The sequence below is a fragment of the Tachypleus tridentatus genome, chromosome 8 (genome assembly GCF_004210375.1).
Source record: "Tachypleus tridentatus isolate NWPU-2018 chromosome 8, ASM421037v1, whole genome shotgun sequence".
NCBI lineage: Eukaryota > Metazoa > Arthropoda > Merostomata > Xiphosura > Limulidae > Tachypleus > Tachypleus tridentatus.
In genome coordinates, this window is record NC_134832.1 from 152,045,260 (window position 1) to 152,099,331 (window position 54,072).

At 31.1% G+C, this 54,072-nt stretch overlaps 1 protein-coding gene across 3 annotated transcripts; it reads right to left on the reverse strand.

Moving 5' to 3' along the window:
• Positions 1-9,988: 9,988 nt before the first annotated feature.
• LOC143223754 (uncharacterized) lies at positions 9,989-51,655 on the reverse strand. Of its 3 annotated transcripts, XM_076452145.1 has the most exons (14): positions 51,523-51,655; positions 46,475-46,562; positions 44,034-44,171; positions 35,684-35,779; positions 34,178-34,787; positions 32,670-32,723; positions 27,193-27,235; positions 25,805-25,863; positions 22,560-23,496; positions 20,206-20,266; positions 18,176-18,297; positions 17,039-17,097; positions 14,453-14,539; positions 9,989-13,156 (listed from the first exon to the last, which is right to left on the reverse strand). In XM_076452145.1, exons 1-14 carry the CDS (start codon positions 51,531-51,533, stop codon positions 13,056-13,058), a joined length of 2,466 nt encoding a protein of 821 aa, XP_076308260.1. In that variant the 5' UTR covers positions 51,534-51,655; the 3' UTR covers positions 9,989-13,055. The 3 variants fall into 3 exon arrangements, with proteins under 3 accessions (XP_076308260.1, XP_076308262.1, XP_076308263.1); XM_076452147.1 differs by lacking the exon at positions 35,684-35,779 and having other exon boundaries at positions 10,307-13,156; XM_076452148.1 differs by lacking the exon at positions 46,475-46,562 and having other exon boundaries at positions 10,307-13,156; positions 51,523-51,624.
• Between the last annotated feature and the right edge of the window lie 2,417 nt (positions 51,656-54,072).

A 54,072-nucleotide genomic window follows, 5' to 3' on the forward strand; every position in this document is an offset into this window, starting at 1 on the left:
TTTTTTTTAGCTACCCAGTTCAATAAATTTATTGAGTTTGGATTGTCCACAAAATTCTCATCTAGCAATCAAAGATGCGTTAGCATCCACGTATTTACTTTTCGGTTTTTTAATATTAGATGAATATGAACACTCTATCAACTGTTCCTCTTCGTTCACATCACGCTAATGATCATTCTATTATACAGCTGGATAATCGGTTATTCATAATTGCAAAACAATGACAGAACTTCATAATCCCCTCAGAAAGATAACTTACAAAGCTAATGATGCTTTCTGAAAAACAGCTTATTTCAATAGTCAATAACAATATTAGGCAACACCAATGCTCTAGACATTGTCATTAGCAAGCCACAGAACACCACTGACTTCTCCTCACACACGTTGTCCACAGTTTCTGAAGCCAACTTGGTCAATGTCTGATTACCATAGCAAGAATCACCATTTCACCAGTTATATAGGTAAACTGATCAATAAGTTCTGCAATACATGTTTTATGAGAATGCCAGTATGGTCCATAATCAATATTAGCAACAGTTACTTTCATTTTGTAGGCTGGACCTTCTACACTGTAATTACTGTCTTAGAGTTCTATAGTAGCTCCTCATGTATGTGCTTAATGTAATCTAGGGCCAGATTATCCAGGCTCAGAACCAGACATTGCAATTCTGTTCTGGGATTCAGCCATTCCAGGCTCTTACCTGCCCATAACAGTTTAGAAAACGGTCCAAATATTTACTGTGCATTCAAATGTTGGATAGTGATCCTCCTTTCTAATGTCATATCACCTGAATGAGATGTCCTCAACATCACGAGAACAGCATAGTAGAGTTTCTCATGGATACTCTGATGAATAATAGGCTCTTGACATATACTGGCAGAATAACAAAATGCTCTAGGCAGCTTGTTTTACTCAAACTTGCATTTTTCCATGTCCATGACAATATATTTCCTTTCAAGTTGGCAAGACTTATTATTTGGAGTTTTTGATACTGTACTTGTTAATAAGATAGCTCTGGGCAGATATCACCCACAAATGGCACCTATACACCTATAGTCTTTCTACAATATTCTTGGGTGGCTTCAAGGTAAAATTAACGGACCACTTTAGCATTGGCAAAGCTCCTACAACTTAGACCTGACAACACTATCAGATGACCAACCATCTTCTCTTGGTGACTGATCCATTTCTCATATTCATACTTCATTTTAACAACACTAACAGATGACCAACCATCTTCTCTTGGTGACTGATCCAGTTCTCATATTCATACTTCATTTTAACAACACTAACAGCTGACCAACCATCTTCTCTTGGTGACTGATCCAGTTCTCATATTCATACTTCATTTTAACAACACTATCAGATGACCATCCATCTTCTCTTGGTGACTGATCCATTTCTCATATTCATACTTCATTTTAACTGCAGAAAATAAAAATGGGATTCACTTTCAATAAGAAGCCTTTAAAGCTTAATGTATAAAGGTTCAAGTAAAAAGCTGTGCAAATTTCAGCGTGTACAGTAGTCTCCACAATAATGACATCCTGCAGTCATGACACCATGTTTTCTCTTACTTATCCATACTGTGGTGTATCCATGTGAAATTGAATTAATTATAGTGCTATATTGGATAGATCTATTGAGTAACAAGTGATTCGCTCAGGATATTGATTATGAAGTAAAACTAATTATCTCACTAACTCAGTCATTATCAAATGAAGTAATGACAATGGACACATAAAACACACAATGTAATACAAAATGCATGAATCTTTACTAACATACTAAAAACAAACGTCGTGTGTTCACTTCCTTGAATATACATGGCAGGTTAGATACCTTCAGTGGTTAACTCTTTTGTCCTGACTAAACCAACTCCAGTGATGTTGTAGAATTTCTTCATGAAACGTAACAAGACATTATAGTAGACATTCTTACACAGTTTGCAGTATTATGTAGCACCCTTCTTCGGTAAAACGGATATTATTCCAAGTGGAGTGGACAGTAGTAAGTCTATGGACTTACAATGCCAAAAGAAAGGGTTTGATTTTGCACAGTGAACATAGAAGATAGTCCAATGTGGCTTTGCCTTAAAACAAATAAATGAAAGAGATATTATACAATTAAAGAACAACACAAATATCATGGAAATAAATAAACTTAACAGCTTTTTCGATCATTCAGTCCTCCAGTGGGACAGCAGAAAGTCTTTGAATTTACAATGCTCAAATCAGAGATTTGGTTCCCATCAATGGAAACAACAGAAAGCCCAATGTGGTTTTGCTATAACAAAATAAACATGCTCAAACACTTGTTACGTAAAACCTACACATACAAAGAAAAAAATTCAGAATAAATAAATATTGCAATGACATAGAGATACATGAACTATTCATACCTGTAACGGATTTGCTGTTGTAATTTTATCTTAGTACCTACGTTTATTTCAGTGTAGTTTTCTTTTTTGCATGTGACGTATATTCTTTACTGTGTATAGCGAAATCCCCGCTTGTTCTCAAAATTTGTAAAATATTCTTGAGAGTAGAAACAAACAATATTTGTTTTACAAAAACGCGCTAGAACATTGTTGAAACTTCAAGAAATTCGCATGACTGCTATGTAAAACCGAAGCGTCAGAAGATTATTACTGTTCGGCTACGGTCAATGTGCTATAGGCTACGGAAGTTACAATTGTGATTAATTCCTATATATCAGAAAAGTACAGAATTGGACCAGGAACGTTTATAGATTTCGAACATTACAAACCGTTCAATTTCAGTGAATGATCTTCAGATGTTAGTGTTTATACGAAAACATTAAATATCTTCGTCGGAAAAAATCAGCTTGTGAAGGTATAAGGCTAATTAACCTAGCTTAAGCGAAGTGTGACAATATCAACTCAGAATTGATTTGCTCGTCGAAGATCGTTGATAAAACATTTCGTTCTAGACCGGATATAAGACTCAGTATTGTTTGCAAGTTGGTTAAACTGTTGTATATAAAGAATCATTTGTAATAAATATTATAAATTGTATTTTTTGTTTGTATATTAAAATACATTTCTGTTAAAAAAGAAAAGTATGTATGAATCTTGTTCGTAAACACCATAAATTTGATAAATATTAATATTTAAAGTCAAATTCAAACTTCCGGTTATTTAAAATGGTAATACGTTAACATACGCAACATATTAAATCAGAGACTCGTCCGAAATAAATTATAATACGTAACATACCACGCTACTAGCTTCTGGTTTTAGCTCCTTTTAAAAACTTAGTCAATCTCCTATATTAAATTTGTTAAGCAAACTCTGTATTGAAAGGACTATCAGCTAATAACAATATAATAATGATCTTACATTGTTGTAGTACTTAATGTTAACTACAAAACATTAAGTTGTGAAAATTGGTTTCACTAAATTAGTCTCAAACGATGTGTAGTTTTATCAAGAAACAATTAAAATGTTCCAGTGGGAAATTAGTCTTCTCAAGAAATGCTCTTATGTCTCCAACGTTTACGAGCAAGAAGGCCATCTGGCTAGTGCTTTGACCTTATGCTTCACGGTTGCATCATTTCAAAAGGTGTTGTCAGGAAGAAGGCTGATATGGTACAATTCTGTTTTGATGTCATATGGAAAAATACAATAACTTCTGTTAATGTTTTTCCACTCCCACTTATTGGTGGTTAGCCACAAGTAAATTCAAGTAAGCCTAACAGTGAAAACCTGTGCAAATTGTTTCATTGAATACAAATGACCGGTTTGAAGTTGATTCCAGAAGTGTGTACACAAATGAAATTTATTCATCAGACTGTGGGAAAGAAATGGAGTAACAAAGAAATCTACGATGATCACAGTAGTTTATATAAGAATTTGGAGTGATATATCTTACTTCCATATTTTTGAAAAGGGCTGTGTAATCTAATATAGAGGGTGTATTTTGCATATTTTTATGCAAGTTTATTCGTTTGATATATTGTACTTTTGAGATATACTTTGTAATTCATATCACTATAATACAATAACCCTTTTTATATCGCATAAAACATCTCTTCAATGTTACACGAACATAAAATAATTAAAAATATGCACTATAAAGGACATCTCATGTTGAAGGGTAAGTTTGTTTTTGAATTTCGCGCAAAGCCACACAAGGGCTCTCTGCGCTAGCCGTCACTAATTTAGCAGTATAAGACTAGAGGGAGGGCAGCTAGTTATCACCACCCACCACCAACTCTTTTTATCAACAGTGGGATTGACCGTGTTGTTGAAGGGTATGTTTGTTTTTGAATTTCGTGTAAAGCTAAACAAGGGCTCTCTGCACTAGCCGTCCCTAATTTAGCAGTGTAAGACAAGTAGGTTTTGTTGTTTTTGGAATTTCGCACAAAGCTACTCGAGGGCTATCTGTGCTAGCCGTCCCTAATTTAGTAGTGTAAGACTAGAGGGAAGGCAGCTAGTCATCACCACCCACCGCCAACTCTTGGGCTACTCTTTTACCAACGAATAGTAGGATTGACCGTAACATCACAACGCCCTCACAGCTGAAAGGGCGAACATGTTTGGTGCAACAGGGATTCGAACCCGCGACCATCATATTACGAGTCGAGCGCCTTAACCACCTGGCCGGGTATGTACTTTATTTTTACAACTTTGTTAAACATGTCTGTTCCAATTATTTTTTTATGCAAACTTCTATTTACTGTTCTGTTGAGTAAGTTGCACAAACGTCTTGCCCAATTCACAAGATATTTTAATTAAGTTGATTGTGGAATGGTAGCAGCTGCCCATAAGAGAAACTTGTAAACATATATTGGTGACATACAAACTATACTTCCAGCGATACAAACATCACTAGCTATGTTACAAAAATCACGTGCCTTTAGCCATCAGAAAAGTTTGTACTTACTACTACCAACATTATATAGTATCCAGGTGGACTGAGACGGACATGTTTTATTATTCTTCGCCCTCATTTAACTAACAGTAGACACAAGTTTCTGATTTATAGGCCAGCATTACTGTTAAGTGAATGTAGAAAACTCCTTTATTATTCTAGTTTTCTAAAGTTTGTCCAAATCTACGATTGTAGTGGAAGACTTTCGAAACGTCATCATCTACACTTGAGCTGCCAAAGAAAACTGCATGTCGTCAATATATTTCAGCAAGTTTCTCCAATATGTAATTTCCACCCATTTCATACTTAACTCAGTATAATTTGTTGTAAAACCACCTGATCGTCGAAAGACTACCGATATGTTGAAGCTCTGCCACATCCAAGCAGGCTTGATGAGAGGGGAGGTAAATATTACAGTACTGCGGGAAATTACTTTGACTCAAAAAAATTGTAAATTCTCAACACATTTGGCTTCCGCCCACCAGAAAAAAAAAAAAATCATACGCCCATGAATGTACCACCAATTTATGAAGACATCAAAAAGGGGCCTGAGGACATAAGTGTCCCCCAGGCCAAACCTACCTATTTACGCCCCTGCATCCAAGATGGATCTGAAAACATTTTAGCTGTTGAGTGTTCTCTTGATACAGATAACAGTCTCTTTGACTCAGAAACCTGTAAATATGAGAATATTTGAAATGAATGTAACATCAAACTCAGTAAGTTTGACATTCTGGAAATTCTTGATTTAAAACTCGGTCACTTGCCTCCTGAAAAGAAGTCAACTTGCTAGTTTATTGACTGAATATGAATGTGTATTTCTAAACGTTCCTCATCAAACCAACATTGATGTTCATGATGTTGATACAGGCGATGCTGCTCCTGTGAAACAACATCCATACCGTGTGAATCCAATAAAGGCTGATAAAATGCATTATAGAACCTATAATGTGACTGGTCTTTACCTTATGCACTGGTTCTTAAATATGATGGTCCAGTTAGATTCTGTACACTTTTGCAAAGTAACTGGTTTGACAAAGACAGATTCCTATTCTATTCCAAGCAAGGAGAATTGTATTTATAAAATTGGAAAAGCCAGATATATCACAAAATGTGACCCGCTGAATGGATATTCGGCTGTTCCTCTAACTGGCAGAGCCAAAGAAATTTTTGCTTTCGATACTCCTGATAGATTATACCAGTACAACGTAATGACGTTTTGTATGAACATTTCTCAGGCAACTTTTCAGTGAATGATGAATCAATGTCTCAGCAATCTGCGAGATGTTGGAATTTATATTGACGACATTGTAATTTACAGTAACATCTGGAAAAAAACATTTCTGTGCATTACATGGCGTTCTTGAGAGCTAATCTCACTGTAAATTTGGTAAGAAGTGACTTTTGTAAGCCCAAAGTCGTTTACTTGGGTCGTGTGGTAGGCCACGCCCAAATTTCTCCAATTCGAATCAAAGTTGATTGCATTGTGAATTATCTAACTTGTACCAACAAGAAAAGTTTGATATTTTTGAGAAAGACTTGTTATTACAGGAAGTTTTGTAAAAAAACAACTTTACTGACATCATTGTACCATTAACATGCCAATCTGCTTATGGAAAGGTCAAATCTTTATTTTGTACTTACCCTGTATTGATGGCACCTTTCTCATTAGCTCTTAACGCCAGCGATTGTGGTGTTCATGCCATTCTATTAAAATCATATAGTTTAATATTGTTGTTGGTTTGCTACAGTTAGTACACTATACACCCAGGAAGCTATAACTGTGATAAACACTTGTTAATCAGAAAAAAACAGATATTTGACCAGAACGTTTACAGACTTCGAACATTACGACCCGTTTAACTTCAAACGTTAGTATTTCTGGAAAAAACATGAGATATCTCCATCAGAGAAAAGCCAGCTTGCAAACGGCGTGAGGCTAACAATAAAACGAAGTGTAACAATATCAACATAAAGTTATTCGTTCGTTGTGAACCGTCGATAAAATATTCAGTTCCAGACAAGATGGAAGACTCAGTATCAATCTTGTTGACAAATATCATAAATTTCATATATATCGGGATTCAATTAATTTCTAAATTCAATCGTCCGGTTATTTGAAACCATGATACGTAACGTACGTAACATAACAAGTCGGAGATTATTGTTTGTTTTGAATTTTGCGCATAGCTACTCGAGGGCTATCTACGCTTAGAGATGAATTATAATAATACGTAACATTACTCTGCCTGAACTATCTATGAAAGAATGTATAGAGCTATCATGGGCCAGCTTTCATCAACACGATCAAAAGCTACACTTGTACAAGCTTGTCGAGAGACCAGCAGACATTTCCTAAGATTATTTAGAGAAGTAAACAGATGAAAACATTCTTGAACCCAAAAACCTTTTACCGCAAATACAAAGGAATTGGATGTCCTATATACCTGGACACCAAATGCTATACATCTAGCCTGAAAAACAATAACAAACAAGTCCAAATATTCAACCTTTACCACAAAAGATAAACTCTCGACTGTTACTGTATTTCAAAACTTCAATTTTAAACCTCTAAGTGATACAGAAAATGAAACACTTAATCTAGGTCTGCACAGTATCCTACAACCTAGAACACTTCTAACTGCTGGCAATTTTGACATCAAACTTACACCACTCTCAGGAGAGACAAGAAACCAAAACCAAACAAGAATGTACTTCACTGAATGGTCGAAAACGGAACCACACAATTACTATTCTACCAACAGACACAGGAAGCAGCACAGACATTCCAGATGTTAATATTTATAACACAAACAAGAAATAGTTACTAGATGGACACATACACCAGTGACTCCACAGAAAAAAAATAATTATCAATAGAATATTAAACAAACTTAAGAAACAAAACTTCATCAACATACAGGCAATACAGATGTACACTGGAAATCGAAGAAACACAAAAATGTAAGCTATAAAATTTCATGTTTCTGTAAAAAAAAACTACATTGGCTAAAGTGGAAAACAATAGGAGAAAAAGACTGACAAATCTGGAAAACAAGAAAAGTAATGGAGTCTTTTATTACAATAAAACCTTCATTAAACAGACTTGGGCCTAGAAACCAGTAACTTATGGCTACCTTTAGCTAAATCTACACTCGGTCACTCCATTAATCACGACCAGGAACAAACAATCAAATAATGGCTATTTTAACCTGTTCAGTGCTGTAGACGAGATATCTCGTTCAAGCCGATCGGTAACACAGTGCCACGGACGAGTTAATTCGTTCTCAATAATACCTAACTTCAACACTAGGTGTCAGCACCATACATGCATTTGACCTACTTACAGATTGTTTTATTTTCGATCCAAAATGGCGTCACGACAAAAGTTACAAAATGAAGAAAGCATTAGAGTTGTATTGTAGCAACTGAAATACTCGACAGTCAACAGGTTAATCCATCTGGATACTATATAACACACGTAAGACTCCACGATGAAAGACAGAAGACTTTAGAAACGTTGTCCCTTACACTTCAAACTAAATAAACAGACTGTATGGCTCAATATATTTATGCAAGTGTTTTTCAAATATAAAGATGCCTCCAGTTCACAGTCAACATGAATTTTCTAGCTGAACTATATATGAAATAATGTTTTAATTGGTTTTAAAGTTAGGATAACTTAAACGTAAGTCGTAAACGTGTGGTGTTCTGTTATGCAACGTATTTCCTAACCTATAAATATCAAATTTATCACAGTTTCTGCATAAACTGAGAATGTAGTCTTAACATGGAACATTAGTTAGTTAGAGGAACCACGCAGATTTTGCGATAGTTATCCAGGGTTCTACATGCACATCTGTAATGTGAAACATACTGTATAGAAATTAAAGTTTGATATTGAATTTAAATTAAAATGAATGGAAAAAGTAAGTTATTAATCACATAAACATTTGTTTGTGTCTTTATATATACATGTAAACAACTAAGCTTGGTACTACTTTATGCGGATGAGCACCTTACCGCACATAAAGGCTTGTTTAAGAGTCTGAAAATTGGTAGTTGCAGTAAACTTAATGGGTGGTGGTTGGAAGTTATACCAATTAGTTTGAATAACTGGTTAGAACCCTGTATGCTAGTATAATTTGTCTACTAGGCAACTAACTGGGGCCTCACCACCATAATGAAGGCTGGAATGCTAACTTCAGGAGGTAAGTTTATTCAACTTATTTAGCTCCAAGTATTAACACCTTATTACTTCTTCTTTACTTTGGAAAGCAGTCACCTTCCCACAACGATCTGCAGGCAGTTGATGGTGATATAGATGTGGAACGTCGTGGGACTGAACACCAACATCTTGCTTTCCTAATTTCTCTTCATATGATTATTTAATTATCCTTCATGTTAGACTGGCGAACGGAGATTAAGACAGACAGATGATGTATCCCCACTACAATGTGGGTCCTACTTCATCAGCCACCTCCAAAACCTAGGATACATTTTATATCCTACGTTACAGCTTCCACCCTGGGGTTCCTTTTGATTGGTGCAGTGTTTTGGAATTTTGTGTATATCAAATCATCAGTAGTCAGAGGTTTGGCTTGATTGTTTTTAACGGTCCTTCCTTTTGAATTTATTTTATTTGACTGTTCAGAGTTAATATTCTATCTATATATATTAGAATCTTCGTATGTTTTAAACATCATCTCCTGAATAAATATTTTTGAAACACAAACCATATGGTTGCACAACACGTACAAGTACTTTACTTTTACGGTCATGGAAAGAAAGTGTCCAAACATTATTGTAGAATTTTTAATATTTTGTTTTTGTAGGGAACATTCAGGTATACCTGATAGCTTACAGAAACGTGAAGGAAAATTATTCCATTAAACAAGTTTGAACTTTAAAAAAAACCAAAACAGTTTATTTCTTTGAAATATTATATTTGTATATGCTAAACATTATCTAAAACATATTAAAATCTTTCTCTAATCATACTTCTTATCTTTGTAGGCAATGTACCCACCCATTTTAAGGTGTATGCAAGATTGTGTGTTTTCAATACGTCCAAAAAAATAGATATGCGCTATCAGTTTGCAATCTCTTTTTATTAAATGACCTAATTTTTATCTTCAGGAATAATTCTGTCTTTATCAACCTCTCAAGTCATCTCCTGTTAGTCAAGTGGAAGCCCTTTTAAGTGACGCCTATACTTTTATTACGTACATGGCATACACTACCACCACTTTCAACGAGAAAACCAAGTTGTTTTTTCTGCAAGAAAAAGTTTCTCTTTACAGCAACACTAGTTTAACATACAGCACTTCAGGCATCTTGAAAACCCATAGTTTCTCATTTTTTCCACCAGAGTATAATTTCCTTGCAGTAAAACTCTTTAACAGAATATCATATGGCCCAATTTATTTTTCTTAATTAGGCATAAAAATAAAAGCTATCAATGAACACTTAGTAACAAAATGGCAAAAGACCAAAGCATGTTTGCCTAACTGGAACCACCATAATCATAATACAAGACAAAAATTGCTAATAACACTTTATATTTTACATACCAAATTGTGATGCCTGAAATATGTTCAAAAATACTCAATACGCCACCTACCGCCAAGTTTCAAGACAAGATATTTAACAATACATATGCTGTAGTGAGAGGGTCACATAATTAAATATAAAGAAGCTGAGTTTCCTTTCATACCAAAAGGAAGCACCCCACCCCAAGATTCCATTCAGTTTCAGAGTTATTTTTCTAGTGTTACTAATGTAAGCTATAGAAAAGCTTCAGTCATTAATGTAAATTTTCAAATCAATACTACACATACTTTCATGTATTTTTTTCAATTACAAAACTTCTTTGCCCTAAAGCTAAAAACTATGAATTAGTAAACTGAGAGTAAATCCCAAAAAATCAAAACATATAAAATATTCATAGTTCCATTATGAGTCTGCTTCCTACAATTTCTCAATTTCCACATCTCTGTAAATAAATAGATGATACACAGTTGTTTATGTTAGTTTTAATCATATTATGGAAATAAAGAACTATTTATCCCCTACTTATTGAATGTCTTTATTGTATTAAAAATAAGAAGCTGTGGAAAGTATTGTTAAACAGAAAAACTGTTATTTTTTTAATACATCTGTTTCAGCACCATCGGGAAACAATTTTTCTCTTGTTTTACCTAAACATGTTACATGGAATCTTATCGAAGCTATATGAAACACACAATATATTTTGTTCAGGTTAAATGAAAGTGAACTATATGGGTGAACAAGGCCTTAGCAATGTGAAAAAACCCACAAAAAACAACCTTATTCTAAGTGTCCACTACACCGCAATATATAATCACCTCTATTTATAGTGCAACATGTACAATATTTAAAAGGCACAATCGTTTCAAGCTTTCTAGTTATTGTATTTATAGCTATTAGGTTTTTATGTCATCCAAACATTTAAAATTTTTTACTTATAGCAATACTATCACAATGAATTTGGAACTACTTAAAATTAGTATATAGTTTAAAACCTTCCATACACAAAAAGAAACAAACATCTGAAAATAATATTCTTCCTGAGGTAAAGAATAACTAAACACCCTCTTCTGTTTTAAGGAATTCTTCATTTCTAGTTAAATGAATTTTACAATATTAAAAGGTAATAATAAGTTTAGGGCTAAAGAAATCAATCATGATACTGGGAAAATACAAAAACCATTTCATATTTTTTCTTTCAACTAATTATGTTCTGAAAAAAAAAACAACAAAGGCACAATCAAGCTTCCAGAGTTACCAAACATTAATAGCACTGCTTAATGTACACAACAAAGCTACACTATTCTACTAAATTATACACACATTTTTAATTTTTTCCTATTTATGATTATTTCTAATAATGTTTAACACAGTTACTTCACAGAACCAAAAATAACCATTTAATATTCCTCATTAGACATAAACAAATTATCATTTCTTTTACTCTACAAAGACAGATGAATTCAATTTCTCAAAAAATAAATAAAATCAATCAATGAGCCTATGGTTTCAATATCTAAACTTAGTCTTTACCACACACAAACACACACAAAGTTCTTATTCAGTAGACTCAGCTGATAAATACAATACAAAAATGGTATTAACATATTTTTAGTTATCTTATATACAAACAATTTAATTTCCTTTCATATTTGTAGGAGGAACAAATAAATGTGGTCACAACTGATAATAAAATAAGTGACAGTTTGGTGATAAACTTGATTTAAAAATCAAGAGAACATTAGTTACAAGAAACACAGTAACAGAACGGCTTCTGATTTATGTTGTTAATCAGTCTGTATCTCACACTTGTTTAAATAGCAGCTCATTAAAATAATAAACACAAACCTTCTCGGAGAAGTAAAATAAGTAGAAGAAGGGAATCTATTATTTTTTGAAATATAAAAATAAAATGACTGTTTAATGTAAAAATAACAACTGAAAACAGTATATCTGAAGGACAACTTATTAGAGAACAAGTAACAGGAAGTTAATATACAAATAAAGTAGAAAAACCCAATTCTGATGACCTATGTAACAATAACTGTACTACTTTTGAGTACCACCAAAATACTTTTAGCTAAATCACTGTATGTTAGAAAGATAACAACACATCATTTTAAGATATCTGAAACATATAGAATAAAAACAATCAATAGTTAGCAAACAAACAAAAGTGACCCAAGTTAATACAATTAATGTCCAGTGATACTATTATGCACAATATAACTCAAATTTTAAAGAAAAATGCCACATGCAACTCACACCAAATACTTTGATTTTTTGTTAAATCAAGTAAGTTACATGGCAACTAATACAAGTGCTGTTTATTTTCATTAATAAAGTGTAAGCATAGGAAACATATCAGTACCTTATAAAAAAGTCCTAGATTATTTTGCATTTTTCTAAGATAAAATAAGCAAGGGTAACTGAACTGCCATTATTCCTACAGAAGCTACATTAAAATGTTATCAAAATCTTACACAACAAATACCTGTTAAAACATGTAAAATACAAACGTTTGAATTAACACTGTATGTGTACATGTATACCCGAGTGACGAATGTGTTGGAGTGACATGTCTTTTCTAAGCCCTAGTTTCTTCTCCGTTATTTGTATTGAACATTAGCCTTTGCTGCTTGCAGTAGGGAATCAAAATCTATATTTTGATTTCTAAATGGCTTTTGACCACTGTGTTGTGCTTGAGAATCTAATAGAGACAAGGAATGAAAACCTCTCATCAATTATATATTTCAACTTGTAAATCAAGGAAAAACATCAAGGTCACAGAAGAAGAAACAAGGACAATAAAGTAAAAAAAACATACTGTAGATATCTATGGAGACTCTTAAACCTGATTTATCACAAAGGGTATACTACAGTTTTGTCTGTTCAGGAACAAATAATCAAACAGCCGATTTAATTTCCTGTTTGATAAAGGAAGGTTCTTCCATTATCGATATCCTACACAACAGTAATAAGATATTTAATTTCCTGTTTGATAAAGGAAGGTTCTTCCATTATCGATATCCTACACAACAGTAATAAGATATTTTACAAATTATAACCAATACAAAAAACTAAACTTGTTTAGCCTCAAATGCTGCTTGGCATCAATCGATATTTATTATCATAATACATACAACAATATCTTCTAGTATTTATGTCAAATTTGCTCATAGGAAGTCTTTTTATTAATTAATGCTCAAACATACATTTACACCATCAAGAAAAGAAATTTATTGATGTTTTTGTTTAAAATCTCAGGATGATTACTAGCAGTCTATGGTTATCTAGAATTTTCCAAACACAGATGAGAATCAGACTTACAAATAAAAATATCTATTATTTTTTAACTTAGTAAACTTGTTACTTAGGTAACTTCATAATAACTTTCATTTTTTTTCTATAAATTTTAGAAATGTATGAGATATAACAAGAGGGAAATGACTGAAAAAAAAAATCAAATATTTTTGTTCCACTTGAATGCAAATGCTTCTTAGCTTATGTTAAAAGAAACACCTCAAGTGGGAACTACTTTTTCTTAATTATAACTGTGATTATTTGTCAGAACTATCAATAAATTTATCCTTCTCTTGCTGGGAAACGCTGGTCTAAAAACACTCAGGCAGAAAGCAGTGTTTTTATTACAAAATGTGCAATGTAGACCATTTTTAGTAACAGTATTAAAGTATTATGACTTCACCTAATTTTATTGTGTCTAAAATGAAACTCACGTTTATAAACACTGGATACTTAACGGGTCACCAGCAGCTAATGCACATTTACTAGCTTAACATTAGCTTTGGTTCTCATAGTCCAAAGTATTGTGAAAAATTGAATACACTTTTAACATTCCAGACAATTGTGTATGTCAATCAAAATAAGATTTTGTTTGACGAAAAACAATATTTATATAATAAATGTGTTAAGACCATCCATTTTAGATTATCAAGTTTGATATAAAACAAGGATATCACAATATTTGATTGTTTATGGAACTCACCTAAATCAGCATAGCTACTTTTACAAAATTGACGACGACCTCCAAAACACAGGTCTACTTTTGGATAGGAAGCATCATCATTTCCATCTACCAAAAACAATACAGACACATAGTACAAACATTAACTATTTTAAACTTGCCAATATAATACTCTTTTAAAAACTACAGTAAAGCCTTCTCAAACCAAATTCAAACAATCTGGTTTACTCTTTCATATAAACAAATCTTTGCATAGACAAATTTAATGTGATAGCTATCTGATATAACAAACGTCCATTTTCTACAGACACATGATTCAATGATTTATATATATGATTCCACAAGTTGATTAGAAAGTCAATCTGACAGGAACTAAAGTGAAAATTACTGATTGACAACAACAACAACCTGCACTTGTAGTGGTGCTGATTTACGACAATGTTTCTGAGAATGATCCTCACAAAAAGGAAGTACATATAAACTATAAAGCATATCAAGAGGTAATCAGAGCAACTGATATTGCAGTGATGTCAAATCATGGTGCTTCAACACAAAAATGTGTAGAAATGCCAGCATTATTAACCCTATCACCACGAGTCACAAGTCGAAGGTCATACAGCACTGGTTCAAACTAGAGGTTTGTAATTTCAAAATAAAAGTATATAGTTTTACTTCTTCAACTTGTTCTATGATTAAGAAAATAAGTTTATGAGCTTGTTTGTAAATAGTAATAACCTATAAAAATATAATAATTGACATGTGATTGTATGTTACAAAACATTAGTCCACTAAAACATAGCTAAGACTGGTAACTTTGTAAAGACTAGAGGTCAGTTTTATTATTGTACATGGTATACATTAGTGCATGTGCACCTCTTCATTGTAGCTTCTGTATCATTATTCAGGCACAACTGGAAGGTCAATATAATAAAAATAATAAATTTATATAAATGTGTAATGTTAAGTGATTTAAGCTATTTAAACAACATTTGGATTCTCATGTCATAATCTGCCATCATTCCAGAATTAAAAAAAGCATAATTTATATTTCCTAATTTATTTATGGTAGTTATGAGGTTGGTCAATTTGACAAACCACCTATAGTTAGGGTAAAGAAAAATAATAGACAGAATATAAAGTTTTATGAAAATAAACATTTGAAATGTACATAGGAAGTTTTAGAGATTATTTGAGACTTTTGTAATGAAAAAGTTGTTTTTCAAATCATGACGTGAAAACTTCCTTCCCACTCAGACTAGTAATGAAACACACTTTGAAAAACAAATCTTCAGTGAAAACACTTTATTAAAAAATCTACTAAAATTTGTGAAGATACCAAAATAGCATTAAAGTTATATTATAAATACTTAACATGTGCAAATGTTTGTACAAACTGGTGTATTTTTACATGAAGCCCATCATGAACTTTTTTTTTTTTTTTAATTTCGTGCAAAGCTACAGGAGAGCTATTTGTGCTACCCATCCCCAATTTAGCAGTGTAAGACTAGAGGTAAGACAGCTAGTCATCACCACCCACCACCAACTCTTGGGGTACTTTTTTACCAACAAATAGGGGGATTGACCATCACTTTATAATGTCCCCATGGCTGAAAGGGTGAGCATGTTTGATGCAACGGGTATTTGAACCTGCAACCCTCAGATTATGAGTCGAACGCCTTAACCTACCTGGCATGAAAGAGTTACATCACAATATTCATTTATATAAGTCATTGGTTTTGAACAAAAATGCTGATTTATATGTGAATATACTGGCATAATCAACTAAATGTAATCAACTGTTAAGTTTATTATATATAAAATTGTTTTTGTTTACTACATTCATCCTTTGTAATGCATGCTATTAATAGTATTCATTGCACTCAAAGTGACTGTTTCAAGTATTTGAATACAGAATTACTTTGTTGTAACATGTTCATATTAAGATTTCACTGAATATACTTTTATATTTTTTTACAGTTCATTCTTACAAATATTTTCAAAGTTGTAAGAAAAAGCTTTAAGATATGCATAATGTCTGAGAGTAATGAAGACAAGTTTCCATTGTGATTAAAAACAAAACTCTCTCTTCAATGTTATAATTATTATAACATGACAAACATATTTGGTAATAGGTACAAAGTTACACATTGAGCTATCTGTTCTGTGTCCACCCCGAATCTTGAAACTACACTTTTAGCAGTACACACCCATAAACTTACTTCTGAGCCGCTAGGTGGCAACTACAATTGTAACAAGATGATAATACTAGAGTTTTTGGCAATGAATAATTTGATTAGTATGAAAATTATTCTTTCTTAAGTGGTCAGAATTTGTTTAAAAACTAGATAACACTGGTCAAAACCTTGTTTATAAACTAGCAATCTGTAAACTCTGTTCAGAAAATTGTTTACAAATTAATCATTCTGTGCCTAACACATTTTAACTCCATTTGCATTAATAAGTTAATACATTGAACACTTTTTTAACAAGATTTATGTTTATTTTTCTTAAACCTAAATTTTTTCTACTAATTTGATTCCAACCATATTGCAAATGGCATGCAAGTTTTAATACAATTTATTGTTATACCATCAGTTTGAAACTTACGTTCTAGAGCTTCAAATGCATCACTTCTATTGTGAAAGGTAACAAAGCCATAGTTATCTCTGTCGAGGGAAAAAATACCAAGATGTGTGAAAATATTAATGTAGATCAGTTTCTTATAAGCAATTAGCACACAAAAGGCATTTATTTATTGAATAAACAATTGTAGTAAATATTACAATATGTTTAACAAAATGTACAATTATTTCCACAAATATCCAGTTTCCACTTTGGAAATTTGGAAAAGTGAAAATGAAAGGTAGTGAAGATTCACTGTATCTCAAGATGGTTTGATATGGGTATTAAGACTTTTATTAAAATAAAATTAGAGAACAGCGTTTTGTTCTGAAGATGGCTTAAAAAAGTCAAAACATTTTTCTCTACTTTATTTTAATAAAAGTGTTAATACCCATACCAGCCATCTTGAGATACATTTTTTATTCAAGTGAGTTTCTCATCATCACAATTCACTGAAACTATATTATAGTAAAGAATATTTTTCCCATGTTAAAATAATGTAATTACTTTCATTACCAACTTGTTTATAACTATTATCTACATTATTTCTTGAAATGTTTAGTATATGGCATTGCATTCACATGAAATTTCAATTTAACAACAATATAACATAAACTTACTACAAAGCAAGTTCACACCAACAGTGTTTATCTTATTATTCTAGATTATTACTTTTGACTTATCCCTAGCCTAAGTTTAAAAAATAAATAAAAAAATAAAGACCATATAAACGTTTTGTAATATCTTCTACTCACAAAGTTATATTAGAAGAAATGGAAGCAGAAATGCTGCCAGTACTATACAATTCTGAGCATCAAACAAATCTTTCCCTCCAATTCTACAAAAGATGTATAAAATCACCACGAACAATAAGTTTGTGGTGTAAATCTAGTTTATTCAAACTGAAGAAATAAAAAAAAACTGAAACAAAAAGTACCAATTTGAAAATTCACTCCAATTAATTCATTCTGACTAAAACTATCAGTATATGTTATGTATCCAATACAGAACTATTCCATCAATGTATGTAGTTTTTAATGCTTAAAGCTTGATCATTAATTATAGATATATTTTCCCTGATATAACTGGTGACTCTATGTTCAAGTTACATCTCATACATACCCATGGTCCCTGAGATGAACGCTCACCTCTTCAATTGGACCAAACTTACAGAACCTCTGACGTAGGTCTGTACGGGTGGTGCCTTCAGGAATATTACCAATGTAGATCACTCTACGCTCCTCCTGCAATTTTAATTGAATCTTAACCCTAAAACTAACCACACCAATGTAAAATATAATTTTTTTCATTAATACTAAATACAGTCCTAATAGTAACCTATGCTAGAGTCAATTTATTCAACACAATACACACATCCACACTTTTGACTGATACAAAATAACTCCTTCCCTTCCAAAGTTAAAACTATGTTACTATGTTCTAGTATCTTCTTCATATAACTTTTGAAAAAATACAACTTTCTTTATAAATTTATGGAGCTACAAATAAAAACTCCTAAGTTTACTGACTTGATCATAGAAAACAAGACAATTCAAAATAAATTACAATATAGACCAAACTTGTCATACGGTGTTTATATAAACAAACTTACTACATCCAAAAAATTCTTTTATATAAATTACAATATAGACCAAACTTGTCATACGGTGTTTATATAAACAAACTTACTACATCCAAAAAATTCTTTTATATAAATTACAATATAGACCGAACTTGTCATACGGTGTTTATATAAACAAACTTACTACTTCCAAAAAATTCTTTTATATAAATTACAATATAGACCGAACTTGTCATACGGTGTTTATATAAACAAACTTACTACTTCCAAAAAATTCTTTTATATAAATTACAATATAGACCGAACTTGTCATACGGTGTTTATATAAACAAACTTACTACTTCCAAAAAATTCTTTTATATAAATTACAATATAGACCGAACTTGTCATACGGTGTTTATATAAACAAACTTACTACTTCCAAAAAATTCTTTTATATAAATTACAATATAGACCGAACTTGTCATACAGTGTTTATATAAACAAACTTACTACTTCCAAAAAATTCTTTTATATAAATTACAATATAGACCGAACTTGTCATACAGTGTTTATATAAACAAACTTACTACTTCCAAAAAATTCTTTTATATAAATTACAACATAGACCGAACTTGTCATACAGTGTTTATATAAACAAACTTACTACTTCCAAAAAATTCTTTTATATAAATTACAATATAGACCGAACTTGTCATACAGTGGTTATATAAACAAACTTACTACATCCAAAAAATTCTTTTATATAAATCACAATATAGACCGAACTTGTCATATGGTGTTTATATAAACAAACTTACTACATCCAAAAAATTCTTTTATATAAATCACAATATAGACCGAACTTGTCATACAGTGTTTATATAAACAAACTTACTACATCCAAAAAATTCTTTTATATAAATTACAATATAGACCGAACTTGTCATACGGTGTTTATATAAACAAACTTACTACTTCCAAAAAATTCTTTTATATAAATTACAATATAGACCGAACTTGTCATACGGTGTTTATATAAACAAACTTACTACTTCAAAAAATTCTTTTATATAAATTACAATATAGACCGAACTTGTCATACGGTGTTTATATAAACAAACTTACTACTTCCAAAAAATTCTTTTATATAAATTACAATATAGACCGAACTTGTCATACAGTGTTTATATAAACAAACTTACTACTTCCAAAAAATTCTTTTATATAAATTACAATATAGACCGAACTTGTCATACAGTGTTTATATAAACAAACTTACTACTTCCAAAAAAATTCTTTTATATAAATTACAATATAGACCGAACTTGTCATACAGTGTTTATATAAACAAACTTACTACTTCCAAAAAATTCTTTTATATAAATTACAATATAGACCGAACTTGTCATACAGTGTTTATATAAACAAACTTACTACATCCAAAAAATTCTTTTATATAAATCACAATATAGACCGAACTTGTCATATGGTGTTTATATAAACAAACTTACTACATCCAAAAAATTCTTTTATATAAATCACAATATAGACCGAACTTGTCATACGGTGTTTATATAAACAAACTTACTACTTCCAAAAACTTCTTTCTTCTTCTCTCTTGGACTGACATTTTTTCCTTGGATGAAGATCTATTAAAAGAAAGAAAAACCATCATGTTACTACTATTATCTGTAAATTGTACGAGTGTTTTATAATCCAAACACATGTCCAATAAAAATTAATCTTATAAAACAATGGGAGAATTCTAGATAATACACCGGAATAATCTCTTCCCCAGTGACTGGTTTGTAAGCACTGACCAAGAGGAATATGTTGTTGCCAACTTGCAGAAGCTTCTTAAAATACATAACATATTCCTAACTGTATCATTTGTCTCAATTCTTCATAACTAGAGGTTAGTTATCTGACATGCTAGTTACAATTAATCAAGACATTTGTAATTTGAAATGCACTGATCTCATCTGTCATACAAAATAGTACTGATATTATATCAAAACAAGTTAGTTTCTGTAGCGTACACTAATTTTGTAAACATGTTTTATACTAGATCACTATATATCTTAATGTTCAGTATTTTTGTAATAGAAAATAGTTCAACAATGATGAAAACTTGTCAACATTTGTCAGTGGATGCTATTACCTACTGATGAACCAGTAGGTGATGTAGATATTGTAAACAGCAATGATGATGATGCAACTGGACCTGATAATGATAATTCCCAAGGATAAGAGCAGTACGGATGTCAGTGCTGAGATGAATGTGGAGAAGATATTTAAATGATTACTGGATGAAAAACTTGAGGAATATAAGATATTAGACTCAAAGAAAGCACAATCAGCTGAATACCTCATTAGAAACACGAAGTCTGAGGATGCTGACATAAAAGTTGATAATGAGAATGCCAAATATCCTATAATCATTGTGAAAGATGCTTCAAAACTTACACATTTGCTGTTTCTCGTTGGAAAGTAAACGTGTCATTTTATTTGTAATACATCATGCTTGAAATGATTAAAAATTGTCAAATTTAATTCATCATTATTTAGATCCAGAGTCTTCAGAAGTCAAAAATATTGTTCTGCTTTCTAATGAATAAAATTCTAAATTGATTATTCACCTGAAGACAAAATTGGTCACCTCCTACATGTATCATGTGATCTTAGGCTTTAGATTCAAAAAGCACTTAAATCGAGGAAAGTATTGTCCATAAACACAGAGAATTTTGCAAGAGGTTGGACAATACCATCCATGATACGGTATACTGGCAGAAATGTAATTCCCTTTTCAATGAAGATGAGGTTGGATTATTCAACAAAGAGAATGAAGATAAATGCAATAAAATGGAAAGAATGTGCAAAGAGTTCATAATAATAAACTCCAGGTGTTTGGATCTTTCTAATACAAATATCAGACAGTCTGTTACCTCCTTGATCACAAAATATAAGCATGGAAGTCTTACAAACGTCTCCACAAGAGCAATTACTCAAGAGTACAAAGATTTGTTGAGATCTTTTATAGCTATCAATTTAAGACACATGAACACAGATCTTGTTAAGAGATCTCATGAATCATATCCTGCCGCAAAAGATTTCACAATAAAACCTTAAATCATTTCATCCATATCACAGTTCAGTGGAAGTTTGAGGATTTCCAATATGCAGATTTATACATCAGTTGATACTAATACTACTGACAGTTTTGTTTCTTACAAATCTGTAATAAAGAACATTTTTCTGGTAGAATTCCCTTAAATTTATTTATATTTGACCAAATGCTTATAGAATGTTCATGCCAAACATTCATGACAATAAGACAAACGTTTTAAAATCTTTAAACTTCTGGCACGTATTCAACAGTTTCAGAAAATAAGGAACGACAAAATTATCAAATTCTCCTAAAGGTAACATACGTTATAAAATGAAAATTGAAGTAGAAAATTCCTTTCCTCTTTACCAAACAAAACACTATGACTAGATATACAAATCAATAAAACATATATATAACAATCACTTTAAAAAACATTGCTAGAACTAATTAAACAAAACACAAAGATAGTTGTTCTGAAAATTCCTTGCTATTATGTTTCACTGTAATAAACAAACATTCATTGTAAGTACAGAAAAATATCATAGAATTACATAAATATTTTTATTTTTATGGAGAAAAATATTGAAACTTCTAAATGATGATCAACCTTCCAAAATGATAAAAAAAAAATTGAAAATTAGTATTTTAAAGAGCTGTAATATATAAACAAATATCACTTAGAAAAGTAAAACAAGAACCATAAACTGTACCATTAACTTGGAATCATTTTAAAACCATTAAACACATCTAAAGTTTCTTTAAAAACTTAATATTTGATGTTGTTGATTAAAAGTTCCTTTAATTTAAATTATTGAGACATCTGATGTACTTACCTCACAAAGTACTCACGTGGAGAGCGAGATCTAGGTCTTCGGTAATATCTACGGTATCCCCTATTCCGAGATGGAAAATGTGGTCTTGACTTATAATTCCAAGAGTTCCTTGGCCTGGAGCACCTCCTTCGGTACTTTACAGGCGATGGAGAACGACTCCTACTAGAGTAGCTGCTGCTTCGACTTCGGGAACGACTCCACGATTTATCAAATCTACTATTAACTGAGGAATTAGAAGATTGTGACGGATGTTTACGGCGTCTTCTGTTTACTGGGGACGACGAAGAGCTAGAACTTCTACTGTTAGATCTTCTCATGGACCTGGATCTCACCCTTGATGCAACTGGCTTATTAAAGGAAGAACTTTTTTGATGAGTGCTACTTTCTTTTGTGTAAACACTGGTAAAGTCCTTTTTCTTTTCAACTTCAAAATTGTTATCACCAGGAAGTTTTGAGAGAGATTTCTCCTCTGTCTTTTTACAAATAGTAATACGCGAAACATCTGTTACGTAACCAGGTAGTTTCTCACACGTCTTAGCTGTGTCAATTTTGTCTGCAACAAAAACTTCCTTTTCTGTTTCAGGAGACTTCTGAAATGGTCTAACTACTTGTACTGAGGGTTCAGTAGAGCCTTTCACTGCATTTCTAAAACTGTTTTTCGGAGGAGATAATTGAATTAAGTAGTCTGGGATTTTAGAAATACCACAATAATCATGGTCCAAAGCATTATAAAAACTAACAGGATGTTGACTCTCGGATGAATGTCTTCCAACTTCCGTCACAGAAAGTTGCTGATGTTTCATCTGAAGCCCAACAGAATTAGACCCTTTATTTGATTTCTTACTTTGTAAAGCATCTTCTGGTTTTATGAGCACAATACCCTTCTTGTTTAGTGTCGATGATTTAATTCTATCAATTATGGATGATGGAGAGGAATCTGAAACATATGTATAATATTTATACAAACTAAACTGACTCGAAGTGTACCAGAAATTGTGTAATAACACAAGTAATACAAATTCTGCTAAATAACAAAAAATTAGAAGAAATGCCACATTTAAAAGGTTTGCATTAAGAAGTTACCCATTAACTTGACAGACCTATCCAACAAACATGATTGTGAGAACTTATGCCAGGTTAATGATCTACGTGTATGTAATGTTCCTCACCTGCATCAAACAGGTTTGTAAATGTTTATGATTTACATGTTTTCTTATGAACCTCATTTACTAATTAGTTCATTTTTCTAGTGTATATTACAGAAAGGTGTTAATACACCATAATGTTACATTGCAATTATCACAAGTTACTTTTATTAATGAAATGTTCACAGAATGGACCAATTAGGTCTCCTTTTCTGGCATAAGGTGTATTAAACAACAGCAGAACATGCAAGTTTAATCCCCCAGAAACAAAAATATCAGTTCATTTCTGAGAGAAAGAATGGTTTCATGAAGTCATTGAGAAAAGCTCAAATATACAAAAGATAAGTGAAAATAAAAGGAGGTGATAGAAACTTGTGCACAAGAAAAATGTACGCCTTTGAAGAATATTCTTCATGGGGAAACCAAGTGCTATCTAGTAGATATGAATGGAATTTATGTTGGGCTGAAATTATTAGAATAGGTTTATTCGTACAATGGTGTCATTAGTAACGCTGGTAAGTATGTGTGTTTTCTCATAACAAAGCCACATCAGGCTATCTGTTATGTCCACTGAGGTGAAGTAATACTGGTACTCTGTTTAGATAAGATGCTGGAAAACACTGCAACTCACAGGTAGAAAGAGATAATTTTCTTTACCAATCGTACAAAAAAGATAGAAAAAATTGAATTTTTATTTAATTTTTCAATTAGCTACTTTTTCTATCAGCCACATTAACTACTAAATAGATGTTTAGCCATCTCCCCTAACCAACACTTGCTGATGATAAATAAATTCATGGTATACTACACTATACAATCAAAACTTATAGTAAAATTAAGTTCTTCTAGCAATAAGTAACAGAAAAACATATAAGGTCGATACATGTGCTAAAAATTCCTTTTTAAATGCATGAGTATCTAAAGGAAAAAGAGAAACACCATACAGAGATATTTTGTTGACAAAGTCAGTGACAGTAGGGTCAATCTGAGTTTGAAGCAAGCATTAGACAACTGAAATTATCACCATGTTGTCAAAGGAAAAAAAATGCCTTTCTGGTAAAAACAACAAAAAGACAAAGTTATAAACCTCAAGCAGAGGAACAATACACTCCCCCCATGCACGCACAAAATGTTCACATGCACTGAATATTTGTTGTATTTTTCAGAGTTGAAATAATCAATACATTTCTTTCAGAACTAAACTACTAAGTCACCAGAACTACCAAGACTTGGTCAGAATGAACGGGGTTTGTAACACCAGCAATATAAAAAAAAAGAAGGTAAACCAATAGATTAAGAAATGAACTGATATTCCAAAAATTATTAGAATAAATACAGCTATAAGCATGGAATCAAGGAAACAAAATGAAACAGGAGTTATTGTACAAATTATTTTACGAGTTATAATGAAATGATTTTAACGAAAATGATTCACTGATGTAATAGTACTTACGACATTTTGTGAAAAATCTGTATGCATTAAAAAAAATGGTTATAATTTTCAGATTCAGCGTACAGGATCTGTAGAACGTATTGCATTATAACTTGTAAAATATTTTTTACAATAACTCCAGTTTCATTTGTTTTGCTCAAAATGTTGACAATCACTGGCCATAGATTTCTCTAGACCAATCATGATATGGGAGCCTTATCAATCATTCTAGAACCCAAAAGAACCACACTGCTAGTATATAAATGGTTAATAGGCTATATGATGTACTTGCTTGTAGATGCACTTTCACATTATTTTGTTCTTTTTAATATTACCTATCGTTTTGGCAACAAGAAGTCGTGTGAATGACCCAAACATATTCTGTTATATCTGTAGTAAATTTATTGTAAATTTGACCAAAGTAAATTTTTTATTTTCATGATTTGTAAAACTTTGTAACACTGATAGAAGAAAATGAATATTATTTTTGAAATCTGCATAGCTGAATTACAGAATAACTATTATTAAAATTGAAAAATATTTTTAGCTCTGTGTCATTAACTACTGCCCATATTCCACTACTATGGGTACATGTTATCAAACAACTCTTTTAAATTTCAAATTCAATTTAAGTACTGTCATGACCAGTCTTTCTTTGTCTAGCTTACCTCTCGACATAATTTTTCTTGAAGATGGTGAAGCCGTATCGCTATAGGCTTCAACATCGCTGAAAAAAAAAAAAAAAAAAAAGCAAAAATCCCATGAAGCAATGAAAACTACAAACCCTAAACACCGACGTTGTTAAGAACTGAATAGCAAAAACTGTATATAATCCTTTTAGCCTCCATGTGAATAAATTATACTTTTTTGCATAACAACTTTGAGGTTTATTAGAATTTAATCCAGTCATCATTAGCACCAGGAAAATAATTTACTTAATATAACAATATAACTTAACACTAAAAATACAAAATAAAATATTCATAATTCAATTGTTTTTCAGGTTTCATAAAGCATTATAAAAGCAGAAATGTTATGTCTACTACCAACTGGTGGAGAAAAAAGTAATTTCTTTTATGCAATAAACTTTAATAAATATGCTTATCTAAACTTGGTTTATAAATAACTTACTGCTAGTGTCAGGAACTGATTGAACTGTTAAAATCAATGACTGATTCACCAGAACCAACTGGTCATTGGTTATAATTATTTGCCAACATATTTATTTTCTAATGAAGTGATATATATAGATTTGTTTGTTTTTTGGATTTTTTTGCACATATTTTATTATCCAGGATACATTCATAGTAAATAAACATGAAAAAATCAAGGTTTAAAATCTGTGAACAGATATATTTTTACAGTCATCATGTTTTACTTTATGATTTTCAAAAAAATACTCATCCTAGTTTTGTTTCAGATAGAATAAATTCTGAGAACTGTTTTAAGCTTTGAATTGTTTGAGTTTACCTCTGACTCACTACATAAAACATGTGAAGTTTAAATAAAAGGGTACATAGAAATAACATATCATCAATAAATATTTTAATCAACTATGGAAAACCTTAACTGATCACTTGCTTGTTTGAGTAACAACCAATATTCAATTATTCTAAGTAACCCTAACACAACTAAATCACTGGTAATTGTGAACAAGTCAGTTACAAAGTCAAGAATGGAAAAAAAAAAAAATTCTCTTCAAATATTTCACATTTGTCATAATGGTTAATCCAGTGAATCTGGAAATAAACCTTAACTGGTTGATTCTGGATGCAAATTAAAATCAGTTTACAAATATTTCTAGGTTTGTTTTGACTGTATTTATACAAAAGCCACAATGGGCTATCTGCTGTGTCCACCACAGAGAAATCAGCCCCATATTTTGATATCACAAATCCATAAACTTACTGCTATACCACTAAGCAACTGAGTAGTTCTTGTAATTATTTGGGCAAACAGTGTAGTTGTACATGAATAGAGACAAAGAGTTTCTGCAAGTTCAAAAATGGTCAAGTATCTACAGTATATTTTAAACTAAAATTAGAAAGATACTTACGCTATAGGCACAATCTGAGCATGTTGTAAGGAACTGTTAGTATCTAAAAACAAATCATAACAACACATAATCACAATCCATTTTAATTATTAAATATTTAAAATTTTTAAAAACATGTAAAGTTTCAATTCTCTAGAAAACTTAAGCTAAGTAACACTGGCATAAAAGTTTACAATAAAAGAAGGTATTACAACTGACTGTAATTTGCAATAAACAATTTTAACTTCCACTTCCTCAGTTTTTTTTATATTTTTTTACATATGATTTTATACAACAGCTAAGAGTTACATGTGCATCGATTTTTCATCACAAGTATGTGAATCAGCCTATAACAAAAACTCTTAATTTATGAAAGTTTATTCAGTATAAACATAAACTCCTTCACAGCACAAATCACTATGATGTTACCATTACTATTATCAACTAATTTATAAAACCTTTCACCCTTTCTATACGGTTCAGGGACAGAGCATATGCCATCACACTTTGTAAACTTAAATCAAAATTTTATTACACAACTATTTCATGAACATAGGCCCATAAATGTGAAATCAAACTGTAGTTTCTGGTTCAAATACAATACACTAATTACTTCACAGTTCAAAAGTATATATTATAAAAAAACATCAATTTTTCTGTGTCACATGAACACGCCTTCTGTATTTACTCGTATTGTGTGCATCAAAAAAGGCTACATATCTAAACTAACCTGAAATCATAGTATTTACAAGCTAGAATGTTTAATAAGAACCTCCTGCGTTTTCTATTTGCCGAGATACTATTATACTTACATCAACCTTCACTCAATTGCATATTTATAGCCAATCAAAAGCACTTATTTTAAACTATGAGTCTGCCAATCTTTCCAAAGTACTTACACAAGTATTGTTACCAACAAAGAAAGTGGAGAGTGGTGATCAAGGTCAAACGAGGACATAAAATTTTAGACTCAAATACAGCTTAGTTAAAAAGCCTGATAAATTAGTGTAATTTTGTGGTTATCAGTACAGTAATTTATAATTATCATTTGAATATGCATATATAAAACCTACAAAATTTGTTTTTATATCCTTCACAAGCCAACTGAAATAAGGCTAAGCAAGTATATGTTTTCTTATAGCAAAGCCACATCGGGCTATCTGCTTGAACCCCTTATTTTAGGGTTACAAGTCCGAAGACTTACTTCTGTCCCACCGGGTGATAACAAGCACAAAAACACCTATAATGTACATGTATGGTAGCAGTATTTTGTAAAATAATGTACATGTATGGTAGCAGTATTTTGTAAAATAATGTACATGTATGGTAGCAGTATTTTGTAAAATAATGTACATGTATGGTAGCAGTATTTTGTAAAATAATGTACATGTATGGTAGCAGTATTTTGTAAAATAATGTACATGTATGGTAGCAGTATTTTGTAAAATAATGTACATGTATGGTAGCAGTATTTTGTAAAATAATGTACATGTATGGTAGCAGTATTTTGTAAAATAATGTACATGTATGGTAGCAGTATTTTGTAAAATAATAATGTACATGTATGGTAGCAGTATTTTGTAAAATAATGTACATGTATGGTAGCAGTATTTTGTAAAATAATGTACATGTATGGTAGCAGTATTTTGTAAAATAATGTACATGTATGGTAGCAGTATTTTGTAAAATAATGTACATGTATGGTAGCAGTATTTTGTAAAATAATGTACATGTATGGTAGCAGTATTTTGTAAAATAATGTACATGTATGGTACCAGTATTTTGTAAAATAACGTACATGTATGGTAGCAGTATTTTTGTAAAATAATGTACATGTATGGTAGCAGTATTTTGTAAAATAATGTACATGTATGGTAGCAGTATTTTGTAAAATAATGTACATGTATGGTAGCAGTATTTTGTAAAAAACAACGTACATGTATGGCAGTAGCAGTATTTTGTAAAAAATAACGTACATGTATGGTAGCAGTATTTTGTAAAATAATGTACACAGTATGGTACACGTATGGTATATTTTGTAAAATAATGTACATGTATGGTAGCAGTATTTTGTAAAATAATGTACATGTATGGTAGCAGTATTTTGTAAAATAATGTACATGTATGGTAGCAGTATTTTGTAAAATAATGTACATGTATGGTAGCAGTATTTTGTAAAATAATGTACATGTATGGTAGCAGTATTTTGTAAAATAATGTACATGTATGGTAGCAGTATTTTGTAAAATAATGTACATGTATGGTAGCAGTATTTTGTAAAATAATGTACATGTATGGTAGCAGTATTTTGTAAAATAATGTACATGTATGGTACCAGTATTTTGTAAAATAATGTACATGTATGGTACCAGTATTTTGTAAAATAATGTACATGTATGGTACCAGTATTTTGTAAAATAATGTACATGTATGGTACCAGTATTTTGTAAAATAAAATCGCATTTTGGTTATGTTAGTCCTAAGAGTAAGACAGTTGTACTTTATAAAAGTCATTTCAATGGTATTTGACACAGTAACACAAACTGCACCTTTGCCATGTGATTTGCAACTTGTGTGTCTGTATTAAGAGTCAGACACAGTTCAGCTTGCAGCCACTCTAAAATGAAAAAAAATGTACACTTCATTATTTTTACGGTCATTACAAGGTCAGTCAAATTTACTAACATCGTACAGAATTAAGGTAGAGAAAATAACAAAGTTTTTTTAAGAAATCACATTTGACAGTTACTTAGGAAAATATAAAGATTACACAAGGGAAATCTGACAATTTCAGGTAATGAAACATTTTTGAAGCTTAAAATCAAAATTACTTTCTACATTGGTTAGTCAACATTACAAAAGAAAAAATTCCTAAGCAAATATTTAATTATGAAATCTTACTGCCATAGTAATTTAAAAAATTATAATTTATGTATGGAAGTCTTGTAATGTTTACTTATCTGCAAAATTTCTTGAAGATTTGCTTGCTGTATTGAAAGTTACAGTACAATTACTCTCACGATTACTTTGGTTATGTACTGCATGCAATGCAACAAGCTGTGTAGTCAAGACTTAAAGTGTAATATTTCTAATACAACTTTTGGATTACAAGAATCTGATGCTAAGATTTCTACTAAAAAAAAAACAAAAAAAAAACACCTCCAAAATCAGTTTTACAAACAAAACTGTATTTATATATTTTATAAAGTACTCCTAGGAGCTTTTTACATCTAATAAAGCAGTTTAAAAATTATGAAGTAGCTGCTTTTCAAAATAACTTTATACACAAAAGGTGTTATAGTTTTATTTATTTATCACATTTCTCCAGAACCCTCATCATTCAATAGAAACAGGCCAAGAATATGGGTAATCCTATAACCACACAAACTCAATATTCTAAATGACATCAAACAGGAACAATATACTTATAATTTGTCTGCCCACTTATTAGTTACCTAGCTTTACCAACATACAACAACCTGGAGATGTTTTAGCATTCCTAATATTCTATTCTGGACATTTGTTTATTTGCAGTGTATACATTTGAGCTGTACATGTACTTCAGAAATCAAAAATGTGGTTAGCAAGAACACTGAAGAGGACTAGATAATTTATAGGCTTAACATCAGAGCAAAATGAATGAAATGTCACACAGGACTAATGAAATCACAGAAACTTTCTTAATATTTGATTTATATAGCTATTTTTTTTGTCAAATTAGATTGATTAAATTTTAAATGTAACTGCAAAAAAGGTCTTAATATATATACTTTTACCAACCTATATCTAGTAAGTTAAGTGGCTTATTTACAAGTTGCTGTTACCATTAAAAATAATTAGAATGTTTACTTCATTATGGTTAGTCAAATTTTAATTTCAAAGGAAGTATTTAATCTTCACCTTTCTGTATTACAACACTCACTCACTTCAAGTTGCACATCATCAATGTTCTTTCCATCCTTATTTGAATGTTTTTTAACAAAAATTACAAATTTATAACATACGTAATTTAAGAAGAAATTGTGTCCAATCATCTTGTTTTACTTAGATATAAACCAGAAAGCCCAACCCACAGTGTATTTCAAAACACAATAATTTGCTCTTACTTTATTCATAAGCAATGGAAAACAACAGTTTTAATATATTGATTTATGCGTAACGTTAGCTACCTTTGTTTGGCTTTCAGATTAAGAGTTACTATCACAACATTCAGCTCAACAACCAGTTAAAGGAATTATCTGAATGTACTTACAGCTTAGTTAAATTAGAATAGCTATAGGATATTATTCTGTGTTATAAACTTAATATTTAAAAAAAAATGCAATAGAAAACAATCTAGTACAAATTAGAGTTAACTTTTACTGATATGAACTCCAAAAAATAGAAAACAAAGTATTAAATTTCATGTATTTTAACTATATCTTTTACAGTGTTATCAAAGCAACTATAAGATGCAGAAATCACAAACGTATTAGGATGGAGAAGAAATTATAAGTGGAAAAAAATAACTAATTAAAAAATTTCTCAAGCAAGGTATGCACATGAGAAGCTAGAACGTTATGTAATTCAATACTTTGATAAGTTCAACATTGCTAGGAAATTTTTACAAGATTTTTTTAAGAGTTATTATTTAGATTATTTAGTTAACAATTATTTATTATTTAATTTTCCTAACAAGTGTTAAATATGTCTTGTCAAAGGGTGTTCTAAAGTAATCAAACCAGTTGGTGTGGAATTTGACAAAAAGGAACACTTATTTGAATTTCAGATACAACTTTGGTAACCCACAAGGAATCTGTTTCAAACTGTGCAGCAAGAAACTAAGTTATAAAGTAACCAAATGCTAGTTGTGTGAACTTTTATTTGTACATACTTGACCTGCAAAAACCTGGACTTATTCTGAATATATTATTTTAAAACAAATGGATTGTGTGCTGTCCGTTTATTGTTGAATTTTATTGTCAACATATCACAGACACCTACTGTACAAGAATCCCAGCCCATATTCAAAACCTGACAAGAATAATAAACTTAATGACAATGGATGTGAACTGTTATGACCCTGAGACTGTTTATGGTAACTAAGTTTCTGTTACAACTAACAGCCATTCTAGGAGTAAAAAAAAAGAAAAAAGAAAGGGGGTGGGGTAATTTTGAATTGGTATCTAAAGTTAATTGACCTGAAACAGTAATTAAATATTGTTCAAACTAGAAACATGCCAGAGCTATAAAAACTGTTCATCACAATGTGCATGGTTATGTATAGCAGTGTGGCAATAGACATAGACACATATTGCACATATATTGACAAATATAACTTGTCAAATGGCTTTAACTAAATGTATGTTCTTTATATACAAAACATTAAAACACTATAACATATCACAAATACTCTAGAAGTCAAGTTTTCATGACACATGACATAAGATTTTCAATCATTTTTCTAATTGTGAAAAACTCAAAATCCATTGAAAATGGAAACAGGTTTACCATCTTACCTGCAGAAGCTTCAAACTGCTCCAACAAACTGTTCATGTCTGCAGCTTCTAGAGCTATAAGAATTAAAGTAACATTTCATGTAAAAGTATTCAGTGTTAGTACCTACATTTTACAACACATTGCTACTTCTCAACATTCACTAGGAAAATCATTTATAAAATGAATTTTGTTTCTGTATAGTTAAGAAATATATATACATAAAGCCTGAACCACACCCCTTTCCAAAATGTACAGTTTATGGTCTTTGTTACTTCAACAGATTGAAACAATTCAGTCACTAACATAATGACAGCAAAGGTCTCCAATTATTACTGCATATACTTGTTGATGTGATAATAGTAAACAATAAACTATAATTAATAAGGATATTTCAAATTACATTATTTACAGAACACTGGTCTGTCTTCAGATATGATATACAGCCTAATTAATATACAAAGACAAAAAAAAATACAATGGCTTATATTAAAACAATGAAATTTACAACAGGTTTACAGCCAGTCCTGACCTTTCTCATTTTATACATGAACCTGTAATAAATTTCACCATTATCATGCAAAAGTAATATTGACATAAAAGAGAAAGGAGCAGATGGAATTGTAGTTGAAAAAAAAAATTTTAACCATTGATTAATGAAAGAAAATCACAAGGTCAGAAGACTCCAGGTTCATCCTCTTCTGCAAAAACAAGAGGTCCACATTATGGAAACCTCATGAGACACAGAATGTAAGTTGGGTGGTACATATAGTTAAAGTTACAAATGAAGGTGTGGGGAATATTCTTCTGATAGAACCCCCTCCCTCAACAATTCAAACACTGAATCTAGAACATTAGATTTGGTGCCAACATCTTCCACTTACACTAGGCCAAGAGAGGGTTTATTTATTACATCTAAATCCCATTGTTTCTGTGAGGAGCTGGAATATCAGATTTGATGACAACATTTTCTATTAACATTAGGCCAGGTAAAGGCTTAAGTGATTCGATATTTGAGCATTATTACTCAAAATGTATTTTTAGATAATTTTATATTATCAGAAGAAAGGGCTAAATACTTGAGGAATTCCCAGTTGTGGAGAAACGTATAGTACCATTTAGGTAACTAATAAAGCACTTTTTAAAAATAGCCAATGAGTTACCCAGATGTTCCTTTGATAAAATAACCTGATTTCTATAATTTTTTGGGGCACAAGAAATCTTATTCAGCAAAATGGGTCTAAAATTTAATTCTAGATGAAAACATTGACAAAATAATTTACAGGAATATAAGCTTCTCTTTTTTTACTAGTAACAGATTGGCAATGGTACTTAAGTTAACCAGTGACTCAAATCTCATAAATACCAGGTACTGGTGAAGATACATTTTTACTTCCTATCCAACAAAGGAGAGAGCACACTCATCTATCATAAAATCGATAACAAAGTACATGATTGGAAATAACATATTTTACTCATTCAAAATGGCACTTAAGTTACAAATGAAATACTTTTCTTCTGTGCTATCTACCTGGTTTTGAGATATCTAAGAATTTTGTCGTTTGGCAATTTTCCAAGGTATTCTGTTCTAGATGGGTTGAAAGTTTTTTCAAGGCATTTAACTGAATTGCATGCTTGCTAAACCAAACTTTGGTAACGGGATTACAGCGAGCTGCCGAGCAGTCATCATTAAGAAGTTTTGCTCGGCAGCTGTCTTTATCGTCTTCATCCACAGTAACAACGTCAATCTCTTCGTCTGACTCACTATCTTCGAAAGTAGTGTTAGACAAATCACTACAGGTGTTCAATGATGATGCAGCAGGCCCAGGATCAGGAGGTTTCTTCTGACAGTAATCAGTGAACTTGTAATGCTGGAAAAGATTAGCTATTGACTCTTTGGTCTCATCAAAAGGTGTAGCTCTCATGTCTTGTTTCTTTGAAAGTTTCAAATTGCTAGTCGTAGGAAGATCATGGTAGTGAGGTGAAAGTAATGTTTGCCAATCTTCATCATCTTCCAATAATGGTCCACACAGTAAGTTTAGATGGTCTGGTAACAGTTTTGAGAGCCTCAAATATTCTGATGACTCCTGCTGCTTGAAGTTTTTTTGTGGTGACAACTGAATTGCACCCAACAAGTCTGACTAGAAATTAAAAATATAATCAGAATTAACAATTATATCAAACATTATTACCATAATATTCTTATTTTTTAATATATAGAAAAGAATTTCGATATTTAAGATGAAAAAGTTTACATATTACAGGAAATACAAAAATAAACAACTCCAGATAGTTTCAGTCTATATTATTAAAAAACAAGCAACATCAATTGTACATTTTAGAACCCACAAATTTTTAAGTTACAATAATTCTTTTAGTCAATAGTTGTAATTATTTATGACTTTTTACTATTTATACAAATTCAGAGAATTAAATGGCGAGCTAAAATACAAGAAAATTTAAAAAATATCCTAAAATATTCCTTAAAATAATAACAATAAAAGATACAATGAAAATCAGATTGACCTAGCATTGAATTTACAAATTAAAGGATGAATTCATAGCTCAAATTTAAATGAGTTAAGTTTTTAAATTAAAATCAAACAATGTAAATATGCTTTTAACAATGGAGCACTAATAAACAAATATTCTGAAGATATACAAAATAATAAACACTAATAATTGGTCAACTCATTAGAAAATATGTTAAAATTTATTGAAATGCATTTATATTTTAATGTACTTGATATTTAATATGAATTTTAGTACTTGTTTACCAAGCAGTAAGAAATAAACCAATTATGTGAATAATCTAACTAAGTATATATAACATATACATACATACATACATAACAGACTACTTTGTTTTATTAATTTGTTAATACACACAAATCTTGAAGAACTTATCACATATACAACTATGTGCAGTTAACTTTCTTGATAATCTAGGTACATGTAAATAACATCTAAACACAAAGTTTGAGAGTTTTGTTAAACAGTGGAGAAAAGAAGAGTGTGTTTCCAATTAAACTATTACCCATTTTGCAATTCTTTCAGAGCACACCTCAGGTAACAGGGTGCTCATTTCACAAATGAAATCTTGTAATTCAGGGTCTCCCTCTGGTGTTAAATGCTGATAAAAAATAAAATAAACAATTCTGATGTAAAAATCTGAAAGTCATTCAATGGGACTGAAATATAATTAAAAGATGATAACATTGATGAATGAGCTTCCAGGAACATTAGGTTTTCTTTAACATCTGTTGAAATACAAACATTAGCTATAAATAAATGGAAATCAACAAAGACTAACTGATTTTTTTTCAAAATGGAAACTTAAACAAAACCATTGATGAAACCTTGTAGAATGGACGACAACTGCCCATTGTGGAGACACAAGTGTGGAGGATGACATTTCAAGTCTTCCTGAAGATGAAAGGCAAAGACTACAGACAAGTGTAGAGGATGACATTTCAAGTCTTCCTGAAGATGAAGAGTGTAGAAGTTGACATTTCAAGTCTTCCTGAAGATGAAAGGCGGAAGACTACAGACACAAGTGTGGAGGATGACATTTCAAGTCTTCCTGAAGATGAAAGGTGGAAGACTACAGACAAGTGTAAGGATGACATTTCAAGTCTTCCTGAAGATGAAAGGCAGAAGACTACAGACACAAGTGTGGAGGATGACATTTCAAGTCTTCCTGAAGATGAAAGGCAGAAGACTACAGACACAAGTGTGGAGGATGACATTTCAAGTCTTCCTGAAGATGAAAGGCGGAAGACTATCGAAATGTTGTCCTCTACGCTTGTGTCTCCACAACGGGCAGTTGCCGTCCATTCTACAAGGTTTCATCATGAACACTCTGCCTAAACATGATTATTAACCATAAGAAATTGTTTCAAGCTTATATAATAATTCCCTTCACATGTAAATAAAGTGATTTTTGTATATTTCACATTATCTATACAAGACTGAAATATATAGAACTTTGCCAAACATGTGAAACTGTTGTTCATATTCCACATACACTCAACACCAGTTTTATTTTAAACAGCATATAAGACTTACTTTCTCTTTTTTTTTGTTTGAAAGTTTAAAAAATAGCTACTTAAGTTCATTTCTTACATAACCATTTTATTATTACACGTACGTATTTTACTTTTAAACATTTTCTTTCAACAACAAAACTGTGTATGAAATTGTTTTTCATACCACCTGGTTATAAGTACAAACGTATCAAGTGATTTACTACCATTACTATACTGTTTGATGCCAAAGAAGGTAGATCTTCTTGATGCAGAACTTGTGAGTGAAGCAAAAGGGCAAGAAAAAAAAAAAAAATCAATAATGAACCAAAAGATACAATCTGCTAAAACTTAAACAGAGCCCCAAACATCTGTTTGTGAAAAACAAACCAGCAATTACAATTATACACAATTTAAACAAAGTTCTCCAAGCATTTGCAACGATTAAAGCCGATTCATATCCAAGTGGGATATTCTACCTTAGACTGGTCAGCAAGATTAAATATGTAATACAGGATGGCAACACACACCTGCTTCATCAGCAAGATTAAATATGTAATACAGGATGGCAACACACACCTGCTTCATCAGCAAGATTAAATATGTAATACAGGATGGCAACACACACCTGCTGCACTCTTATTAAATATGTTATACAGGATGGCAACACACACCTGCTGCCCTCCTATTAAATATGTTGTACAGGATGGTAACACACACCTGCTGCACTCCTATTAAATATGTTGTACAGGATGGTAACACACACCTGCTGCACTCCTATTAAATATGTTGTACAGGATGGTAACACACACCTGCTGCACTCCTATTAAATATGTAATACAGGATGGCAACACACACCTGCTTCATCAGCAAGATTAAATATGTAATACAGGATGGCAATACACACCTGCTTCACTCCTAAGTTAAATTTTCTTTTTTCAATATCATTATCTTTTCAGAGTTTCTATTTAAGACTTAGAGATTTACTCAACTAATACTTCAATTCTGCTTGTGCTTGTTGTAAATGTATAAAAGATGTGAACTTGCTAAGTAGTAATTAGCCAAATTTCTTGCAGAAGACAAGTATGTGATATCCAGAAACATAAATCTGTCTTTTTGTCAGTGAATCAGACGAGAGTCAGCTATGCCCTAAAATTTAATTCAATGTTTTACGAGTGCAAGATGTGTCAGCATACAAACCTGGCTTTGTCAGTCCTCATCTTTGTGAATATGAATCCACGTTTACCCTATCTGCCTGTCATTTTTAGAACTTTGCTCACTCACGACAATACAATGAAACTCTAGCAGTTTTCATACATTATAAGAACAACCTTTTACTGCTTTTCTAGTAACCAAAGCTTTTGTAACCTTTTCATAGTACAATATCTAACTTTAACTTGAGAATTTTGTTAGAATGATTTGTAGTCCTAGTTTAACTTACATGAGGGACACATCAAGTTAAAGAGAGATTTTGAACAGTCTTCTCTTTACCTTTATCAGTTTGACACATAACACTAAAAAAAACCCTATTTTTGTTTTTCTAATTATATTGTTTTGTGCATTAAATGAAGATTTTTGTCCTTGTTCCTGTTTTTGACTCCATCTTCCAGTCAATCACAACTGGAGATAGGAGAAATAATTAGTCCGATATCTTACAAACCTTCAGTCAGTCAGCCTAACTCCTTGAGAAAACTTTCTACAGGAAATACCATAAATGGAACAAGTAATGATACTGGCTAACAGTTAGACAAAGAAGACAAGACAAAAAGATGAAAATAACTTCTGGTTGTCTCAACAGAAATGACTGCCAGAGTACAACAAAAAGCAAGAACCTTAACTACAAATTAGGTAGGAGATAAGCTGAAAACCTCAGGTTAGGTAGAAGTAAGATGAATGAGTACCTTACAGAAATATATGACAGGCAAAGTAACACTGGAAGGTAACTGTCATTTTAATTCTGACCACAAGAATCATAAGAATGAAAGTAGCTGATATTCAAAACAAGATAGTCTCAAAATGAAAAAATAACAGCATGTAGGGTAGAAAACTGACAACAGGTCAAGTAGGAGGCCATGCAAACCCCCACCTTCAAAAGTTTGAGGTTTAACAAATTTGAAGAATTGTGCAAAATAGTATCAACCCCAAAATCAAGAAAGTGAAAAATATAAAGATTAGAAACAGAATAAATCAACATGACAAAAAATAGTTGAAAACCTAAAACAAAACATACCTGGGAAAAAAAAAGGAATCACACCAACAGAAGCTTCTTCATAATTAGCTGACAAATTCCAAAGTTTGAATAAGTAAAGACAATAGGCCTAACAAAAAAATAATTTAATTACTATTTTCATAATGAGAAAAGCATGTATGTTCCACCACTGAGCAACTATGTGAACATGAAAACCTGCCAAGACCACAAGCAGACAATATGGAGGTAACATCAAATACATTTATCAACAAGGACTTACAATACAACCAGAGGACCTTTGCAAGTTAGAGGAAGTCTATATGAGTATAGATTTCGGAGAAGTTTTAAAACTTCCACTATTAGTGGAAACATTCACAGGAGTGAATAATGTGACAAAATAATTTACAATAAATGTAGTTAACACAGCAAAAAGAAAATTTACGGTGGGAAAATAAAGACTATTCAGCATCTGACAAATATTCAACATCTTGATGAAAGATTGTGGATTTACAGAAATGTGACACATGATTTGAAATGTCTTAAAAATACCAGAATTTTGAGTCATGTTTGTTGACAGTATAAGAGTGAACAACCTTTAGATATGCCATCATTAATCAATTTCAGTTGGTTGTCTTTCATCAAGCTGGTCATTTGATTTTCTTTTCATTAAGTAGCAAACCTGCCCTTTTCAAAACCACAAAATAAATCTACTAGTTTCTGTCTGTTATCTTTCATAGAAAAATATATTTTCTCTATTATTTGTCATTAACAACCCAAATTCCAATCAGTCAAATTTACTTATTCTCACTAACTAATGCAGATAGCTAGAGTAAGAACAAAAAGTCTGAAGCTATGAACAAACAAGAGATGAAATGGTTTGTAGATCCACTTTCCATGAGGAAAGTCTGCAAGTCTTTAACCTTTCACACAATGCTGATACAAAAACTGTAAAGTCTGATATTTAAGACATGAATATAATAACAATCCCAGCTGAAATAGCACTAGATACAGCTGATTACAGAGTCTACACCTCAAAATTGAAACCCACTGCACTGTACAGCCTTGGCCCAATAACAGTAATTAAATTTTCATGTACTGGTGTTAAATTACATGTATAGACTAGAGCAGCATTACTTAGAAAACAAATTAGTTTAACAGTAATTTAATTTTTCATGTACTAATTAGAGATGCATTATCTAGAAAACAAACTAGCACTCTTACTTGACATGTAGAGAAAATGCACATGATGACAACTGCAAAACACTGAGCTTAACAGTGATAAGCAGATTTATATAAATACCAAGTTTTCTGTCTTACTAATAAATTGTTTTCCAATCCACAGGTAGTGTTACATACAAATGTTGTACTTCACCATGACTAATCCTGAAAACCAAGCTGTATTCAACCCATAAAGACATAAGTATCCTTAAAACCAACAAAACAAAATCATACAAGGTTTTTAGTAAGTTACAAATCTACTGTTAGATATAGAAAAACAAATTGTCATTTATACATTTTTATTAGACTAAAAAGTAGGTTATCAACTTTTATATTTTGAACCACAAAAAACTGTTTAAAATGTTCTGAAAGAAAGATCAAGCAACTATTGTTTGATTTTTCTGTTTCTTAACACAGTTCAAAATATTACATGTTGGTTACTCTACATAAAGACTTCAGTTGTCATTAACAACATACATTCAACATAGTAATATATTTTGAAATGAGAACCAAAACTTGAGGGCTTTTAAATAATTTACCATTGTTCAGGAGAATAAAGTGTCCAAGTTTTGGGTCTCATTTCAAAACCATTACAGCTTTTGTAACAGATCCTGGGTGATCATGTCTTAATCAGAACATATACATTCAACAGAATTTTTTTACGCATTCCAAAATATTATTTAAATAAACAAAATTGTTTTCTCTAAATGACAGACTTTACCTACTTATACACTGAGGCATTGTATGTTTTAAACAGCATAAATAAAAAACAAAATGGTGCTAGCTGCATAAAATATATCAATAGTCTATTAACTGTATATTCTATATGAAAAAATGTTAAATCACTATACACAGCATTAAGTTTGTGTTATAACAATTGACTTGTAACAGAAATATTTCAGTAAACAGACTCAAACATAGAGGTAAAATGTTAAATGTTCTTCCAAAACAATATTTCAACAGAAATTCAATAAATGAAACTATAAGATATGTGGAAATTGTATAAATTTATGACGGATTTGTGTACACTTTGATTATAGAATTAGTAGCCCTTCAATCAAAACTTCATATTCGAACCTTCAATCCTACATAAAACATGGAGAAGTTTTAGAATTTAAGTGACCTGTACTGTCACACTTGAAATAGCTGAATTAATTCCCAAGCAAGAACTTAAGGAACTTCAACGTTCAAGCATGGCTTAATTAGTGTTTAAAAATAAGGCACTTACTAGCTGTGAATGTGAGAATACCAATGAAAAATTGTTTGCAATTCTGTAATTTGACTTTTCTTATAACAAGTTGAACATTAAAAAGGTATAAATACTAATAAATGCACACATAATAACATATACAAACTGTAAGTTCAACATGGCACAGTATGTAGAATATACTTTCAATAATGTAGTATACACCTTTAGTGAACAAGTTTCAAGTCAAAATCTTACAACTGAGAAAAGATTCTTTAAATTATGGAGTAAGTTTAACAATGTTATGCTTAAATAAACAGTAATTTTCTTCTTTTGACCTTTTTGTATAAATTGCCCTCAATAAGGTTTCATCTTCTGAACAAGATTTCCAAGATGGCCACCTGACAACAGCGATTTTGCATGAAACATCTGCTGACAAAGTTGATTCACAATGCAAAAATTTTTTAAACTGTAGTAATCTGCTAAAACTATTATTTCAGTTGGCAACTGTGATCCACCACCAGACAATTCAACTGGATATACCATTTAACATTCAAAAACACCAAGTCTAATTAACAATTAAAAATAAATGGAAAATTACGAGATAAAAATTAGAAATTTTGTGATTTTTCTGATATATTCACTTTATAGTTTCAAGTGTCAAGTAAAAAAAAAGGCTTCCAAGACCTTTACAACTATGGTTTTATAACTTTCAAGTACTCTAGTAAGAAATCTTAATGGCTTAGGTATGGTAAATATGTACAGCAAACACTAATTAAAGTGCACAATGTAAAGTAATATATTCTGCATGAGGGTCCACTAAACAATTTCAAAAACTTTTAAAGAAAGCACTGCCATATAAGCAGGTGAAACTATTTTCACATAACTGTAACATTTTTAATTCTATGTTTTGAAAAGTTACAACTGATATGCAGTAAAACATTCTAATGTAATATCATTACATAATTGTAGATATGCTTTAGTACCATATTTTTCATCTCGAATGAAAAGATTAACATTACTGTGTTGTCATTATTGCAAGTACCTTACAACAAGTAACACTATATAATAAGAAACAACAAAATGTTATCAGAGAAGCCACAGTACACAGTACTGGGTCTGTGAACACATATACCGTTAACAGTTAAATGACTGCTAGGAATCTTCTAGGTGCCAAGTGCACAACAGTATATCTAATTTTAAAATTCAAGTAATGACAACAAATATACGTTTAACTAAAAATAATTATATAATTGATATTTTGTATTAATATTTATTTCAATGTAATTCACAAAAAACAATATTGAAAGTTTTCATTTGGTACATCTCTGAGGAGAGACTCAACTTTAAACAAAACATTGAAAGTTTTCATTTGGTACATCTCTGAGGAGAGACTCAACTTTAAACAAAACATTGAAAGTTTTCATTTGGTACATCTCTGAGGAGAGACTCAACTTTAAACAAAACATTGAAAGTTTTCATTTGGTACATCTCTGAGGAGAGACTCAACTTTAAACAAAACATTGAAAGTTTTCATTTGGTACATCTCTGAGGAGAGACTCAACTTTAAACAAAACATTGAAAGTTTTCATTTGGTACATCTCTGAGGAGAGACTCAACTTTAAACAAAACATTGAAAGTTTTCATTTGGTACATCTCTGAGGAGAGACTCAACTTTAAACAAAATATTGAAAGTTTTCATTTGGTACATCTCTGAGGAGAGACTCAACTTTAAACAAAACATTGAAAGTTTTCATTTGATACATCTCTGAGGAGAGACTCAACTTTAAACAAAATATTGAAAGTTTTCATTTGATACATCTCTGAGGAGAGACTCAACTTTAAACAAAATATTGAAAGTTTTCATTTGGTACATCTCTGAGGAGAGACTCAACTTTAAACAAAATATTGAAAGTTTTCATTTGGTACATCTCTGAGGAGAGACTTAACTTGAAACAAAACATTTTTATTCACAATCCAAAGCACAGGTTTATATTTGCTAAGTAACTATCATCTTTCATTTCTGACATGAGTTGTAATAAAATAATGGGTGGTGGTGTTATACTGATATTTTCCTTCGGTATTTATGACTTCCAACACATGCCAGTGACTACCTGCATTATCAGAAGCACTTGTAATCATGACCCTCATGATTCTTAGATGTGTAGCTAAAGACGAAATGTTTATTTCAAACAAAAAATACCAAGGGTACATATTTTATAGCATAAGTGAAATTAAAAATAATTTTATTTCTTCAACAGTAAGGAATCAGTATCAGAAGTTTGAACTAATTTTGTTTATGAATTCCTTACCACACTAAAGTCTTTCATGTCATCACTAGAATCTTAACTGGTTGTGCTTAAATAAAACCCTCAAATACGTTAACAAAACAGCCTACCTCTAGAAACAAATTAAATTATTAATGAATAGAAACAAAGAAAAACATGCAAGTCATGGTTTTATATGTATAATACTTGAATGCAAGGTATGCATGCACTAATCTTTTTGGATTTTCCATGTTCACATTACTTGGGTTTGGGTCAAACAAAAACTGACCAGTTAAGCTAAAAATGTTCTAAATAGTATTAATTTTATCCACAACTCTTTAGCAACTACAGCTTAAACTTGCTTATCCATCACACTGTAATTATTTAAATGAAAGCAGTAAATGTGCTTATTAATTTCCAGTTTCTTACAACAGTACATAAACCTTTAAGTTATACACTGTTAGACTACACAATGAATAAAACACAACTTTAATTAATCCTACCTGAGACTGGAGGCAGGAACTAATGTCACTGTCACTAAGTGCCATATTCAACTGGTCAAGTTCATGACTGCTGAAATCGGGCAAGGACTGGGTGATGATGTCAAGCAGGGAGTCGGGGTTCTCAACAAGTGGGTCATTCTTTAAACAGAATAAATATTATAATAAGACTGACTTCAACAATGTCATTTTTAGGTGTGGTCCGACTAACAATGACAAACATTACATACAAATAGCAAACAATAATTATCCAAAACAAACACAATATTAAGTGCAATTTGGCTAACAATGACCAACATTACATACATATAGTCTAATAAACAATACTGGGTAAAGACTACATTATTTGTAACTAATAAAACTAACATTTAGAGCTTTTATTGGTTGTGTGGCTCTTTTCTAACAACAAACATTCCATGCATGCAGAATATGACGTACTATTCTTATTTTATACTGTGTTGAAAACAGCAAATATATCTAAACCTGTCATACATGACATATAAATGAACAAAATAAACCCAAACAACAAAATTACATTACAAATTCTCCACAAATTAAAAGAAACCCCAAGGTACAGCTATAATAGGGAACACAAAATGTGTCCTCGGGTTTAGAGATGGCTGTGAAGGTAAGACCCACACTGCAGTGGGGATAATCATTAACCAGTCTTAACCTCTATTTCCCAGTCACACTTGAAGAAATTCAAATCAAATATATATATATTAAACAGTCATTAGAAGTGTACGTTAGAAATCTTCAACTGATGTTATCCCTCATGCTCACGTCTTTCATCGTAATGAAATACCACCTTCTCTCCCACATTACCAAAACATGACTTCTTTCTTCACACATGCCAACTACTAAAGTACATTAACCAAAATGTTGTACTAAAGTATATGACAACTGCTTGAAAATAATCTATACACACAAAATAAAAACCTAAATATTTTAACATGGCTTTCTCACTAGTTCCCAATTTTATACTAAGCTATAAAGATCTGTTCTGAATTTTAAGGCTGCTTTAACTTGCTTCTTGTCATGCAACAGAAAAGGCATTCTAGGAAATATAATCATTCTTTCTCAGAATTTAAATTTGTTAAGTCATTCAACATTGTATTTTTCTACATAAATGTTCTGTACAAAACAATTTTATATGCTCTAGACAGAAAAACCTTTTGATGAAATATTACATTTCTTTAATACCTAATAAACATATCAGTAAAGGAATATTTAACATTACATTTACTGACCATTATTCACCAGTTCTAATACATGATTCTATTGATCAGAACTCACCATTATTCACCAGTTCTAATACATGATTCTATTAATCAGAATCCACAACTTGTGCAAAATATTGTTTGCTTCTGACTTGCTAATCTCACCACTGCTAAATTAAAAATGATTCTTAATATCAAAACATCCTAAGCCTAACTTCAAGTCATTACAGATAAACGATATTGTTATAAATAGGTTTTTCCTATTGTGCACCAATATCTTTCTTCAAGACAAACTTTTTCGAGGTTGGTTACCTTTGGTCAAGTGCAAAATTCTAAGATGAAATTAAGTTTAAAATATCAGTTCCTTAAGATCATGATCTGCCTGATTTACTAGAAGCACAAATGTTCAAGTTTGCCCAAGAATTACTGGAAACCTTACAAGGTCTTTATCATTTTGAGTTGTCATTAAAAATACCAGAACTAAAGAGCATTCAAAAACCTTCTATAAAAACCATTAGATAATAAAACTCCAAATACAAAACTTCTTACAATCTTAGTAACCAACACAAACATTGTAATCACAACACAATTAAAACAGAAGTTCTGAAACGTAGAAATGACAACTATTTTAAGAAACCTTCGTGTAAACTGAATATGATAATATTTTTACATTTTATGAAACTTCTATTATAAATGTCAATAAATATCAAACTCGGATATTTCAATGTTTTTAAAGACAAAGCCAACAAGACTAAATTAAGTTGCTTAAACTCAGAATTCTTCTAAAAGTATCAGTGTATAAGGCACATGTATACAAAAATACTTAAGTATTTCTAAATTAAAGCATCATATACACATTTGACATCACATGTTAATAAATTACCTAACATAGAAACAAAATATTTACTAGTAAAATAAAGTTTAAATCTTCTCTTTAATGGAAAAACACAGCTCTAAATCGAAATTTATGGTACAAAGGTCCAGTAGAATAGTGCATGTTGAAACTTTTATTAACTTTTGTTTCCCGAGCTCAATTTATCCCATTTCAAATTTATAATAGACCCATGTTAACTATCACAAAAAAAAGTTTTTAAATAACCAATTACACTTGACCAGCTCACTCCACACTTCTCACAGTAAACAAAATACACAAACTTATATTTTTATGATGATTGTATTTTATTAGTCCTAACTTATATTACAAAACTGTTTTACTAAACAAACCTGAGTTCCAAACTGACCCAGCTGATCTATTGATAAATGTTCAGGGAAGCCTTTGTTGTTTGTTCCACTAAAACCAACTAAGTTACTCCTGTAAAAGATATATTTTAAATATTTTTAATACTATCATACAGAAATATGGTGCTTATAAATATAGGAAACTGACAAACTTTTCACAAAAAGTGCTGTTACAAAAACAAAACTGCTATATTGCAATAGACATGGATCTATCGCTACAGAAAACTCATCTTACATATAAGAGGACAAAATGAAAGCTGTTATAACTTGTTCAACAGAAAACAAATTTATTAATAAAATTTTAATGTGCAAGTCTCCAACAAACATTTAAGTATCTCACCACAGTTCATACTTGATGTATGTATTCGATGATGCAAAAAAAGCCTTTACTTCAAAATTAAAAAACTGAATGATGACAAAAGTAATTATTTTTATTGTGAAGTATGTTATAGTAAAACAAAAAATTTAAAGACAGTTTCAAAGAAAACATAACTGGTAAATATTAAAGTAGAAATTAAACTTACTAATATGTTAACATATAATTATTAATTCAATATTTTGCTGGCCAAGCTTACTAAATATCTGTCATCATTTTTGGTTATAATCAGTCAGTTATAATACCATTAGTCAAGCAAGCTAAAATTTTGCGTCTCATTCGCTTTGCTGTAATTGTTAAGAAAGTGCATAAAATACCACAATTTATTAATGTACTGCAACACATAACTTATATCAGAGTTCTAAATAATCTGTAACCTCAAGAATTTCATACAAAAAATATTTTCATACAGGTATATTCATAGAAGAAGATTTTGGTTCAAGTATGTGAAAAAAATTAAAAGCATGCATTAAGTTTTATACTCTGATCTCATTACTGACTATATTACACATATTTTAAAGCAGGTGTTTGGTGTATGTATTTAGTATACACTACAAAATAGCTTGATGCAAGTAAACAACAGCTGAACTCAAAGGTACTGTGTGGTTTATCTGTGAGCAGTCTTGAATCAGGAAACTATCAATGTAATAAGTACTATGAGATTGATCTGGATATTTGTGGTCAAACTGCTGATTTGTCTAGCCTTTGTACACAGATCACAATTAAAATAATCATAAAAACTAGGGTTATTAAGGTGCACATCAGGGGATCAACAACTGATCATGAGCCGTTACCTGATGCACATCAGGGGATCAACAACTGATCATGAGCTGTTACCTGATGCACATCAGGGGATCAACAACTGATCATGAGCTGTTACCTGATGCACATCTGAGTGTGACTAAGTAGAGATCCAAAATTACGGACATATAAATAAAATTAAACTACAAACACATCTATGCTTATACAAAATCAAAAATCCTGATAGTTTTTAGTAACTGTATAATTATTCCAAACCTAAATTTCACACTTTAATTCATTTTTACATATTAAAATACTTTGTTATTCATATACTCTGAATCAGGATCTACAAAAGAACCATCACTCAGGTGCATACATCTGAGACCATAAGCCACCAGCTTAGTTGCAAGAAATTTTATGCATACAAATTTAAAATGCAATACAAGTTCATTTAGTCCTAGGTTTAAGTTGTTGGAAAAGGCTCATAGAGACGGACTGGTTGCTATAAATGAGGACCGACAATAACCTATTTAGAATTACACTCAAAGTTTAATTAAACTATTTTATTATCAGTTTATAAACTTTGCATCAAGATGTAGTTTATAATTTATATTTTAATAACATATACAAGTTTCAACTGCTTCATTTCAAAGAAAAATATTTAAATACATTCTTAATCTTCACTTCTCCATATCGAGAATATTTTGTTCCAAATCACCTATTTTAGTTGGTTGTTTTCTACATGATATTCTGAGCTTGTCAAAAATTACACACTTATAAATAATGCTAAGTAAATTTATAGCTTCCAATCTCCTTGTTTTACTGAGATATCAGCCACAAAGTCAAAACCACATGATAAAGTATTCTACTGGATCACTTATAACCAACAGAGAGAGATTTTAACTTATTCTTGTAAGACTAGCTCACTCAGATTACAGTTTCAAACTTATTTGTTCTCCTGTTTCATTGTTCATATTGCAAATATCACTTGGATCAGCTACTGGAATTATTTTAATCCACTTTTAGCTTAGTTCAAGAACCTGTTAAATTAAGAGCTTAGTATATTGTATATTTCTGTGCGTGCATCTGTTCTAAATTGCACACTTGAAATACATAAAAATATCAACAATCCGTGATGACGAGAAAATCCACTTGTAGAGAAAAATATATACGTAAAAACATCTTGTATGGGTAAAGAAAGTTTTATGTAGAAGAGCAAACAGCATTTCAACCATCTTCGGTCATCATCAGATTCACAAACTTAGCATTCATTTATAACGTTCTAGAATTTATACAAACAAAACAAGAAAACTGCAAGATGAGGAAAGTACTTTTGTTCTTAGCATTCAAACATCTTGCACTTGGACTGATTTGGTTAATGCTTTGTAAATTCATAGATAAATATTTATTCAAAATAAATCTAATGTGTTGTGTACAATACAACTGTAATGTTTATTAAGAGCTACAAAAGTTTACAGAAACGCATTTTGTAAAATTTGTAGTTGTAACATGTTTAGTTTCATAGTTATGTGTTGGTTAAAGGCCATATCATCACTTTTGTTGAATTCAAAATATTTAATATTTTGACATCACAAACATCTATAAGGTCCATAATTTTGTACAAATTAAGAAATTAAATTACTAACACTGACAAGCTAGAATATAAAATAAGAACCACACGTTTTTAATTTGCCGAGATATGGCTTAAGTACTAAATCAAACATGATGACATTGTCCAACACTTCCATTTTTTGAAACAGTCCCTTATATACTCTTACTACAGTAATAACATGTGAATAACCAATCAACAGCTTAGAATGTCCCCATAGTAGTTTTCTGTGCCATTTTAATCAATTAAAAGCTAACCATGTTCTTATGAACAAAGATCTCATGAGTGTAGTGGTCTTCATGAAGTTCAATCTATTTAAAACATAAATAAATCTTAATCACTACGCTTAATAAGTTATAGTCAAATAACTATATATATATATATATATAATACAAATTTGTTTTAATATTCAGTGAGAAATTTTGAAACACTTAGCAACAGAGTTTAAAGATTGTAGCGAGAAGAGAAATAATTGTTTGCTTTACTTCTATATTCATTGTTCTATATTTTAAGAAAAATAAGTTTAACAACTTATTTCTAAATAGTAATAGCTTATATACATCTATAATGTATAATAATTGAAATGTGACTATATATTATAAAATATTAATTCATTAAAACATAACCAAGACAGGGAAGACTAAAGGTCAGTTTTATATTACTGAATATGTAATGAATGTACATTATGTAGTGGTAGCTTGGCCATGACAAGAAGATCATATATATACACACACACACAGCATCATGAAACTTAAGCTACTTAGACGAAACATTTCTATTTTAATGTTATAATATGTACATCATTCTTGCATGAAGAAACAGTTTATACTTCCTAATTTGTTTTTATGATGGTTATGAGACTGGTTAAGTGATAGACCCCACATAGTTAAGAGTATAGAAAATAACATAAAGTCTTACTGAAAAACAAATGTTTGAAATGTATTTAGAAATTGGTGACTCTATGAAACAAACAACTATATAATGATCAAGAATGCAAATTCATGGGAGTTTGAGAAAAAAATGTTGAATAATATCTGAGAAATTATTCCTGGAAACTATTATTAGCTTTCGTTTGTTAAAGGAAGCTGGAAGTCAAAACATGATGGGCCAAAAACTTGCTTGATGTCTCATAATTAATAACGAGCTATACTACTAATTATTACTTTAAATAACAAAACCATTTTAACCTTTAAGTATTTTCAACATTCCAATTATTGTATCATATTATTTGGGAAACTTTAACACTAACAACTTTGAAACAAGTTAAATTGGAGTAACTCACTCTTTACTCTATATGAAAAAAAAAATCTAGTTCTTCAATCTGGAAATTTTGTTACCATGTCTGTAACACATATCCTCATATTTCTCTCTAATAGCTTCATATTTTTATTTTTAAAAGTGATCTTACTTTATTTAATTTTAACTTTCAATCTGCAAATTTCTCCTTAAAGATTACAATCAAATTTTCAGCCTCTTTGATGGCTTAGAATGCAAAAACATTGAACAAGCATAAACAATTTAACAACAAAGTGAGGTTGCACCAATTGGTAAGTGTATTATCACTGATCTATCAGTTTGTACAGCTTAACTAAATTAATCAAACCCAAGTGAAAAAGTACTGATTTAAATCCCTGACAAAGTACAACTAACACTAGTAGAAATGCACAAGTTACACATTTTCATGAATTCCTTCTCCCCATATTCATTATTCGTGCAGTTGCTGTTTCTCCCAATTTTTAAATTACAATAAATATATCAATTTTATCTTACTTTTCTAGTTAGCTTCCTAAAACAAAAGAGGGGAGAGCAGGTTTGCATGTATTTGTGAATGTTATTAATAATAATACCATTTTTTAAAAAATTTTTTCACTATTATATTACAAGTCAAAACAAAATACATATTTAAAACTAAGTTTTTCTTGTGTCTGAATCATATGTGTGCCTTGCAAGCTGCATCGCCATTAGTGAATGCCATACACAACACATGGTTGTACTAAAAAAAGCAAGTGTATAACAATCTTTTACTTTTTCTTTATCACTTATAGAGAGATGGAAAAAGTTATATTTTACTGTGTTAGTTCAAAGAGTTGAAATTGAAAAGAATTACAAATCTGTCCAACAGAAACAAATTGGTTGCATGTACGAAATATAAATTTACTTATTTAGGCTTAAGAAATGAGCTAAGTATTTGCCATATTACTTGTACTAGATTAGTAAACAACAGTATTAATTAAAACTAGACGTTAAAGACATTAAAATGAAAAATTTAGTAAAACGCTTTTAGAAGTAAAAACCACAAAAACTTACATTTTGTTCATATATAAAACTTTTTGAAAGTAGAATACTTATTCTTCATTTATTCCTCGACCATGCTTCCTCGACTTAAAACGGGTATGCGTAACCTCGAGGTGACCACGTGGTTGAATGATGACGTCAAAAGATATAACTGTATGTAAATATGAACTGAAGGTGTCACTCTACGAGATTTGGGCGCTTTTATTTTACTTTATTCTTTCATGCATTATATTTTTAAAAAGTATATTTTCTTATATCTCAAATTATTTCGTTCATAATCTAAAAATAGAAGCTAAAAATTGCGCTACGTAATTACACATATGTATTTATAATTGATTAGGAGAAGTCTGATCTATGTTTTGAAGAAGTTTGATAACTTGATAGTCATATCATAGGAAGAATACATCAGATTTTATGATATTGGTTATGTATTCAAGTATTTGTGAAAGCATGGCAAATAAAACCGATAGGTTTATACATTCTATGTCTTAAAAACAATTTTATTGAAGCAGATTCATGATTTTTTAAAGTTTTTGTGCAGATATTCAACATTTTAGTAAAACCCATATAAACAGAAAGTAAATAGATGTCAACCAACTAGACCAATATTACACAACACAGCGATTGTTCAACACAACCTGTACTTAATTTGACCAAGGCTGTGCAAAAGTAAAAAAAAGTTGTACAATTTGGTATGAGTTAGATGTTAATTTTCCTTTGGAATTGTAATGAAAATTGTTACTTTAGTAGACTATCTATATTTGTAGGTGTGTCTTTTCTTGGTGTAACTGCTCATTTTATTATTATACGACTAATGTTTCGAACCTCCCACATTATGGCAGTTTATACCACTAGCATAGCCAATACTTAATATCCAAGCCCATCAAATAAGTTTATAGGATAGTTTCCACGTCTAAATATGTCGTATGTAGCTCTTTTTGAGCTTCCAGTGTCTTGTCTCTAACATGATGTGCATTTTTGCTGTCGATTACAACTTATGGACCATTCAAAATTTGTTACACAGTAACGCTGTTGCTTAACAATTTGATATTCAAGTACACTGGTGTCGATCAGGAAACAGGGTATTTTTCCTAGGGTCTCTAATTCAGAAAGTCCTTAAAGGCAAATGATTATTTGATAAGAACTGAAGAATAGAGAAGTTTGAGAGGCTTACATTCCAATCACACTGGTAACTACAGTGGAAACAAAGAAGATTATAGACCAAATGCTTAGAGTCTGATAAAAGAGGATTTAGACCATTTCTTGACATATTACAGATAGATCACTGCTTAGAATTGCTGTGCATGGAAAGTTTGTTTTGAAAAATTTCGCGCAAAGCTACTCGAGGGCTATCTGCGCTAGCCGTCCTTAATTTAGAAGTGTAAGACTAGAGGGAAGGTAGCTAGTCATCACTACCCACCGCCAACTCTTGGGCTACTCTTTTACTAATGAATAGTGGGACTGACCGTAACATAATAACGCCCCCACGGCTGAAAGGGTGAGCAGGTTTAGTGTGACGGGGATTCAAAACCGCGACCCTCGAGTGCCTTAAAACCTGGCCATGCCGGGCCTTTGTGCATGGAAATAGGTGAAGCAACTTTTGCTCCTGAGTTTCGATAATGCGGCCCTTAAACACTTGAACAGGTTACACAGAATTTTTTGACCAAGTTGAGAAATGAGCTGTCCATCAGGCTGAGTTCAAGGCTAAGAAAAGATATTCTTTTGAGAAACTGAGTGCCTACAGTAATAGCCTATACTAGTCGTATTCTAAGACATACTCATTAATAGTTTGAGTAGATCACGAAGACATTTTGGTCAACAATTTCATTAAGGGACGACCAAGTAAGACGATTAGGTAATGACGTGGTGTGAGAAACACTTGATTATTTACATTAGACTGAGGAACTAGACTAGTGGTAATTCACTTGTTACTGTTGGGCTATGGTTATTGTTTTCGCTGTAAATTTGCAGATATACGTAATGGCTAACTGAAATAATATTTAATTTTGGTCCTTGGTCCACAAGAGGACTAGTATGCACCTGTAATCAAAATAAAACAATATACTCATTTGTGGGAACACATTAACTAAACTTTTACTGTTATACGTCACTGTTATCTTTACAGAATACATTTACAAATACCTTTTTAAAGTTAATATCAACTTGTTAATCCTCGGGTTTATCACTTTATGGATGACCTAGTATGTAGCTGATCATTCAAGGTCGTATATAATATTGTCACTTGCCTCTGGCAGCACTGAATGATCCTTATTTAAGCCTTCCCTCTAGCCTTAAACTGTTAAATTAAGGACGGCTAGCGCAGATAGCCCTCGTGTAGCTTTACACGAAATCCAAAACAAACTTTATTTTTCAGTTCAACTACAAGTCCATATCCCTTACTATAATACAAAATATCATTTAAAAAATGTGCATTTTGTAATTACCTAAGCTACCCTATCTAACTAAACTACTGAAGGCCTGGAGTCCACAGTGGCACAGTGGCCCGTCTGCGGACTCACACTGCTAAAAACTGGGTTTCGATACCCATTGTGGGCAGAGCAC

What these genes read in the sequence shown, in the direction of transcription:
- LOC143223754 (XM_076452145.1), bottom strand. An exon ending in TGGGTCAGTTTGGAACTCAG is followed by an intron (nt 44,172 to 46,474) that starts GTTTGTTTAGTA and finishes TTCTGTTTAAAG; the next exon opens with AATGACCCACTTGTTGAGAA. An exon ending in CCACGTGAGTACTTTGTGAG is followed by an intron (nt 20,267 to 22,559) that starts GTAAGTACATCA and finishes TTCTTTTAATAG; the next exon opens with ATCTTCATCCAAGGAAAAAA.